General features: G+C 42.7%; 3 protein-coding genes across 3 annotated transcripts; 2 read left to right on the top strand and 1 right to left on the bottom strand.

Moving 5' to 3' along the window:
• Window positions 1-39,873: 39,873 nt before the first annotated feature.
• On the bottom strand, window positions 39,874-54,650 carry RAD17 (RAD17 checkpoint clamp loader component). Its single transcript, XM_054397723.1, has 16 exons — window positions 54,609-54,650; window positions 53,048-53,320; window positions 51,862-51,945; window positions 51,098-51,254; window positions 50,516-50,652; window positions 49,384-49,436; window positions 49,166-49,291; window positions 49,015-49,084; window positions 47,643-47,754; window positions 45,271-45,462; window positions 44,056-44,141; window positions 43,377-43,523; window positions 42,797-42,943; window positions 41,937-42,057; window positions 41,269-41,326; window positions 39,874-40,147 (listed from the first exon to the last, which is right to left on the bottom strand). The coding sequence occupies exons 1-16, from the start codon at window positions 54,648-54,650 to the stop codon at window positions 39,880-39,882; spliced, it is 2,073 nt and encodes a 690-aa protein (XP_054253698.1). The 3' UTR covers window positions 39,874-39,879.
• A 340-nt stretch (window positions 54,651-54,990) lies between these two features.
• On the top strand, window positions 54,991-56,737 carry AK6 (adenylate kinase 6). Its single transcript, XM_054397925.1, has 5 exons — window positions 54,991-55,018; window positions 55,537-55,629; window positions 55,940-55,998; window positions 56,085-56,230; window positions 56,367-56,737. The coding sequence occupies exons 1-5, from the start codon at window positions 54,991-54,993 to the stop codon at window positions 56,554-56,556; spliced, it is 516 nt and encodes a 171-aa protein (XP_054253900.1). The 3' UTR covers window positions 56,557-56,737.
• Window positions 56,738-58,465: 1,728 nt separating this feature from the next.
• Window positions 58,466-70,937, top strand: CCDC125 (coiled-coil domain containing 125). Its single transcript, XM_054397999.1, has 11 exons — window positions 58,466-58,778; window positions 60,256-60,314; window positions 61,638-61,724; window positions 62,585-62,662; window positions 63,405-63,490; window positions 65,604-65,686; window positions 67,145-67,260; window positions 67,819-67,926; window positions 68,897-69,068; window positions 70,339-70,472; window positions 70,602-70,937. Exons 1-11 carry the CDS (start codon window positions 58,520-58,522, stop codon window positions 70,935-70,937), a joined length of 1,518 nt encoding a protein of 505 aa, XP_054253974.1. The 5' UTR covers window positions 58,466-58,519.
• Window positions 70,938-71,328: the final 391 nt, after the last annotated feature.

The raw sequence follows: 71,328 nt of genomic DNA, 5'->3' as shown, positions 1-71,328 counted from the left end.
CTCAGTATGCCCAAGGAATCTGCAAAGGAGAGTCCGTCGCTGAAGCTACAGAAGCCAGCACTGTATTCCCAGTCCCACCAGCTGGAAGGAGAGCTCACTGTCTTAAAGAGGACTGGACCCCCAAGGATAAGCCTTTAATCCAGACAGGGAAGGGACTAGCCCAAGTTCAGCAGTCCAGTCATTTGCTACAGCCATAGACAGCAGACTGACGAGCCACAACTGTGTGTCAGCTCAGAAAGCAGGAACAGCACCCAGCCACCTGTGCATGTCCCCACCATTCACGGGAGATAAAGGGAGCCACCGCCTCTGTAAACCCCAGGGCAATTCAAAGCTGGGATTTCCCATGAGAGAGAGAGGGAGTTCCACCAGCTCACTTCCAGCCAAGGGGAAGCCACCACCACTCTGAGGCCACGCCCCCACCCCCTTCTGCCAGAGCCACACTGGGCCAACTCCATCAGAACCACCCACATCTCCACCCAGAGGGACCTTCCCCCCAGCACCTGCTCAATGCCACTCCCTCCGCTCCCAAGCAGGAGCTCCAGAAGGGACTGCCAGCTCCCCCAGCTGGCTCACAGCACAGGCCAACCCCCAGAGGTTACGATATACATATAAAGGAAGAGAAAGCTGTAGTTGTTGCTTTTCCTCATTAACCAGTGAAAGAGACTGATCAACACCAAGCCCAGCATTTTCTCCTATCTGGTAAGACTTATTATTTTATGGACCAAAACACTTACAGTTTTGTTTACTGAAAAGCAGATGTCTGTTTTAGAAAGTAGTAATATGCATCAGAACATAAAATCAAAGTTTTCTTTACCATTAGTCAATTGTGTGTTTTAAATGTTTCCTCAGTTCAAGAAGTCTGAATGTTAAACGCCCAGATGGTTTTGTCTGAATTGCTATCATACTTCAAGTTATGCATTTGCTGAAGTCACATCCTGGATCTGGATTTAGGGAGCTCAGTCTCTTTTAAATTATCTGAAATACACATATTACTATTAAACTGTGATCTTGACAAAGGAAATACTAGTATTTCCAAGTTACCGAGACATAGTAATTACTATGGAGAACAGCTACAAAAATAGTAGTAGTACCTGGACTTCTGATGGGCTACATTCTTTGAAGCTCAAAAGGATCTCTGGAGGCCATCTAATCCAAACCTGTGACAATCAGGGTCACCTAGACCCAGTTGCCCAAGACCATGTCCAGACAGCTTTTGAAGATCCCTGAGGAACTCCAAAAACCTCTCTGAGCAACCTATTCCAGCACTTGGTCACCCTCACAGTTAAAAAGCATTTCCTGATGTTCAGAGAGAACCTCCTGTGTTTCAGTTTTTGCACATTGCTTCATGTCCTGTCATTGAGCACCACTGAAAAGAGCCTAAGTCCATCTTCTTCGCACCCTCCCTTCTGTAATCAGTCTCTGACTAACAAAGATTTCTTCCAAGCTTCCAAACTGCTCATGACAGGAATGTTCTGTAGAGTTCCATGGAGGCAATGAAGCTGCAAGGTATGCTACATGTCCCTGCTCCTACTGTTAACTAGTTTCTCAGCCAGGTGAAAGAAAACATGATTTCTAGTAAAATGATTAGGGGAAATATGCACCACCTGGCAGAATAGTCAGAGAAGATCCAAAATTGCCCCTCAAATTTGCTCAATTGTAACAACTAAATTACACATGTACCTAAAAATCTTTACAGGAAAAAAATATTAATTTAGTTATTCCTCTATGCATGTAAAGTGAGAAAATCTTAACATTTGAACAGTTTCTACCTTTGTTTTGAGTAACTTCTCAAGCTGTAATGATTTTTTATTATGTTTTCTTAATGGTTAATAGGCAAGAGAAAGGCAAGTTGTTTGGATTTTTTTTATTCTATTTGTCTATTGTTGTATTCCTGTGCATTAAGTGTGAAATTTGTTTTCACTTTTGATTCTCTTAATTGGAAGGAATAATAGAACAATAATTTAATGGTCAAGAATTGTTAGTATTAATAACCTTGCTTAGCACTAGAAGGTAAGGTAGATAACCCCTTAGGCTGCAAGCCATGAACTTTTACAGATGGATTACTCTAGAAAGGGAGCAGATAAATGTTACTAGCTAGAGTGGACAAAGCCTACAGGCTGTGGTACATGAACTGCAACAACCATACTACAACATGTCAAAAAGATGCAACAGAACTGGCCAAAACCAACCCAAAGGATGTGTAACAAGATAGAGAACAACTATACATACAGTACAGGAAGATGATCACTTAGCAGTTGCTTAATAATGAAACAGCAAACAAGCCAGCCCAATAACAAGCAAGAATAACGCAGACTTTATTATTACTATTGGTCTGAACTGTCACTTGAGGAGTGTGAAACTCAGATTGTAAGGGTAACTGCCCAGGGATTTCTTTGAGGTTCCTCTTCAAAAGCACCCACCTCATGCTGAGGTGCTATTAATAGAAAATACTTTTATAGAGGAATCTATCTTCATTCTATGACTCTGTGAAGGGGACATCTTTAGCCAAGATACTATAAAACCAGAGCAAAACAGATTGCACTGCAAGTCAATCCAAAAAAAAAAAAAATGAGTGATAGCATTGTGTGAGGAAAACTAGGTAGTGCTTTGAGTACTGTGGTCCCACTAAGGATCCTTTGAATGAAATAAACTGTTTATGTTTTTTAATATTTCAGATTAAAAACCTCAGCAGCTTACTGATATGAATATGATAACTGGGTGTACGACCACCATTACGGAGGAAGACTACAACAGGCTTTGTTGATGTATGGAGGAATGACTCTTCAGAATCTTAATAATGAACTGGCAATAAGTGCGTTTCTGGAGCAAGGCACTCCTGAACATCTGCAGCTGTTTTAATGATCGCATGCCAGGGTAGCAGGAGAAAACCTGAAAGATACCACATTACTTGAAGGTTCTGTACTTGCACAATATGTAGATGATTTGCTGCTTGACAGCAAGACACACAAAGATTGTTTGAAATCTATTTCTACTATTTATGTACTGATTTAGCAGGGAAAAAAATCCTAATCATCCCTTTCTAAGCTTCAGCTGTATTAACAGGAAATAAAACATTTGGATTTATGTTAACAGAAGGATGAGGATAATAGAACCAGAACAGGTCCAAGCTATTGTAGAAATACCTTGACCAGTAACAAAGAAAAAACTGCAACGGTTTTTAGGCAGAGGATACTGCAGAGCCCTGAATATCAGGGCTAGGGCACAGAAGCTATCAAGGCAGAGGAAGTGGAGCCTGTGTGTTGAGATCCAGAGAGAGAAAAGGTTTTTCAAGCTACAAAAGTAGCTTTAACTTCTTCTCCAGCACTGGGATTGCCAGATTACTCCAAGCTGTTTGAACTGTCTGTGTTTAAGAATAAAGAAGCAGCCAGCTGAGTCCTTACTCAAAAGCTAGGTCCACACCGCCATCCTCTGGTTTATTTCTTAACTGAATCCTGTAGCTGTAGAGAATAATTTCTGTGTTAAAGCACTGGCAACAACAGAGGCTATCATAAAAAAAGGAGAATACCATTAGTTCTGGGTCAGCGAACAATTGCGTATGTCTTGCATGAAGCATGAGTCCTAAACAACATGCCATAGGCACACTATCCATACAAAGAGCACAGTGTTATGAATTACCAATTTCAAATGTAGATTTTTTTTTTTTTTTATGTTTTGAATCTATTGAATCTAGCAACTTTACTACCTCCTGACTCTGATGATGATCTGCATCATGCTTCACTCCAGCTACCTATGAGAAGATCTGCAAGGTCAACATCTGTAGAACTCTGATCTAACTCTTTTCACCAACAGATCTTCGTACTATGTGCAGTGCTACTAATGCACCCCATCAGGTAAATTATTTGCAGCCTTCAGAGTTTTAATCAAAGTATTTTCTCACTAATCTAAACCGGAACTCATCTGGGAAGGACCACATGCTGTCTTACTTCTTTTGTTGTAAACATTGACACAGTCCTCCACAACAACCTTCTCTCTAAACTGGAGAGATATGGATTTGATGGCTGGACTGTTCAGTGGGCAAGGAATTGGCTGGATGATCATATACAAAGGGTAGTGGTCAATGGCTCAATGTTCAGATGGAGACAGATGACAAGTGATACCTCTCAAGGGTCCATACTGGGACAAGTGCTGTTCAATATCTCCATCAGTGAAATAGACAGTGAGATTGAGGTCACCCTCAGCAAATTTGTGGATGATACCAAGACGAGTGGTGTGGCTGACATGACTGAGGGAAGGGATGTGTGGGGAGACCTAATAGTGGCCTTTCTGTACCTGTGATGCCACCCAGAGCGACATAGACAGGCTAGAGAAATGGTATCAGAAGAACCTCATGAGGGTAAATAAGGTGAAGCACAGGGTGCTATACCTAAGTCAGGGCAATCCTCAATATCAGTATAGGCTGGGGGATGATGAGATTGAGAGCAGCCCTGCAGAAAAGCACATGGGGGTACTGGTGGATGAGTCAACCATGCACACTTGCAGCCCAGAAGGCAAATTGCATCCTGGGCTGCATCAAAAGATGTGTTGCCATCAGATCGAGAGAGGTAACTCTGCCACTTTGCTCTGCTCTGTTGAGACCTCACCTGGAGTACTGTGTCGAGCTCTGGGGCCCTCAACACAAGAAGGACATGGACCTGGTCTAGAGGAGGGCCACAAAATGATCAGAGGCCTGGAGCACCTGTCCTGCAGGGACTGGCTGAGAGAGCTGGGTCTATTCAGCCTGGAGAGGGGAAGGCTCTGGAGAGACCTAGAAGCAGCATTGCAGTATCTGAAGGGGACCTACAGGAAGACAGAGGAAGAACTGGTTAGAAGGGCTTGTAGCAATACGATAAGGGGCAATGATACTAAACCAAAGCAGTGCAGATTTAGATCACACATAAGGAGGAAGTTCTTTACAACAAGGATAGTGAAATACTTGAACAGGTTGCCCAGAGATGGAGGCCCAGACCCTGGAAATATTCAAGGTCAAGCTTGATGGTGCCCTGAGCAACCTGATCTAGTTGGAGATGTCCCTGCTCACTGCAGGAGGGTTGGACAAGATGACCTTTGAGGGTGCCCTCCAACCCAATGTATTCTATGATTCTATGACAAACAGGTTCCTAAGGAATGTCAGTTAAATGAATAATCACCAGCCGTGCAGAACCCCATTAATCCTGGTGCAGAGATTAAAGCTGGGACAATTCAAATTCCATGAGGAGAAAAGAATTCCAGAACCATGTCACTTCTGTTCCCTTTTTAGAGCTATGAGGACCAGAGAGGCTGCTGCAGCATGGTTAAATGAATCACCAGATACAGTTTTCTAACTGTATAGTTAAGACTGTGGTGTCCTATTTGCTGTATTCGTCTTCTACATAGAGCTGCTACACATCCAAGCAATCCACAAGGAGAAGAATAATTCAGGCTTTATGAGCACAGTTGTCTTCAGTTATCTCACCACAATTGTGGTCCATATCATCCTAAAAGATGTATGGATAATTGTTTCAAAAGTCGTTAAGAATGGTGGAAAAGAATGTTCAGGCATTGATGACTTAATTCTTCATAATATTCTTATTAAGATCTTATTTTCTGTAGGTTTCATTTTATTGTTTTGTTGCCTTTTGGATGTATTCAAATGTGTTCATGAAACAATATTGAGAAGCTTCAAGGATACAGATGTATCCTTTTTAATGGTCCTTTAAATGCAGGTATGTCTGGGAAAGAAAAAAGGAAAAAAAGGGGGACATACACAATTGTTAGGACCAATAGCCTTGCTTAGAAGCTGAAGTAGCAGAAGCCTCAGGCAGCAAACCATGAACTTTCACCCAAAGGATGCTCTGTAAAGCAATCACAGAATCACAGAATCAACCACGTTGGAAAAGACCCAAGGGATCATCAGGTCCAACATATTACTTAATATCTAACACCTCATGGCAACTAAACCATGACTCCAAGTGCCACATCCAATCTTTTTTTGAACACCTCCAGGGATGGTGACTCCACTACCTCCCCAGGCAGCACATTCCAATGGCCAATTACTCTTTCTGTGAATAACTTTCTCCTCACCTTGAGCCTAAACTTCCACTAGCACAGCTTGAGATTGTGTTCTCTTGCTTTGCCACTGGTTGCCTGGGAGAAGAGATCAAACCCCACCTGTCTACAACCTCCTTTCCGGTAGTTGTAGAGAGCAATAAGGTCTCCCCTGAGCCTCCTCTTCTTCAGGCTGAACAATCCCAGTTCTCTCAAGCTCTCCTCATAGGGCTTGTGCTCCAGACATCTCACTAGCCTCATTGCCCTTCTCTGGACACGTTCCTGTATCTCAATGTCCTTCTTAAATTGAGGAGCCCAGAACTGGACACAGTACTCAAGGTGTGGTCCACCAGTGCTAAGTATAGGGGCAGAATGACTTCCCTGCTCCTGCTGGCCACACTATTTCTGATACAGACCAGGATGCCATTGGCCTTCTTGGCCACATGGACACACTGCTGATTCATGTTCAGCCTACTGTCAATCAGTATCCCCAGGTGCCTTTCTGTCCAGCCACTCTGACCCCAGCCTGTAGCTCTGCATGGGGTTCTTGTGGCCAAAGTGCAGCACCCGGCACTTGGATTTGTTGAATGCCATCCTGTTGGACTCTGCCCATCTGTCCAGCCTGTCAAGGTCCCTCTGCAAAACCCTTCTACCCTCTAACCAATCAACACCTGCTCCCAACTTGGTGTCATCTGCAAATTTACTGATGGTGGACTCTATGTCCTCATCCAGATCATCAATAAAGATATTGAACAGGACTGGGCCCAACACTGATTCCTGGGGACACCACTAGTGACAGGCTGCCAGCTGGATGTGGCACCATTCACCACCACTCTCTGGGCTCGGCCCTCCAGCCAGTTCCTAACCCAGCGCAGAGTGCTGCTGTCCAAGCCACAGGCTGACAGCTTGGCCAGGAGTTTGCTGTGGGGGACTGTGTCAAAGGCCTTGCTGAAGTCCAGGCAGACTACATCCACAGCCTGCCCCACATTCACCAGGCAGTCACCTGATCATAGAAGGAGATCAGGTTGGTCAGGTAGGACCTGCCCTTCCTAAATCCATGTTGGCTGGGCCTGATCCCTTGGCCATCCTGCAGGTGTGCTGTGATTGCCCCCAGGATGATCTGTTCCATAATCTTGCCTGGCACTGAGGTCAGGCTGACAGGCCTGTAGTTTCCAGGTTCCTCCATCCAGCCCTTCCTGTGGATGGGCATCACATTGCCAACTTCCAGCCATCTGGTACCTCTCCAGTGAGCCAGGACTGGTGGTAAATGATGCACAGTGGTTTGGTGAACACATCTGCCAGTTCTCTCAGTACCCTTGGATGGATCCATGGTCTTGTGAGGATCCAAGTGGCTCAGCAAGTCTCTTACTGCTTCCTCCTGGATTTCAGGGGGACTGTACTGGTCCCTGACCCCATCCACTGGTTCAGGAGGCCATTTATCCTGAAGCCCTCCTGTCTTACTGTTGAAAACTGAGGCGAAGAAGGTATTTAGTCCTTGTCTTTAGTTACAATATTCCCTTCCATGTTCAATGAAGAGTGGAGGTTCTTCTTGCCCCTCTTTTTAGCATTAATGTATTTATAAAAATGTGTTTTATTTTCTGTCACAGAAGTGGCCAGTTTAAGTTCTAACTGGGCTTTTGCCTCTCTAATTTTCTTCCTACATGATCTAACAACATCCTTAAACATATCTTGAGTTATCCTCCCCTACCTCCCCTTTTTTTCCCAAAGGTAATATACCCTCTTTTTTTCCCGTTAACTCCTTCAAAAGATTCTTGCCTCTCCAGGCCTCTAGCCTCCCCCATCACCTCATCTTTCAGCAGCGAGGGACAGCCTGTTCCTGTGCCTTCAAGAGTTCCCGTGCCTTCAAGAGTTCCTGGACCCCTTTGTTCTTAAGGGCTGCTTCCCAATCTTACTTGCTAGAGCAGACAAAGCCTATAAACCATGGTACATAAACTGTAACAATGGTACTACAAACATGGCAAAAAGATAACTGCAGAACCAGCCAAAACCAACCCAAGAGGATGTGAAAGAGGATGAAGAACCACTGTACATATCAGAAGGTGACCATTTAGTGACCACTGACCATTTAGAAACCACTTAGCAATGAAACAGCTAAGAAGTCAAATAAATAAAAAGAAGAATCCCAACCTCAATGCCGTTGGTCTGAACTGTCAAATGAAGAGTGGGAAACTTAAGATTGTAAGGGTCTAATTGCCCAGGGATTTCTTTCTTTGTGATTCCTGTTCAAAGGAGCCCAGCTTGAGCTGCAGTGCTCAAAAAAAAAAAAAAAATTAAAAAGGTACTTTTTTAGAAGAATCTATCTCTCATCTTACTGGCTCAGTGAAAACCTACTGTTGAATCCCATTGACAGTGATTGGCATGCATAATTTCCATAGCACTAACAATGCCTCTCTCACAATGTTTGCAGTTTCCAAGATGTGTACAAAATCCTTGGTGACTAAAAATCTTGACATAGTATAAACCAATCAATGCACACTGAACTACAGAATTTGCTTTCAAAGTGAAACTCCTTATTCACATACTGTAAGTAATAGAGTAATTATCACAGCATAAAACATGAAAGTAACACCAGTTAAATTCGTGGAGCTTTTTTGCAGTGTGCAGGTTTTTTAATGTAACTTTGAATTTTCTTTCCCTAATCCTTTTCATAAACCTAAAAATTGCAAAATGTATTTTCATATCACCAGTGATGTCAATAATTTTCTTTCTTATTTGTTCTGTAAATACATAATAAAAGTTAAGTTATAACAGAATGTCTTCTGCTGTGACCTGGGATTACTGGAAAGGGAGCAAGATTTTACACATTAAAAGACATTCATAGGAGATAAGGAAAATAAAATATACAGTATAGAAGATAATAAATCTATTCAGGGCAAAATATATTAAGAATGTTTGAGAAAATCTGTTTTTGTAGTTCTTTGTAATAATATTCTAAAAATATAAATAATAAATTGCAAGGAAAAATTCAGAGATTGAGAAATGGAAACAGAAACACAAGAAAAGTACCATTTTAAATAGTGTACCATATATAACTGAACTTGTGTGATACAAAATGTGGGATTACCATAAAACTGGAAGTGTTCTATATGTGTCTTAAAATATCCTTGAAGTGTGTTCCCTTGGAAAAAAATCAAGTAAAGCAAGCAGAAGACTTGCATGGATAAGAAAGGGACTCTTAGTAAAACTCAAAAACAAAAGGGAGGTTTACAATATGTGGAAAAAAGGACTGGTCAATTAGGAGGATTATACAGATGTAGCCAGAGAATGTATAGATGCAACAAGGAAAGCCAAGGCCCTCCTGGAACTGAATCTCACCAGAGGGGTGAAAGAGAACAAGAAGAGTTTTTTTCAAATATATCAGTGATAAAAAGAAGAGCAGGCAAGAGGTGAGCCCACTACTGAATGAGATGGAGATACAGTAACTGATGATGCAGAGATGGCAGAATTGCTGAGTGCCTTCTTTGCCTCAGTCTTCACTCCTAAGACCAGCCCTCAGGAACCTCAGTCTCTAGAAGCAAGGGAACAGAACTGGAGAGATGTGGACATTCTGCTGGTCAGTCAGGGCTCAGTTAGAGATCTCCTATACCATCTGAAGACACAAAAATCCATGGGCCCTGATGGGGTGCATCCATGAGTGCTGAGAGAGCTGGCTGATACTGCTGCTGAACCTCTCTCCAACATCTTTGAAAAGTCATGGAGAACAGGAGAGGTGCCTGATGACTGGAAGAAAGCAAATGTCACTCCAGTCTTCAAAGAAGGCAAGAAGGAGGACCCAGGCAACTACAGACCAGTCCGCGTCACCTACACCCCTGGAAAGATGATGGAGCAGCTCATCCTGGAGGTCTTCTCTAACCACACGGAAGACAAGAAGGTTATCAGGAGGAGCCAACATGGATTTACCAAGGGGAGATCCTGTCTAACTAAATGGATAGCCTTCTATGAAGTTATGACCAAGTGGGTAGATGAGGGAAGAGCAGTGGATGTCATGTGTCTTGATTTCAGAAGAGCTTTTTGATACTGTCTCCCATAATATCCTCATAGAAAAGCTCAGGAGATGTGGCATAGATGGTTGGTCAGTGAGGTGGATTGCAAACTGGCTCCACAACAGAGTTCACAGGGTCATCATCAGTAGCACAGAGTCAACATGGAGGCCTTGACAAGTGGTGTCCCTCAGGCATTGGTACTGGGTCCAGTTTTGTTCCATATCTTTATCAATGACCTGAGTGAGGGCATTGAGAGTACTCTCAGCAAGTTCACTGATGACACAAAACTGGGGGGGTTGTCTGACACCTGTCAGGCTGTGCAGCCATCCAACGTGACCTGGACAGGCTGAGAGCTGGGTGCAGGCAAAGCTCCTGAAGTTTAATAAGGACAAGTGCAAGGTCCTACATCTACGGAAGAAATAACAACAGGCACCAGGACAGGTTAGGGGCTGCTCTTCTGGAAAGCAGCTCCACAGAGAAAGCGTCCATCTTGGAGTCCTAGTGGACAACAAGTTCTCCATGGAACAACAATGTGCTCTTGTGGCCAAGAGAGCCAAGGGGATCCTGGGATGTATCAACAAAGGTGTGTCCAGCAGGTCGAGGGAAGTTCTTCTACCTCTCTACTCTGCCCTGGGGAGACCACACCTGGAATACTGCATCCAGTTTTGAGCTCCCCAGTTCAAGAGAGACAGAGAATCAAATGGAGAGCCACAATGATTAGGGGACTTGAGCTCCTCCCCTATGAAGAGAGACTGAGAGCCCTGGGGCTGTTTAGCCTTGAGAAGAGAAGACTGAGAGGGGATCTGATCAATGTCTATAAATATGTGAGGGGTGGGTGTCAGGAGGAGGGGGCCAGGCTCTTTTTGGTGGTTCACAGTGATAAGACAAGGAACAATGGGTTCAAACTTGACCATAGAGGATTTCATCTCAACCTGAGGAGAAACTTCTTTACAGTGAGGGTGACAGAGCACTGGCACAGGCTGCCCAGGGGGGTTGTGGAGTCTCCTTCTCTGGAGACTTTCAAAACCCAGCTGGATGCATTCCTGTGCGGACTACCCTAAGTGATTCTGCTCTGGAAGGGGGGATTGGACTTCATGATCTCTTGAGGTCCCTTCCAACATCTGACATACTGTGATACTGTGATCCTAATTATATTCTTATCCCTTCATTTTGTAGTGCATTCTTTAAATTATCTTCCTCTTTAAGGAGAAAGGTGATGACATACCCATTGTCTTTCTGAAGAAGTCTAGCATTCAGGGGTATTTGCCTAAGAAGGTTAATTTAAAATACTGATGTTTTACATTTTCTATTCCATGCTCTTTGGGTCTGCTGCTACATTGAGGATTATGTACAAGTTTAGACAGTGGAAAAAAGTATTTTGAAGCCACAAATTCTTCAGACACTGCTGCTTTGCTTCGTTCACACAAACAAATCATACACATCACTAACTTCCTTTTATTTACGGCAAAACCAGGCAAGATGGCCTGAAACTGTATAATTACTTCATTAGCATAAGAAGCGTGTGGAGGATTATATAGGACTCTGTATTGTATTGAATTAATGCTGAGAATGTTTTAGTTCAAATTGCTGACTGTTGCTAATTGGTGCCAAGAATGAGAGAGAGCTCACAGAGATGGACTGAGGCAAAACTGGTGTCATGCACCAATGGCTGGTTAGGCTAACTGCTTGCTGACATGGAAGATTCTCTTTTCTGTCAGCATTATTTCCTCCTTTTCAGTGAGTCTGAGAAGTAATTTGAAATTGTTTCCTCAAAGGAAGGGGCTCTATCCTGGAATAACTAAGCACTGTGCATAATGGATTTTTAGCTGAGACATTGGTTATTATGTCAGTCGAAAGCCCTTTCTAGTCATTAAGTGAAATGTTCCATTTATTATAGGACATTAATTTAAAGGTAATACATTTCACAGAAAATGTGTCTGTAAATAGTATTCTGTGTACAATAGCGAAAAAACTATTGTCCCTGCTGACTGCGGGGAGGTTGGACTAGAAGACCTTTGGAGGTCCCTTCCAGCTCAGACCATTCTATGATTCTATGATGTTTTCATCTTATTTTCTCCCTCTCCATCCAGTTCAGGAGCAAGAGTGACTGAGCATCCAGCCAGGGTCAACTCACCACGAATGATTTACTTATGAGAATTGAGAGGGAGAACAAGTTAGACTTTTTGCAGCCTACCAACATCTCCTTGATAAGTGACATTAGAATGGATTTGTCTTTTCTTCCAGAATCTTCTGCTTCATGGATAGGAATATGAGAAGACGCTCAGAGAGTTAGCACAGAATCACAGCTTCAATCCCATGTTCAAATTTTGCACAAAGCTTCTTGAAAAAAAAAAGGTGAATTCTGGTAGGCTCAGTCCATGTGTTGGATAAAGCATTTTCCCAGTCTCTGGAGGAGGTGGCAACATTTGTGGATGATACTAAATCAGAATAGTAAACCAAGTATCCTTGTGAAAGGAACTTCTGAGACTCATGTTTGAAGGACCAGGCAAGTAAATTCAGTGTAGATAAAAGAAGACGAATGCATGTTGGGAGGAGGAAAGTACCGTGTTGTAGATTAGAAACTAGCTGTCCTACCATAGAGATAAAAAGTCCTCAGGGGCTAGAGAGTCCAGGGATGAACACAGGAAACTCTAATTTTGTTATTCCATCCCACAACCCTGCAGTCTCTATATAAGCAAACCTCCCAGCCAGTTTTTTCTTTCCCCCTCCTCTCTGCTCCCAGCACATGCAGCTGCCACCTCTGTAGTTTGTGGGGTGGTGCAGCTTTATTTGATAATCCACTGAAGAACACAGCTGAGTATCTATCAAGATCATCCTGTAAAATAAGTTTTACATGCCAGATATGAGTAGACAAAGATGATTTGAGACTAGAGCTACAGATCTAGGTATCCACAGGGATACAGAATTTCAGCATCAAGACAAAGAATAAATAATAGGTTTATTACAGAATATTAAATGTGATGAGTGGAATAATAATTCATGTCAATCAAAAGTAAGGACATGGTACTAAAAACTGAGACAGGGAACTATACACAGGAAATTGTGGAATATGCTTGTGTAACTTGTGTAAAGTGTTCTTTATTATATTGTTTGCCTTTGATGTTAATTGTTTATATTTTGTTTGCTTTAATGCATTTATCTAAAGGCCTGGATAGTATAGTGAAACATTAGCATAACAAGGGAAGCTAACAGCTAACAGCTTGTGTGAAAAATCACCTATGTAGCAAAGTAAATATAATAGTAACAAGTTGCTCCAGGATGTGCAGGAAGAGGAGTCGGTTGCTGGCAAGAAACATGGGAACAGACACTGGGAGTCAATTGCAAAGACCCTGTATGTAACCAACTAGTGTGAGATGTGCTGCTGACCAACTGAAGGATTACATTACTAAACTACCACCTGGAGGACCACTAACTATGCCTGCGCAATACCAAAATGCTAATGCCTATAACTAATTTGATTAAACCCACCTTTTTGTATGAATATGTATTAGGAATAGAATATTTAAAGAGGAACTAGATCATGTGCAGTGTGCATATTGGTGGAGCACCAGCTCCCCGCACACCCAGCACTGTTTGCTTGCCTTTTATTGCCTTAAATTGCCTTAAATTGTCCTCTTCAAAATAAACATTTTTAAATTCAAAGTTTGTTTTGCTCTGTCATCTATAACATTTTGGTGACACTGACATGATCCTTTTGGACCCCAACACTTGTGATTGGTTAAGGGGGGCGCCCGACTTCTGTGGTCCTTGCCGAGAACAGGTTCAGACCCAACAGGATTATGAAAATAAGAGGCAAGCAAAGAACCAAAACTCCCTGGTTTAGCCCGTAATTCTGCACACGAAGATCCAAACGAAGAAGAGGATTCGTCAGTATACCATTCGGTTGGGTGGGATTCGGCTGTGTGACTGTGTGCAAGGGTGTGATTGAGACAGAACTTAGTTATGAAGCGAGTGCGGAGGTCTTCTAACCACGGTTCCGACACCCGGTGATGGACTCGGCTGTTGAAGGACTGAAGCGACCATGATAGGATTTGTGGGTGGGAAACACACCTGCAAGACACCCCTAGACACAGGCACAGCCAGGGATTTGGGACTTTTTAAACAAGTTCAAGGATGGGTCAAGGAAAAAGTAAATCCTCTGACCCTGGAGGCTCAAAGAGAGGTCTCCAATTGAAGAAGGGGAGTAAATTACCAGATATACCACTAGAGAGCTCGTTAGGACTAATGATAAAATATTGGGATAATCAAAAAGGGGAAAGCAAGGAATAACAGAAGCAGTCCCACGAGGACAAAATATAAACAAAGCATTTAATGAGCACCAGCAGAAGGATGAATCTCTAACTGAATGGTTGGAAAAACTGAGAAAGTCTTCAAATGTATTCTGGAGTAGACCCTGATTCCCCTGTGGGAGGAGCATTGTTAAAGACTCAGTTTGTGGCAAAATCTTGGGGGGACATTAGGAAAAGTTGGAGAAACTGGATGATTGGCAGGACAGGGAACTGGAGGAGCTGTTGAGGGAAGCGCAGAAAGTTTATGTAAAGAGGGATGAGGGGAAAAATGGTGAAAGCTAAGATTTTTGTAGCTGCCATTCGAGAGAGTCAAAAAACAGGTAGAAGAGAAGGCAAGCCGAAAGTAGAGAGAGGAATCACTGAAAGGGATATGGAGGAAAAACAGATAGAGAAATCCAGGAGAATCCCTGTTTGTTACTATTGTAACAAGAAGGGACATATGCAGAGAAATTGCAGAGAAAAAGGAGCAAGCTGAGAAAATGTTTAAGGAAGACTAGGGGTGTTCTCTATTTTGGGGACCCAAACATCAAATGAGCCCTTGACAAAGTTATTAGTAAGACCCCAGAAGGAAGAAGTGCAATTTTTGGTAGATACTGGAGCAGAAAAATCAACCATTAGGAATTACTAAAAGGGGTTAAAGAAGGGAAAAAGAATACAACTGTAGTAGGAGCAAAAGGGGAACCTTTTAAGGTTCCTATTTTGGAAAATGTAGAAATAGAGTCAGAGAGACAGATTTGCCTTAACTATTTATTGTTGGTCCCTGAAGCTGAACATAATTTATTAGGGAGAGATTTAATCGTGAGGTTAGGACTTCATATTAGAAGCCAAGGAGGAGAATCAAAGATCCAGCTGTATAGTTTAACTAAAGAAGGTGAGGGAGAAATTAATCCTCAGGTTTGGTACCGAGAAGGAGACACAGGAAAACTGGAAATGGAGCCACTCTCAATAGAGGTAGTGGATCCACAGCAACCTATTGGGGTCAGGCAATACCATATCCTCTTGGAGGGGAGCAAGGGACTTAAGCCAGTGATAGATAGCCTGTTGACAACAGCTCATAAATAATGGGACAAGAGCTTTTTCTACTCCGCACCTTCCATTTTGGCTGGAGAGCTGTTCAGGACCAGCACCGGAACCAGTGTGCTTGTGCTGACATCTTTCTCTTTTAGTTTCTTTTCGGGGCTTTGCGGGTCAGAAGGACCCCTGGCAGATGGCAAGGACCAGCAGAGTCATATTTTTGCATGCCTGCTCGAGATCATGAGGTCAGCCGCGGGAATTTTAAAACCTGGCGGGGCTGAGCACGTGACACCATTTTGGCTGGAGGGCTAGCCTTCCTGCCTGATTGCATGTGCCAGGTCAGCCCACAGAGTACAGAAGCCTCTGTGCTAACCCAGATAAAGTATAGTATTTTTAACAACCAACAACAAAACCATGGTAACAACTCGGCCAAAGGCTATTAAAAAATCAGTAGATACGGAGGCAGAGTCGGTGCATAAGCACACAGGTGTCCAGGCTGCTAGCTGCAGAGAGTGCTGGAGCCTGGCACTTGGAATGGAAGATGAAGGAGACAACATGTGTGTCCAGGTGTGACCAGGTGAATTTCCTCCTCAATCTGGTGGCTGAGCTGAAGGATGAAGTCACTGAGCTAAAGGATGAAGTAGCAAGGCTCAGGACTATAAGGGAATGTGAAAGGGACTTAGACATCTGGGAGCAGGCTTTGCAGACCTCCCCTGTTGAGGGAGACATCCCCAGAAACAGGGAGGGATGGATACAGGTCCCTGTCAGGGGAAGCAAGGGGAACCCCTCCCGGCCCTCTTCCCCTCCTCCGTTGCCCTTGCACAACAAGTATGAGGCTCGCAGGTTGAGTGCAATGTGGACAAGAGGGCTGAAAAGAAACTGTCTAAGGATATACCCACTCTCCCCCAAGCCTGTAGTGTTGCATGGGGTTGTTGTGACAGAAGTGCAGGACCCAGAACTTGGCCTTGTTAAACCTCATACAAATTACCCTGGCCCATCAATACAGTCTGTCCAGATCCCTCTGTAGAGCCTTCCTACCTCTGAGCAGATCAACACTGCCAAATAATTTGGTGTCATCTGCAAACTTACTGAGGGAGACTTCTTTCTCCACATTGGAGACTTCATGGCTTCTGCAGAAGGCCAGGGGAAAATCAGGAGTCCCTCCACAGGAGCTTCTCAGGCTGAAGCTGCTGAAGGAGCTGGAGCTGGCCACAGGGTTGTTGTGCTCCTCCCCAGAAGTACAGGAGTGCAGCTGCACAGTGATGTTGATGACACCATGTATCCGCAGAGCTGTATGTTCCAAGAGGCAAGGCTGTAGCATCCTCACCATCATCTCCTTATCTGGACCACAGAACCACACACAGCTTACAGGATGCTTTTCTTAGCACGTTGTGTCCTCCAGCACCAGGCCCCATATATTGCATTCAGCTTATGGTGAAGCCTGTGGGGGAGTGTCCCAAAACCCCGCTTTGCCTCCACCTTATGGGTTTCAATGGGGAAAAGTGGAACGGTGCAAAAGGAGCCAAAAAAGGGTGCTCTTTTTCCTGCTGCAGGCTGGAGGCTGCACATGTATCTCCCCCCTATACAATGTAAGATTCCCATGCTGTGGATCCCACGCTGGGTTTTAATAGGCTAATTCCCACTCAGTATTTATGGCAAATTGGACTCAACTGTCTAGAAAGGTAATAAATCGGAGTGATCTGAAAGCGCAAGAGATAGCTTCTCTGTGATGCCTGCTACCTGGCCCCTGTGCCAGAAGAGCTGCCATAAACTGCCTACAGACAGAACATGCTATTGGCTGAGTGCACACCTTTGCTGTAAACCTGCAGCACCCTTGTGGGTCTGAGGGCTGTGGTGCTCGTAGAAAACCATTTCTCTCTTTATTTATGCAATCTGCACATAAATTATTTGCAGTTCCGAAGGCTATTTCCCAGATCACAAAACCCACAAGAAATTCTCTACCCTCACAGTTTTCATGAGTAAATTCAGTTCTTTCCTAGAGCTTTCTGGGATCTTGCTGTCTTTATAGTGGGGAAAGGCTGCTTGTGGCTTATTTCTTTCCCAACATTCTGAACCTTCTAAATTGTTTGTTATTATTAATAATCCCCTATTGTGGCCAATATTCCCAAACACATACCCAAAACCTGTAAATTTTGCATATATTTTGAGGTGGGATTTTTCCCAGATTAATAAAAAACTGCGGGTTTATATTTTTTGCCTTGAACATTAATTATTAAAATTAATAACTGTGACAAAGCAAAGGCAGGATGAAATCAAGGAGATACAGTTTTCTTTGGAAAAGCTCTGCATAGACCTGAGGCAGGAGGCCATCCACAATCTATGTTCCCACAGCCTCCTGCTCCCACTCATCTAGGAACAGTTTTGGAGGAGCTGGAGGTGGGTGGTTTTGGTCTAGAGGCCAGGAGTGCTCCATGCATGTCTGCTGACACCTAGCAGCGCTTGGAAGTTTGAGAGAAAAAAATGTAGGTGGTTTTACTCTCCATAGAGAGAAAACCTGACTGTCACAGCATTCAGACCTTGTGGGTATAGGAATCAACGTTTTACTTTCACCTTGTGCTTGGATTTTACCTTAAAGGACTATAAGCTGTGCAAAACAAGCCCGTCCACTCACCAGGAGTCAAAAGGCAAAACACAGGAAAAAGCCTCCTCAGAGAAATGACAATGGACTACAGCTCTGATGAAGACACCACAAAAGAAGAGCACAAGCATTCTCAAGCAGTTTAATAGTTCCCAAGACCTGACCTACTCGGACCATGTTGTGATTGAGGAGCGCCGTTTTGAATCGGCAGAGAGCTCTGCAACTCTGCGTGCCAGGAAGCAGGAACTGCACCACGCAAGAACATCCTCTGTTATTACAGCCTCTCCAAATCCACATTCCAGCCTGGAGCAGAACAGAAGCTACACTAGAAAGACCAGAGGACACGACTCTGATCACAGCAGCCCAGAATCACCAAGGTGTCACACCAAGAGCCTCAGAAAGAAATGTGAATTCAAAAGGTACTCTGTTCCATGCAGAGTTATGCTGGCAAGCAATCGCCCTGGGCATGCATGCTAATATTGCAACACACATGTCCAACCCTGAATTAAATGCTATGATACAGAGGTTAGGGGAAAATCCGCAAAACTACAGTGACAGCAGCAGCAGTCCCATATCTGTTTCACCTATTGCCTCACCTAGCAAGAGAATTAACCCCTTCCTCCACCACCCAAGTTCCACAGACAACAACTAAGTGCATCAGCAAGAGAGACCCACCAGCATCAAGGCAGGGAAAGCTGCAGAACACCAAGGACTGAACTCAGGGCAAGCACATGTGAGAAACTAACTCACTGCTAAAGTTTAAGTATAAAAAGTTTATTATAAAATAAAGGCAAATAACGCTGGATGCATAGCAAAAGAGAGTTGCTAGAGGCGCAACCATAGTAACATAGGCTGGGCTTGTCAAATGACAACTTACTTCTCACACACAGGACTCTAGTTAGAATAACTGTGAATGTATACAGTTTCATATGGTCATGTATAATGATTATATTGTGTTACAAGTATACTATAAGGGGCCACCATATTTTTATGGGGAGATAATACACAAAGGTAAACCTTACTGTTAGGGTGATTACCCATTGGCAATGGGGTGATAATGTCCTGAAGGCTCAAATCCCAAAACATGCCCCAGTCCAGACAATGGGCTAAGCACCTTTGAATGTGTTAACCTGGTCAGTTCCTGGTGTTCATATCATAGAATCATAGAATCATAGAATCAAGAAGGTTGGAAGAGACCTCAAAGATCATCGAGTCCAACCTGTCACCCTAAACCTCATGACTATCTAAACCATGGCACCAAGTGCCACGTCCAATCCGCCCTTGAACACCTCCAGGGATGGTGACTCCACCACCTCCCTGGGCAGCCCATTCCAAGGGCCAACCACTCTCTCTGTGAAGAACTTTCTCCTCACCTCCAGCCTAAACCTCCCCTGGCGCAGCTTGAGACTGTGTCCTCTTGTTCTGGTGCTGGTTGCCTGGGAGAAGAGACCAAACCCCTCCTGGCTACAACCTCCCTTCAGGTAGTTGTAGACAGCAATGAGGTCTCCCCTGAGCCTCCTCTTCTCCAAGCTAAACACCCCCAGCTCCCTCAGCCTCTCCTCATAGGGCTTGTGCTCAAGGCCTCTCACCAGGATGCTGCTGGCCTTCTTGGCTGCCTGAGCACGCTGCTGGCTCATGTTAGCTGACTGTCAACCATGCCTCTTGTCAACATCTGCACCTTCTCAAGCTCATGCTCCTTATCTTTTCTCTGGAATAATCCTACATTTCTTCCCTCATTCCACCACTCTCCTGGAGTTCAGATGTTACAAATATGTTGGAAGTATCTCTAGTCATGCCACCCCTACAGAAACCTTCTACTCCCCTATTTGGGTGTTCTTATCAGACATGTGAATCACTTCACCTAGGACTAGGAGGCAGAAGCTTCCAGGAGCTGCATATCAGCTCTCACAAGTTGTTTTATGATCTGGGAATACTCCCTGCACATGGAGAAAGGTCAATCAAGAGCAAGGTGAGTTATCCAGGTGTATCCCAGCAGTCTGCAAGGTCAGTGGTTTGTAAAGACCCAGCCATGGTTACAACTCAGCTGAAGGCTGGTTTGACAAAAACTGTGGGTACCCAGACAGAGGCCACAAACAAACATGTAGGCATCCAGGCCCCTGGCTGCAGAGAGTGCCAGAGCCTGGCACTTGCAATGGAGGGTGGCGGAGACAACACTTGTGTTAGGTGTGAACAGGGGTATGATCTGCTCAGCCTGGTGGCTGAGCTGAAAGAAGAAGTGAGAGACTAAGGACTATTTAAGGGAATGTGAAAGGGAGTTAGACTCGTGGAATGAGGCTCTGCAGACCCCCCTAGCAGAGGGAAGAGACCCAAGAAATAGCAGGGAATGGATACAGGTCCCTGTCTGAAGAGGCAAGAGAAGCCCCTCCTGGCCCCCATCACCTTCCCAGTCGCCCTTGCAGAAGTATGGGGCACTGGAAGTTGAGGGTGAGGCAAATGAGAATGCAGAAGAGATACTCTCTGGGGGGCTGTCTAAAGTGAATCAGTCTCCCCCTCACATTAGAACTTGTACTCTAAAAAAACAAAGAGGAGCGTAATTGTTACTGGTGATTCCCTTCTGAGGGGAACAGAAGGCCCCATATGTCAGCTGGATCCTTCCCACAGGGAAGTCTGCTGTATGCCTGGGGCCCAGGTCAGAGATGTTACCAGAAGGCTGCCTAGACAGCCCTCTGATTACTATCCCTTACTAGTTATGCAGGTAGGAAGCGATGAGGTCAAAACCAGAAGTCCAAAAGCAATCAAAAGGGACTTCAAGGCACTGGGGAGACTAGTTGAGGGATCTGGGACCAGTCTTGTTCAACATCTTTGTCGGTGCCATGGACAGTGGCATTGAGTGCACCCTCAGCAAGTTTGCTGATGACACCAAGCTGTGTGGTGCAGCAGACAGGCTGAAGGGAAGGGATGCCATCCAGAGGGACCTGGACAGGCTGGAGAGGTGGGCACAAGCCAACCTCATGAGGTTCAACAAGACCAAGTGCAAGGTCCTGCATCTGGGTCGAGGCAATTCCAAGCACAAATCCAGGCTTGGCAGTGACTGGCTGGAAAGCAGCCCTGAGGAGAGGGACTTGGGGGTGCTGGTGGATGAGAAGCTCAACATGAGCTGTCAGTGTGCACTTGCAGCCCAGAAAGCCAACCAGATCCTGGGCTGCATCAAGAGAAGTGAGGTCAGCAGGTCAAGGGAGGTGATTCTCCCCCTCTACTTAGCTCTGGTGAGACCCCACCTGGAGTACTGCATCCAGTTCTGGAGCCCCTATTACAAGAGGGATATGGACATGCTGGAACGTGTCCAGAGAAGGACCATCAGGATGATCAGAAGGCTGGAGCACCTCTCCTATGAGGACAGACTGAAAGAGTTGGGGCTGTTCAGTCTGGAGAGGAGAAGGCTCCGAGGTGACCTTCTTGTGGCCTTCCAGTATCTGAAGGGGGCTACAAGAAAGCTGGGGAGGGACTTTTTAAGCTATCAGGTAGTGACAGGACTAGGGGGAATGGAATAAAGCCGGAAGTGGGGAGATTCAGGCTGGACGTGAGGAAGAAGTTCTTCCCCATGAGAGTGGTGAGAGCCTGGAATGGGTTGTCCAGGGAGGTGGTTGAGGGCCCATCCCCGGAGGTGTTTGCAGCCAGGCTGGATGAGGCTCTGGCCAGCCTGATGTAGTGTGAGGTGTCCCTGCCCATGGCAGGGGGGGTTGGAAATAGATGATCCTTGTGGTCCCTTCCAACTTGACTGATTCTATGATTCTATGATCTGGGGCACAGGTAGTTTTTTTCATCAATAAGTGGCAGGAAGGAATACTGAAAGGAATAAGAAATCGAGTGTGATTAATAAGTGGCTCAGAGGCTGGTGCCACCAACAGAATATTGGGGGTTTAAATTTAGGGAACTTTATATAGCACCAGGCCTGCTAGCAACAGATGGATTACATCTCTTTCAGAGGAGGGAAAATTTCCTGGCACATGAGTTGGCAGGTATCATTGAAAGGGCTTTAAACTAGGCTCGGAGTGGGAGGGGGTTAAAAGTGGGCACACTAGACATGAGCCTAAGGACACCCTTCAGTCTGCCGTTTCACTGGAGGTGGGAGGTGGTGACAATAATATCAAAACTGTCTGTGATAAGTGGGAGGAAGACACACCGGGGTTGGAAGGATGGGGTGATAGTAAGGGCCTTCAACCTGTTGCCCTGAGGCATGCTGTGAACACTGCAGCAAAAGCAAGGTGTTACAGAGGTGAGCCAGGGGCCTCTGAGGTAATAGATGACAGCAGGGTAGCTCCCATAAAATGCCTTGGGGGAACAATGGGGTACCCCTCTAAGAAGGTGACATAGCTGGCAGCCCTGCTGAAGTGCTTCTACACCAATGCATGCAGCATGGGCAACAAACAGGAGCTGGAAGCTACCCTGCTACAGGACAGATAAAACATAGTGCCAATTACAGCAACTTGGGTGGCTATTGGTGGCTACAAGCTGTTCAGAAGGGACAGGAGAGGAAGAAGGGGTGGAGGTGTTGCCCTCTATGTAAAGAAGTGGATAGAGTGCAAAGAGTTGTCACTAAAGAATAGCCATGAGCAGGTTGAAAGCTTATGAGTAGGTATTAGGGACCAGGACATCAAAGGCAGCCTTGTGGGAGGAGTCTACTACAGGCTGCCTGCCCAAGCAGAGCCTATTGATGAAGCCTTCTTACTGCAGCTTGAGGAGGCGTCATGATCACAGGCTCTCATCCTGTTGGGGGATTTTAACCACACCATCTGTTGGAAAAGTAGCACAGTTACCTGCAGGCAATCCAGGAGGCTCCTAGAGTGCCTAAATGACAACCTCTTGAGACAAGAAATTAACAGCCCTGCTCAAGGAGATGTGTTGCTGGACCTGTTGGTCACAAATGCTAGTGAAGTCATCAGGGATGTCACAAAGGCAGCCTAGGCTGCAGCAATCATGCAGTAGTGCAGTTCACTGTCCTAAGGAGTGTGAAGCCAATGAGAAGCACCATTAGGACTCTAAATTTTAGGGAAGCAAAATTCCAGCTTTCCAAGAAGTTAGTAAATAGGACCCCATGGGAAACAACCCTCAGAGACAAGAGAGTGGAAAAGAGCTAGCAGATCTCTATAGAGCACAAGAGATCTCAATCCCTACATTTAAGAAAATGGGCAAGGAAGGCAAGAGACCATGGTTGAGCCGTGACCTGCTGGTCAAACTAAAGGGCAAGTTGGGACTACACAGGAAATGGAAGGAGGGACAGGCCTCCTGGGAAGAGTATGGAGATGTTGCCCAGTTTTGTAAGGACAAGGTCAGGAATGCCAAGGCACAACTGTAACTGAACTTGGCAAGGGATGTTAAGAAAAACAAGAAACACTTCTACAGGTACATTAACCAGAAAAGGAGGGTTAAAGAAAGTTACCCCAACCCCAATGAGCAACAGTGGGGAACTTGTATCAGTGGACAAGGAGAAGGCTGAGATTCTCAACAACGTTTTTGCCTCATTCTTCACTGGCAACCCCTCTCCTCATTGTTCTCATGTTGATGGCCCAAAAGCTGGAGACCAGAGAGAAAACATCCCTCCCACTCTAAGTGAAGACAAGGTGCATGATCAGCTGAGGAATCTGAAGATATACAAGTCCATGGGACCTAATGAAATGCATCCCAGGGTCCCGAGGGAGTTAGCTGATGTAGTTGCCAAGCCACTCTCCATGATAATGGAGAAGTCCTGGCAGTCAGGTGAGGTCCCTGGGGACTTGAAGAAGGAAACATTACACCCATTATTAAAAAGGGTAGAAAGGAGAACTCTGGGAACTACTGACCTGTCAGCCTCGCCTCTGTGCTGCCCGGGAATATCGTGGAGCAGATCCTCCTAGATGCCATGTGGAAGCACATGGAGGACAGGGAGGTGATTCAAGACAGCCAGCATGGCTTCACTAGGGCAGGTCCTGCCTGACTAATCTTGTTGCTTTCTGTGATAAAGTGACTATGTCAATAGATAAGGGATGACCTATGGATGTGATCTATCTGGACTTCTGCAAGGCCTTTGGCACAGTCTCCTACAATGTCCTGCTCACCAAGTTGCAGAGATACAGGTTTGATGGGTGGACTGCAGTGGATAAAGAATTGGCTGGATGGTCACATCCAGAGGGTGGTGCTCAATGGCTTGAAGTCGAGATGGAGAGCAGTGACAAGTGGTGTCCCTCAGGGGTCTGTACTGGGACCTGTACTGTTTAACACTTTTATCAATGACATAGACAGTGGGATTGAGTCCACCATCAGCAAGTTTGCAGATGACACCAAGCTGTGTGGTGTTGTCGATACACTAGAGGGATGGGATGGCATCCAGAGGGACCTGGACAAGCTGGAGAGGTGAGCCCCAGTGAACCTCATGAAGTTCAACAAAAGCAGGTGCAGGGTTCTGCATGTGGGCTGGAACAATCCTCACTATCAATATAGATTGGGGGATGAGGTATTAGAAAGCAGCCCTGTGGAAAAGAACCTGGGGGTGCTGATGGATGAGAAGCCGGACATGAGCAGGCAGTGTGTGCTTGCAGCCCAGAAGGCCAGTCACATCCTGGGCTGCATCAAAAGATGTGTTGCCAGCAGATCCAGAGAGGTGATTCTGCCACTTTGCTCTGGTGAGACCTCACCTGGAGTACTGTGTCCAGCTCTGAAGCCCTCAATACAGGAAGGATATGAACCTGATGGAGCAGGTCCAGAGGTGGGCCACAAAAATGATCATGGAGTTGGAGCACCTCTGCTATGCGGACATGCTGAGGGAGCTGGGGTTGTTCAGCCTGGAGGAGGCTCCAGAGAGACCTAATAGCAGCCTTCCAGTATCTGAAGGGGGCCTACAAGAAGGGCAGAGAGAGACTGTTTACAAAGGCCTGTGGGGATGGGACAAGGGGCAATGGCTTCAAACTAGAGACAAGCAGATTTAGATTGGATGTTAGGAAGTTCTTTTCCATGAGGGTGGTGGAACACTGGAACAGGTTGCCCAGGGAGGTGGTTGACACCCCATCCCTGGAGATATTCAAAGTGAGGCTCAATAGGACTCTGGGCAGCCTGATCTAGTTGAGGATGCCCTTGCTTACTGCAGAGGGGCTTGGACGAGACACCCTTCGGAAGTCCATTCCAAGCCAGACCATTCTGTGATTCTGTGACTCCACCTTTCCTCACGCATTTATCCCTTGGCCAAATGAGAAGTGAAATGCCAGCCTGTGTGAGGTGAAAGCTTGGTAAAGGCTCGGGCTGGTAGAAATCACTCTGTACCTGCCGAATACTGTTACCCCAAGGTTTGCCTCTGGCTCAAATGCCCTTGACCATTGTCTGTGTATCCTTCACAGTCCTCCCCATACTAGCATGGTTGTCCTGGCTGATGTTAGTGGAGAGAAATCAGAGCAGAGCAGAGTGAAGGTAGCTGGGCTCAGAGTGGGACTGGAGGCAGGGTGAAGACCCTGGACCCACAAGAAAGCCAGCTTTCCCTCCTGCCTGCTCTGTCACAGAACCACAGAATCACAGAATGTTAGGGGTTGAAAGGGACCTCCAGAAATCCTTGAGCCCAAGCCCTCTGCCAAAGCAGGAGCACCTAGGGCAGGCTGCACAGAATGCGTCCAGGCACATTTTGCAAGTCTCCAGAAGAGAGTCCGCAGCCTCTCTGGGCAGCCTGTTCCAGTGTCTCTTCATGTTGAGGTGGAACCTTCTGTGTTCTAGCTTATACCCATTGTTCCTTGCCCTGTCACTAGGCACCACCAAAAGACTTGACCTTGGCATGTGCCATGCTGCTAAAGAGTGTGTGGCTGCAGTGAGGTTTCCTGCAAGAGAAGCAGTGCTGACATGGCTGTTGGGGGCCAGTGGACAATGGTGGGGGCTCAGGGTCAGGAAGGGCACTGGGAGAAGGGGGAGAAAGCAGCATCCAGACACTGTGTGTCAGGCAATTAGGAATTTATTTATTTTACTTCAATAAAGCATTGCTGGAGCCCAGCTAGTGCCACTGGTGGGGTGGCCTCTTGCAGGGCTGGGGACAGCCCTGGGATCTGCCAGCCTTCCTTTTCAGGAGCTGCTGGAACCCACTGGTTGAGTGGCCCCTGCCTTGACCAGGATCAGAAGGGCTGGGGCTGATGGCCTGGGCAGAGGCACCTGCCACTGACACCACTTGATCCAGCTCCTGCTGGGGCTGTTCTGGCTCTACAGGGATAGGCACAGATGGGGAGCAGCTAGGACCCCCACGGAGCATGGCTTCTGATGTGCTGGTTTCTTCCTCCATGTCAGAGTCTTCAGGGCTGCTGGAGGAGGCCGGGTGAGGGTCAGGAGTCCCTTCACATGAGCTGCTGGAGCTGGAGGAGCTGGAGCTGGCCACAGGGTGCTTGTGCTCCTCCCCAGAAGCACAGGAGCACAGCTGCGCAATGGTGTTGACGACACCGTGCACCAGTGGTGCTGTATGTTCCAAGAGGCAAGGCTGTAGCATCTGCATCATTGTCTTCTTATCTGGACCACAGATGCACAGGGCTTGCAGGATGCTGTATTCTGCACATTTTGCCCTCCACCACTGGGACCCATATATTGCCTCCAGTTCCCGGCAAAGCCAGGACAGCACGGGATCAAGGAGATGTTGGTCTCTCTGGAAAAGTTCTGCCCAAATCTGGGGCAGGAGGCCATCCACAGCATCCAGCCCTTGCTCATCTGGGGACAGTGCCTCTTGGAAAGAAGATGGAGGGGATGCCACTTCATCACGGTAGCTGATTTCATACCGGCGGACAGGAGCTCTGGCACCCGGCAGCTCTCGGATGTTTGTGACAAAAAAATTTAGATAGTTTCCTTCTCCGTACAGAAGAAACTTGATCTTCTCTATTGGTCCTCTGCAGAGTGGACACTCTGGGATCACGGTTGTCCAACGCAGGCTGCAGCCCAGACAGAACTGGTGATGACAGGGCATTACGTAAGTGACATCATCTCGAGCCTTGTAGCAGATGGGGCAGATCCACTCTGTGTCTGTGTCCATCCCTGTTCTCTGACACTGGTTGAGGAGAGCTGAGGATGAGGACAAGCTGCTCCCTCTCACTGGTGCTGCAGCCGTCAAAGGTATGCTGCAAAACAGAGACAGGCCATTGCCACTTACTCTCCATCCCAGGGAAGGGAGGAAGGAAGTAAGAAACACCTGTGCCCCTTGAGGACACCCTGCAGAATCTGTGATCCTCATTCCCCACTCATGGCCACCCAGGGGCAACACTTGCCTGCACAACTCACCTCTGCTGCTGCAGGGCTGTCCCTCAGCAACCGGCTGACTGAACTGGACAGGGCCAGGGAAACACAGGTGATGGCTCTGGGATGGGCACTGAGAGCTACCCAGGCTCTGCTGTGCACAGATTTAAGCAGTGAGGAGAGTGAGATCATTGTCTGTTGTTCTATGCCATCACAATGCCCCATCAGGTGGTGTCAACATCTAACACACAGTGGAATCACAATGGCCTCATTCCATGTTCTGAGCAGTCTGAATATCCCCACTTGTCTCAACATCGTCATCAGGAATCAGGACCCCCTTTCCCCAAGAATGAGGACTGAAATTCAAGCTAACATCTTAGCATGAGTTCTGCAGCGGCCTACTCCATAATAAGTTACTGATTAAGTGACTGAGCCTGTGCACTGGAATGCGGTCTCCATGGTATTCCAGTTGCAGGTTCTGTGCGAGAGACCTGGATGGAACCAGTGGTCTGTACCTGCCAAGTATGATGGATGACCCTACTCTTTGTTATTATTGCTTTGGAATGGAGAAACAAAACTGCAGTCGAGAAAGACTGATGTCCTGGCTTTGCCAAGGGAGCCACGAGCTTTAGTGAACTCTGCTCATTATAATGTCATTATAATTCAAAAACACACCTGCTGGCATGAGGCTCTCCACCTCCAAGGCAGACCATACCTTGGGCACACCTCCTTGAGCTCATATGGAAGCCCTACTCATGGGGAGCCACAGGGGGCAGAGAGAGGTGGAGTTCACACATCAAAAGGTGCAAAGTTGATTATAAAAGATGTCTCCCTAGCAACAGGGTGTTGGAGAGTTTTGGGGAGTTTTCCTGGGGAGTTTTCCTCTGTGTGTCTGTGTCTCTGTGTGTGTGTGTGTGAGAGAGAGAGAGAGAGAGAGAGAGAGAGAGAGAATTACCTGAAGAGTTCTGAAGAAACCACAAGAAAAAGACATCAAAGGAAAAGTTTTCCCTTCTAAGATCAGGAAGGACCAGCAGGACTGGACCTGGGACCAGAGAGATGTTTTTGGACCCTTGCATTGTTGGTAGCTATAGACCTTTTTCCCTTTTCCCTCTTCACTTCACTTTTCCCTTTGCTCCCCTCACTTTACCTCATGTGGGTAAAACAATAAAATTTTGCTGCTGATTGAATTGAAACCCCTGGTATGAGTTGCCTGAGTTCTTTGCACTTTGAGATCACAGTAACAAACCATCATAAGTCCACAGTTTGGACTGTGACACTATGTCATTAAGGAAGATACTCAGTAGTAGTGGTCTCAGTATAGACCCTTAAGCAACGTGGCTCTGCCTTCGTTGCTTATGCTGCTGCTAGTGTTGTTTTAGCCTTCCAGATCATGATCATGTCTTTCTTCTTTATGCCATGGTTAACCTGGCCAAAAAATGTGCTTTTTCACTTGAAAAATTTTCTCTCTTTCCTAAATGAGTGGGCTTTCTATGAAGAAGGTCATTGGACCATTCCTGAGGATAAGCCAATTGCTCAACTAAGGAGTGCCTTCAATGAAGCACGTTTCTTCATGCTCCCCAGTGTAGCTCTTCAGGGAGCATCGAGCTCCACCTCTAGTGGTGAGAGCTGCCCAGGGCTTTCCCAAGACTCTGCAGGACCCAGCACACACTTACTCTGTCCATGATCTCTCCAAGAGGTGCAGCTCTGGCCACCCTTTGGATGCTCTGTGCCTTGTCACACTTTGCCATCTCTCTTCCTGTAGCCTCTCCTTCAGATTCTCAGGATAGGTCTTTCTCAGAAGATGGGGAAAGCTATAGGGATTCTCAGAGAGACAGTGGCAGAGGCTATGCAGGGGCACAAGAGACTGCTAAAGCACTGCCACCAAAAGCTGTGGCTGCTCCCAAGGCTTCAGCCAAGCTTTGGGATTTCCCCAGGCCTGGCTGAGCCTTCAGGGCAGTGGTGCTGATCCCTCCAGAGAGAGCTATGGGAACAAAAGATACTGCCTGTGCCATAGCCAACTGCACACTTAGGCCTGGAGCTCTAGGACAGCTCCTGCTGTGGGGCACTGTGCAGGGCAGTGGGAAGACAGAAGACCCCTCTGCCTGACCAGTTGGCCACAGCACTGCTGATGTACCCTTGCCATGGTGGGAGAACTGCCCTGCCCCTCTCCCAGGGAACAGGATGGGCAAAGCCCTCATCCTGGGGCTGTGAAGTACATGTCATACTTGGCCTTGCCCCATGTCTGCCCCACTACATTGGCAGGGTAGTGGTACCCTGCTTTCAGGTATTGGTACACTTCTGCTTCTATCTCCTGGCACTTGAATGCCATCAGCAGCTAGAGACGAGCTCCCTCAGTAAAGAGGGAGCTCATTCCCTGCATGAATGCCAGGAATGTTAAACAAACAAACTTGAGTGTGTCTCCCCAAAAATTTTATAAACAAAAATTAGATACCTCTGTTGTTGTTCATGTTTCATTGGCAAAGTCCTTACAATAAACTGGGTTATTTTGGCTCTGGCTAATGTGTAAACTCTAAACAGCCTTGAATTTAACACTTAAAAAGGAACTGGAAATGTATTTCAGAGCCCTATGTCATGAAAGCTAGCATGCCAGCCAATGCATGTTGGTTTTTGGGTTTGTTTTGCTATTGCTTTGGGGGAGTTCTCCAGGAGGAAACGAAGAAACCTGAGTTTGATTGTTTCATTCTATACTACAAACATTTTAATCAGCATCTTGTAGTGGTGCTCAGTGTTGTCATCCTCTTCCTCTGTCATCCATTTCTATTGATTGCCAGTTCACAGCAGCAACATAGAATTTAACTGTCATTTCAAGGGAGATTCAGATCATATGGTTCTGAGTGCATCATGGTAGGGCCATGTCATGGCCCTACCATGACATGGCCCAATATAAACTCGGACAGGCCTTAAGATGTCTAGACAGTGTCCCTTTCTCTCCCCTGCTTCCTGCAGAAAAACAGGACAACATGAGAAAAAGAACCAAGGGCACAGGACTCCTGCCTGTCTGGTAAACAAGACGTTTTTCTGGGGTGAGACCACATAAGCTGACCACTGCTCTCCCAGTCCTTGTTTCTGCCTTTTATGGCTATAGCCTGGCAGAACACCTTGCCATTGGGCAGGTACACGTTAACTTCAATGCCCTATTGGACCAATCAGTCTCTGGCAATTTATATATATACAAGTGATTTGGTAGTCACCCTCACCTTGCCTTGCTTCAAACCTTGCTTCAAACCTTGCTTCAAGCCTTGCTTCAAGCCTTGCTTCAAGCCTTGCTTCAAACCTTGCTTCAAGCCTACTTGGACCTGTCTTATAGAAGCTGCCTCGAATTGCCCTGCCCTGCCTCAAGTGCCTGGTCCAGAGCCTGGGATAAAGCCATGAGCCATACACATGCAAGCTGGAGAAGCCACAAGCCTAGAAGCTGGATCTGCCTAGCCTGCTTCCCCTTGCCACTACAATCGTACCGTGCCTCAGTTTACCCAGAAACCAAGCAAGTGCCTGTCGCGAAGAGCGTCATTAACTGCCCACCATCCGCTGAAGCCAGATCAGCCTGGGACCATGTGGTAAACTCTCCTTGACGGAAATCTGTCCTCCTCATGCCTTATGAGAGTGCCCCAAAGCTAACACAGCAGCAGCAGCATCCCCATGTGGGTAAAACCAGCTGTGAGTAAATAATTCATTGCCCTTTGGGTTTAAAGGTTCTTATCGAGCCTCCCCCCTCACTGTAATCGAGCGTTGTCTGCTCTCGGGGACCTTCTCTTTCCAAGTTGTTGCCTCCTAATTTGCATAAAATAGTTTGTATTTGCCCTAAGACTGCATATTCCCGTTGTAAATATATATTCCAACTGTACAACAATCCTATTCAGTGAGTTTTGGCATATTTTTATTAATAAAGGGTTACTATTTTTTATTAATATCCATTTGCCATATCGTTTATTATTGTTGTGAGGGTAATTAATTAATAATATTCCCCCCTTGATCACAACAGAGTGTAGCTCTGCTGTGGTTTAAAGGGAATCTGATGTAAGAAATCATAGGATCATAAAATGTTAGGGATTGGAAGGACCTCTGAAGATCATCCAGTCCACCCCCCCTGCCAAAGCAGAATCACCTAGGGTAGGTCACACAGGAATAATCTATTCCTTTTCAGCCATCCCTAATTTTTCAATCTGAAAAATAAAGATATTACCCAAAAAGAAAACTCAGTTGATTTAAAGGACAAAGAGCAGATATGTGTAGGAGAACCAAGATAACTGTAATATCCTGTATGGCTGAGAGCCACAGAGAAGAACAGTATCAAGTATGGTCTGACCAGCAACACATCTTAACTCATTTAATGTTTGCTTTACCACTGGTTCCTCAAAGCACTTGCCTTCTGCATGATTTAGGTACAGCCTCATCCTTCTCCATGAGTAAAGATATGGGAAAGAGTAAAGTTCACCGAATCACAGAAACATTCGGGTCGGAAAAGACCTTGAACATCACCAAGTCCAACCGATAGCCCTACTCTATAAGGTTCACCCCTAAACTATATCCCAAAGCACCACATCCAAATGACCCTTAAACACACCCAGGGTTGGTGACACAACCACCTCCCTGGGCAGCCCATTCTAACGCCTGACCACTCTTTAAAATTTTTCCTAACGTCCAGTCTAAACCTAGTCAGTTGCAGCTTGAGGCTATTCCTTCTTGTTCTATCACTGATTACCTAGGAGAAGAGACCAGCACCAATGTCTCCACAATGTCCTTTCAGGTAGTTGTAGAGAGTAATGAGGTCTCCCCTCAGCCTCCTCTTTTTCAAACTAAACAGCCCCAGCTCCTTCAGTCACTCTTCATAAGATTTATTCTCCAGGCACTTTTTCATCTTCGCTGCCCTCCTCTGCAGTGCTTATTCAGTTAAAACTGAATAAACATCTTCCCTGTTCCTTGTCATGGAATTTTAGTACCTGCCCAATGCCTGAGCAATTCAGCACATGAGCACCTCAGTGTTGCTACGACCACCAATGCCAAGGCAGATATGTAAACAATGTACACATCAAAACCTCTAACCAGATAGCAAAACAAAGCAGTTTGAAACCCCTTCTGGAGAGGAATGTGATGTAATCTAGATTATGGGTTGTCAAAAGTGTCATTTGAGACCGTACTTCACCCAGCAATAAGAAAGACTGTCTGAAAGGATGACAAGTGCCAGTCTGGCAAACCCACTGGATACAGCCTCTTTTGATAGGGCCCACACCTCTGATGCAGCAAGGAAGCTTCTGTGAGAGAAAGATCTTCCTTAGTCCCAGGGATCAGTGTCCTGAAGGCTGAAAAAGTGGCATCTGAATTGGTGCTGCCACTTGAGCTGCACTTAGTTTGGCAGTGGAACACATGCCCACTGCAGTAGGTTTCTAATGTCCCTCAGTCGACCCTGTAGCCAGGGAATCTCCAGGGTCCCAACGTCTCTTGGTCAATGTCAGGGGGCTAAAGGCGGGCTCCCTGTGTCTCAAATGATTCTCCCAACAATGTTGAGCCACATCTATAATAATTTCTGGTCCCTTACAACATTGTGTAACTCTAGTAACATCCTGTTCACTTAATTGATTGTGCATCAAACAGTATCTCTCTGTACACCGGAGATGAATTGGACAGCCTTCCAAGTAGGCAGTGCTTATTTCATGGATTTCGTCATGAAGAGATACAGAACAAACACAAAGTTTTCATCCTCTGATTACGAGATCCACCTCTGATACACTGAAGTGATCTAAGCACAATACTGGTTAAAAGCAGTACAAACCAGATGTGCCAGTTACATGTTGCCTCTTCCGTGAGGATTCAACCTTCACAGGAAAAGCTAGCCCAAATTTCATCCATTTTTTGTGAAAGCTCTTACTCAAGAACAGTTCAATTAAGTCAAAATGAGTAAGAAAACAGTTTCTTATCTCTATGTTTTGCTTATTTTTATGTAACAGAGTTTAGGAAAACCTCCTTTCCTCATGTCTTTTGTCCTGGACTTCAGAAACAAAAGGATGATGTACCGAATGCTACTCCTTTTACTTTTGTTTTTCAACTGCCTTTAGTAATTTCTTCATTCTCTGCAACAAAAGGATCACCCAAATACAAACTGAATGTGTCTGAAAACAGTTCCCAAAGTTCGTAAGGACAGAGACATAATTTTGGGGAGTGTTTGGGTTCTTAGTTGGCTGGTTGGTTTGGTTTTGTTGTTTGTCTGTTCACTTTAAACATGCCTGCAAATCCATGTGTGTTATGAGTGTTCATACAAACAGCGCTTCTGGTATTACTTCCTTTTCCTATCCCTAATTTGCTGTACCTTTCCCTTTCTTCCCACTATGCCTAGGTCTTCCCTCTTCCTCCCCTCAACCCCCCAATTAAATGAATGAGTTGGCCCTCAGCTTGTACTTTTTTCTCTGATTCTACATAAGGAAACTGTATACTTTTCAGTAATGCATGATGCAGAAATTGTGTGAAGTATTATGGGATGTTTCCTCTTGTTGCTTCAGGAATACCTGGCCAGTCTTCCACCCATTCTGCTTCTGTAAGCATCATGCTGTTGCAGAATAGTTACAAATTTTATTAGCTTGGGCATCTGGAACCATCTCAGCAATTTAATCACATCCTTATTACTGAAGTTCATCTTTCAGTACTAACAAAGAGTCCTTCAAAACCAGCAGGAACCAGGTGAAACAATCAAGGTCCTGACAAAGTAATGAGCTAACCAATGAGCATGTAAGGAAAGGAAAATTCAGAAGTTTAAACAAAGTTCAAGAACAGTTCCTCTCCTAAAGACCACCAGAGACCACCGAAGACCACCAGAGAAGGCTGTCCAGGGTAATGAAGTGCATCTGCAAGGAAAAGGGATAATTAGTGAAAGACAGCCTTTTCCCAAGAAATGTAATATGGAAACAAAAATTGTATAAATGAACTAACCACTCACGCCAAATGGTGCACACCTGAGGTGGAATGATCCCCTGCGCATCCAGCACTGTGGCACAGAATGCTTGCTCTCTAATACTACACTGGTGGTGAGGAGTTTGATTCCCAGTTTTCAGTGACAGCACGCTGGTGCTTTTTCAGAAGCTCTTCCCTTGTCGTGGCTGCAGCAGCATTTCCTGAGTGAGGAGACACTGCCAGCACGGCCTTGGAGCAAGGTGTGTCCTTGGCTGGAGGTGGGTATTAGGTTCAGGGAAAGGCAGCAGGAGAAGTGAGAGAAAGCAGAACCTAGAGACTGTGTGAAGCAAATAGGAATTTATTTATTTTCCTTCAATAAAGCATAGCTGGTGCCCTGCTAGTGCCACCAGTGGGGCAGGCACTTGCAGGGCTAGGGGCAGTCTGAGGAGCCGGGGGCCTTCCTCTTCAGAGTGCGCTGTGTATCCCGGAGTGAGCAATCCCTGCGACTGAAGCCTTGTGCAGAGGGACCTGCCACTGCCTGCCCCAGATCTTCCTGGGGATGCTCCTGGTCTGTAAGGGGATCTCTGCAGTGGGCAGTCTCCGATGTCTGTGCTTCCTCCACCAAGTCAGAGACTTCAGGGCTGCTGGAGGAGGCTAGGTAAGGGTCAGGAGTCCCTTCACGGGAGCTGGTGGAGCTGGAGCTGGAGCTGGAGGAGGAGCTTGAGCTGGAGGAGGAGCTGGAAACTGAGCTGGAGCTGGAGCTGGAAACTGAGCTGGAGCTGGAGCTGGAGTTGGAGGAGCTGGAGCAAGAACCACTGTAACGGCTGGAGCTGGAGGAGCTGGAACTGGCCACGGGGTGGTTCTGCTCCTTTCCAGAAGCACAGGAGTGCAGCAAAATTTTCCAGGCCTCTTCTGGGCACTGCTGAGTAATGATGTTGATGACACCATGCACTAACTGTGCTGTATATTCCTTAAGGCAGGGCTGTAGCACCACATCCATGATCTCCTGATCTGGACCACAGATGCACAGGACTTGCAAGATGCTGCACTCTGCACATTTGGCTCTCCACCACTGGGCTCCATATATTGCCTCCAGCTCCTGGCGAAGCCAGGGCAGCACACGGTCAAGAACATGCTTTTCTCTTTTGAAAAGGTCTGCCCAGACCTGGGGCTGGAGACCACCCACAGTCTGTGTCGCTGCAGCCCCCTGCTCACCTGGGGACAATACCTCCTGTGGAGCAATTGGAGCAGATGCCACATGGTGGTGGTAGCTGTCTTCAGCTGGGTGGCCAGGATCTCTTCCTCCTTGTGTGTTGGCATCTGGCAACCCTTGGATGTTTGTGAAAAACTGTAAAAAGGAGCCTTCACCCAGAACAGGAAACCTGACTACCTCTATTGGTCCTCTGCAGAGTGGGCAGTTTGATCCCACAGCTGTCCAGCGCAGGCTGCAGCCCAGACAGAACTGGTGATGACAGGGCATTACGTAAGTGACATCATCTCGAGCCTTGTAGCAGATGGGGCAGATCCACTCTGTGTCTGTGTCCATCCCTGTTCTCTGACACTGGTTGAGGAGAGCTGAGGATGAGGACAAGCTGCTCCCTCTCACTGGTGCTGCAGCCGTCAAAGGTATGCTGCAAAACAGAGACAGGCCATTGCCACTTACTCTCCATCCCAGGGAAGGGAGGAAGGAAGTAAGAAACACCTGTGCCCCTTGAGGACACCCTGCAGAATCTGTGATCCTCATTCCCCACTCATGGCCACCCAGGGGCAACATTTGCCTGCACAACTCACCTCTGCTGCTGCAGGGCTGTCCCTCAGCAACCAGCTGACTGAACTGGACAGGGCCAGGGAAACACAGGTGATGGCTCTGGGATGGGCACTGAGAGCTACCCAGGCTCTGCTGGTGCACAAATTTAAGCAGTGAGGGGAGTGAGATCATTGTCTGTTGTTCTATGCCATCACAATGCCCCATCAGGTGGTGTCAACATCTAACATACAATGACATCACCCTATTTTGTCAGGGTACTACTGTTTTATTTCCACCTTTTGGTACTTGGATATTTGTATGCTTGCTGCTTGATGCTTGGGTAGGGTAGGAGAGCAAGGACAGTGCCACTTCTTCTGCCAGAGCCCATTGTCTAACACAGGGCTGGCCAATCTCATGGATGTAGTTCTTAAGGACTTCACCACACACAGCCCACTGCCAGCACCCAGCTGCAAAATTGCTTCTGGGAGCACTTCCATCCCAAGGCACTGAGTTTCCGCTTGGCTTCAGAGAAATCTCGGGGGCAGCATGGGACCTCAGCTGCAAGCCTCCAAAGAAAATGTCACCAGCTGGGCAAAAGAGAACCCCACTCCCTTGGGGGCTGACACTAATGAGCTGCTGGCAGGCAACATTGGGAGCCATGGCCAAGTCCTTAGAGGGTGCTGGTCTTGCCTAATTTTGGCAGGCTCAGTAAGAGGGTGCCCCACAGCAAGGACAGAGCAGTTGGTCCCTTGACTAGCCAGGGGCTGGTCCACACTGAGGTAACTAAAATCAGCTTTGCCTGCAAAAGCCATGATCTTCATAATCTTGAAGTCCTGAAAGGGGACAGGGACACATGAGCCCAGGACACATTCTGGTTGCTCACTGATGCTGAAGCTTCCAAAGGTTTTTGTGTGCTGCAAAATGGAGAGGCCATTATCACTCACTGTCCGAGGAAAGGAAGCAAGCAATGCCCAAGTCCCTCAAGAATGACAGCCTCCTCACACTCATTGCCCCACAGCCACACAGGGGGATCCTGCACAACTCACCTCTGCTGCGGCAGGTACCTCACAGTGGCCAGCTGCCATGGCCAAGTCCTTGGAAGATGCTTGTCTTGCCTAAGTTTGGCAGGAGAGGAGAAGGCTCAGATGGTACCCCACAGCAGGGACTAAGCAGTTGGTCCTTTTACTAGTCAGGGACTGGTCTCAACTGAGCCAGCAAAACTCAGCTTTGCCTGCAAATCTTGATCTTGGAGTCCTGCAAAGGGACAGGGACAGCAGATGCCTAGGACACATTCTAGTTGCTCACAAAGGTAGCAAACTGTCTCACAGCTCAGAGATGCAAAGGCTTCCTCTGAACAGGCCTTGCATCACCTTCACCCTTGATGTCATTAGCCCCTTCCTCAAAGGGGCCAAGTAGCTACCAAGATCTGGCCTAGATCATGGCAAGTGTGGAAACCTGTCCTGGAGCTCTTCTAGTTCCAATTCTAACCAGGCCATTTTGCAGACCCTAGCCCAGGGGTTCCTGTCGCATGGCCCTTTATCAATGTCTGTTTTAATAACAGGTCTCCCCTTTTTTCCCCAAAGTTTTGTTTCATCAGGAAAAAAAACAAAAAAAAAGACAGAGTTGCTGAAGCATGTCCAAAAAATGACATAAGTTGGTGAAAGGTCTGGAGAACAAGTCCTGTGAGGAGCATTTGAGGCAACTGGGATTGTTTAGTTTGGAGAAAAGGAAGCTGAGGGGAGACCTCCTCTCTCTTTACAGCTCCCTGAAACCAAGTTGTGGCAAGGTGGGGGTTGGTCTCTTAAACAATAATGTTGCCACTAATAGACAATAGTCTAAAGAAACAGTCAAAAGAAAGTAAAGAAGTTTGTTAGGTCTGTGTTGTTTGGGCTCTCTTCATTGTATTTCTGGGACTGTGGTATGAAGCGATTGGTGAAAAAATTAGAGTTGCAGAATCCTATTGGGCAGGAGAGCTTATGGTCAGGTCTGGAAGGACACTCTGACTTCCACTGTCCTTGTTGTTTGCAATAATGGTATGAATTGTCAAGGACCATGTTACTCTCTAGGGGCAAAATTTTGCATTGGCAGTGCCCTAAGTTCACCATCCCCTCCCAACCTGCACTGCTGTGAGAAGCAATGAGAACCAATTGAGCCAGCAGCAGTGTTTGCCACCCAGTTGCGAGAGACCCTAATGGCTCTTGACTTTTTGGTTACAAGCCCTGAACACAGGTAGCTGCAGGCGCTCCAGTATTTTCACAAGCATCATCTGTGCCAGCGTCTGTGTAAAGACATTGTCTGTGCCATACTGTTAAAAGGAAGGTTCTTGAAAAGGAAGGTTCTGCACTGCCCTGTGTTTAAAAGATGAGATGCAGTAGCCCCCAGCGTGGCAGGAGCCTGCAGAGGATTTTCATAGAATCATAGAGCGATAGAACGGGTTGGGTTGGAAGGGACCTTAGCACCCCGTGCTGGCTTCCCTGGGGACTGGCTTAATGTGGCATAGGCTTTAAGAGGGTGTGCATAAGCAGCTCAAAATGTTCAAACATTTTGCACATCATTTCAATTCAGAGGCAAGAGCATGTACATGCAAACATGAGAGACTGCTAAACAGAACAATGTTTGAGTCTTTTCTTTGGTGGCATTTTCATGTGAAAGAGGTTTTATACAAATTACTGTATATGCTGTAGTTGGTAAGTCTCTACTATTACACTTCATAATTAACCAGCTGCTCTAGTTAAGAGCAAGGCCATCAGTAAAATGGACCAGCCAGTGTGAAAGAACTCTGTTGTTACTATTATTAACTGAAGCTACTGTAAGGAGAGCTTGAAGTTTTGCCTGCAGAATAAAAATCACTGTTTAATGCCTTACTGTTGTTCGCACTAGAGACTCTGCAAGAGGGATCAGGTGGCATTTCAGTGATACACAACTGCAGGAGGCCCACGAGAGGGAGCTGCTGCCTAAACTAAGCAGGGATCACCCAACCAAAGCATACCCAGGAAAGGCATTAACATTTTCACTTCACTATAATGACTATAGCTACAATCAAGTTTAAGAATTCAGGGAGCAATTTCCCTCTTGAAAATTAACCAATAGCTGTAGATAAGACTACACAATCCCTTGAGAGAGGACAAATCTGAACTTATTGTTAATAGCAGTGCTAATTCCAAGATTATGGTGGTAAAACAAGTAATTTTTGTCTCCTAAACTGCAAAAATGCAAACATACATCACACATCAAAGCTGTTTGGTTTTTTTTTAAATCTTACTTCTCTGATTATCACTAACCACAGCAACACGTTAGATTGAGTAGCATGGACTAACCCCAGCTACTGAGAAACACTCAAGTATTAAACTACAGCACACTTCTCACATGTGAGAATTACCCAGCACAGGATTATTCATTCAGCACTACAGTTTAAGGAGAAAAACTGCACGCTACCCCGTTAACCTCCTATGGAACACAAAGGATGAGAAGGATTTACACTTGATTGTTGTATTTTCCCCTCTATAAGTTATGAAAATATCTTCCAAAAAGGAATCCAAACTGATCTGTTGTACAATGTATGTTCAACTTACACAAAAATCTGTGGCAGAGTACAAAACAGTATTCATACAGTAGGAGTTTTATTTACAGCAGCAGTACAGGGTATCAAACTTTTCACATGTACCCTTCAGTTTCTTCTTCCAGAAGGGCTATGTTTCTGAAGGCTGACAGCTTATCAAATATGTACTCAGGAAACACACTGTACAACTGCAAACTAATTTAAAAAGTGTAAAAAATAAAATAAGAGTGACACTGCTTATTTACAGTCTCTTTCAAACTGATTTCAGTAACCATTTATTCCATTTTTATCAGTAATTGATGGCTCAGAAAAAGCAATGAAAAACTTGTAATTTAGCATTCAACACAGGTCTCATCCTGCAAAGTTAAAAGGAAGATGATGAGAGTTGTCTCCATACTAACATAGCAGGTTGAGACTTGGCCTCTTAGTCCATCCAAGTAGCTAAAGGAGTACTTTGTGCCAACCATACTCTCCTTAGCAAAGGCCTTTGTAGCATATTCATCTGTTTGGGCAAGTCAGTGGTTGATATTTTCTTGTACTCAGTCACTATCATATTCCTCTATTTTTAATTCTTCTTCCTCCATGATTGCTTGAGCTGCCACAGGCTGAGGCTGACTGCCAGGAAGTTCACTTCCACTGCACTGGCTGGAAGAGAGAGTGAATCCATCCAGCCCCTTCTCATTTGTTGTGCTTTTCTCCATCTGTGCAGCTACCTCCACAGTATACACATCAGCAGGGTCCCCTTCAGAGATAACAAATATGTCTGGTATCCCAGGATCTTTGTCAGTAAGTGTTTCCAGCTTTAACCTGTAAAATGACCATTGCAGCAGTAAGTTACCATGAGAAATGCCTGCTCCCACAGACAGAAGCTGTAATAGAAAAGACTTCCCATGTACCACATGGGTCACCCTTCTTCACTGCTGCTAAACAGCTTCCACACTATCTGGCAGTAATACCTTCCATCAGACACAAGTAATTCAAGCTATAGACATTCTGTGCTTAAATCACGACCTTCAGCATTACTTTTTAACAGTTCTGTGCACATCTTTCTGGTATAGATACTTGTGCACAGAACTCAACACCACACAGCTTATGTGACAGCCCAGAAGAGACATGGCAGTTCCTTTCTCTGGGGGGCAAGGATAGCCCTATGCTGCCTCAACTCACAGGAACAGCAAAATATGAGGTCATGCGCATGCTCTGGCAGCCTCCAGCACCTACTGTTCCTTAAAGTTTCTTCCTTTTGGTAACTGATTGTGCTGAGCTGTCCTCACACACATGAACTGCTAACAGTTAGTTTACAACCCATGGTATATTTGACTCTTTTCAAGTGAAACTGAAAACCTTTAGGATGGGAAGCAATTTAACTTGAAATAGGCAAATAAAAAAAAAAAGTGGAAACGAAATATTTTATAATTTCTTTTATTGTTTGGACTATCAATCTTTGTAGCTAATGTGAAGGTAAACACAGAGTGTTCTATCAAACTTCCAGATTAATGCTTTATGTTACAATAAACAACAGGGAAAGTACACAACACTCTTTGCATTTTTTCAGTTTTATTCTCACATAAATATTCAGATCATGTACTGGAGAAACAGATACCTCTAGAGAGAGCTAGTATTTGATCCAATGGAAAAAGTTAAACAAGAATTAAAAGCCAAGAGTACAGTAAAAATGCTGCTACTAATACTGCAACAGTAAATAGATTTGAACTGGAAAAGAGTTTTAACCATAGAATGGTTTGAATAGGAAGAGACCTTAAAGATCATCTAGTTCCCACTAAATGCATAGGGACACCCTCCACTAGGTCAGATTTCTCACAGATGTACACTGAAGATGTTTCTCTATGAAAGGGATCTTTTCTTCAATATATTAAGAAATAAAGGAAATCCTACATTCTTTAAGAAAAGACAGAAGCCAAATTTACCTCCCAAAGTGTCTTTTCAGTGGTAGCCTCCCAACGTCTTGGATAAAAGAAATCTGAGCTAAGAACAAAGAATCACCAGTGTCACACTAAATATGGATCATAATGCACATACAATTAAGCATACTGGTAATTAAATAATTTATATGTTTAGTCAAGTATTCCTGAATATATTTGCACTGTTTTGGATACCAAACACTGTGTGCACATGCAAGTCTTAAATGTAACCCTGTGAAGAAAGGGGATGAAGAGCGAGATGAGCACATTTGCCAATACCACTTAAGTTTGCAAGCCAGTAAGGATGCGGGCAGCCAGAAGAAGTTGTGCAGACACCTCAGGCAAAGGAGTGAGAGGTCAACATGATAAAAATCAAAAGTACGCAGATACCAGAAATCCATGCAGTGAAAAAAAGAAAATTATTTTCAGTACTCCCAACATGAGGACCCTGTCTTACACACTCATATGTCCAATTCTCCCAAAAGATATTTATTTTAATTATTAAAAAAAAAAATCTAGATATTGTTTCATACTTAGCCAGGCTTCTTTCACCTGGCTATGTTACTAGAAATATTTTACTGAGGCAAAAACACCAGTAGTATTGACATGCTGAGTTTCAATTCTTTTCACCATACTTAAATTACAAAACAGAGTCCAATATCAACTCATCTTACCTTGGTTTCTCATTGGATTTGCTAACAAAGCAAGATAAGGCAGTAGCTCAGTCTGAAGACATTCAGGTGGTAAGCAGAAGCTTGAAAAAAGTGATTTTGCAGCAAGGCAATTTTCTTGATACTGTAAGAGTTGCACAAAGAAGAAACACCAGTTAAAAACTTAAGAAATCATTATTAATGTAGATATACTGTACCATACAAGACAAACTTTCTTATTGCTTGCTGGATGACTAGACACAACCTACTGAAAAATGAGATCAGAGTAAAGAGATAAGCAGCTACAATTCACATACAAATAAAATGGTAGATTCCTTAATTTTTGCCTTTTGCTGATTATTAGCATTTACATAAGACATTTATCCTTTCATTATAGAACTCCCAACCCAGTTTTTTGGCAGTATTTTTGGCAGATACAGCAAGAAGAGTATTAGTGCAAATGTAAAAAACTGCCAGGAGCTTTAGCATCTCATGAACAAGCTATTTCAGAGACATACATAAACCAGCAGTAATTCATTAAACTTACACAACAGTTTAATATGATTTATACTGCACAATAACTTTTACCTTATTTTGAGAAATACTTTACAGTATTTAAACACTAATTATGTCCCTATTAACTTAGGATCAAGACTCTCCCACTGATATGCTAGCTTGGACACAGACTTCATCAGGGGCTTCCAATTTATTTTACCATTAAAGGAATAATATAACTCTTCAACCAAGTGCTTTTTAGACGTGGCTTATCTCAAAACAGGTTTTTGGACAAGTTTAGCACTGTGAGCAAATCTCACCTGTACTACTCAATTGTCATACCCTACCAAAACAAAACTACAAACACAAAAGTGAAATCAAGCAGTTACCTTTTTATTGATAAAGAACCATTGGGGCTTGTGTAAAGGCCGGAACCCCATCCCTCCTTGGTTGTGGGCAAAGGCTCTGGACGTATTTGAATGTATCACCCCCCGGGTAGCCAGAGATGCACTATATTTTTCCATCTCCAACCGTGTCTAAGAGAGAAATCAGGCATTATGTGAACTTCAGGCCTCTGTACAGTGTGCCTCATTTGAACTAAAACACATTCAGTAAATGCAGTCACATGACATGCCCCGAGTATGTTTAGACTATTGTGAAACTTTTACTCAAAGCAGCTAGGTCAATTACTTCAGGAAAAAGGCATAGAAGCCTTTGCAGAGTATTTTACAATCACTACAACCCAAGATAATAAAACGCTGACAGAAGTTGGACCTACTTCTCTTTCACACTTGATGTACTTTAGCATACATTAGCAATTAACTGTCACCTAAACTGCAAGTTAGAAGCACTACAGCTTCTTTCTGACTTGCAAAAACATTGCTTTCTACCATTCATATACACTTAAGAGAAAAAATTTGAAGCTCAGACTATCAAAAACGTCAATGTGCAAAAAAAGATGACACTTACATTCCAATTGCTACAGAGGACATCCGCAGCACTCAAATACTCACTGGCTCTCACTACATCATCTATATCAGAAAAGAAGTCTACATAGTTCTGGTGAAGGTATAAATTAAACATGGTCCCAGACATATGTGATTTTTCCACGATATCCTATTAGGAAAAAGCAAAAGTTCAAGCTCTACACAGTGTACATGGAAAAGCATGCTATAGAGGTTATAATACATTTAGGTGGCTTGCAACTGGCACACGATGATCTACGAAGCAATGCTTATATGCAAAAGGGAGGTTGATTTGCTCCCAGAGAAGGTGAACTGTAGGGATAGGCAGAAGCAATTGCTGTCTTCAACTGTCTTAATGGGTAGAAACAGAAAGGTGAGCTTGGAATCCTCTTGCCAGTGCAGGCTGTTGCAAGGGTAAGTCCACCTTCCACCAAGTCAATCAGTGACATGGGAGAATCTCTATCCCTGGAGATTCTCAAAACTTGATAGATCAAGAGCCTTGGAACCTAATCTACTTTTGAAGTCAGCCTCCAGAGGTCCTTTTCAGCTTATTTACTCTATAACTTAGGCTAAATACATATACATTAGTGACTGTGAAAAAAATACTGTGCTTGAGAATTTGCATCCATCACTTGAGTTTGTTTTTCTCACAGCAAACTGGCATTAAGTAGTTACTGCAGTACCTCAGGCTGAATAAGCAAGGTATCTCGACGATATTCCGATAAGTGAGCAGGCAGCTGAGGGAATTCTGATTCTGACGTTGGTTCTCCTACAAAGGATTTTATGATCTTTAGTCTTTCAGTATCAGAAATGCTGTTGCATTTCTGCATATAATCAAAAACGCCAGAAGACATACATTTCAAACTAAATACTCAAAATTACAATATAAATTAGATAGAAGCAAGAATAGAAATGTGTAAGTACACGAATAGCAGTTTTTGTATATATTGAACATCATTCTTAGCAATTGTCAACTCTAGCAGCAACTAGATTACACCATTTTCAGTTTCCAGGAAGGTCTTCATGCATAGGTACTTAATGATGCAGTCAATATTGCATAGCAAACAACATGTAACTAGTTACATTACACTTCATGCAACAAATTTAACGTATTTATTTTCATATTCACTCATCTCAGTATTTCTCCTCAGCTGATTTTGTAACTGATATTGTCAATTACTAAGGAAATGTGGACAGCGAATGGCATTATGGATCCTGATTTAGTTGAGTGCAGATTTGGGCTGTTTAGTAAGTATTAAATGCTTATGAATTCATAGTTTTTAAATGTTAAAAGCATAAGTACAGCAAACATTACTGTCCAAGTGGAAAGTGTTTTTGAGAAATGGAAAGGCTGATAAGAGTATGATAAGAGAACCAGGTAAGGGGTTTTCAGGTCAGAAAGTAGAGAGCACGTATGTCTCCTAAAGCAAAACAAAAAGTTGAGATAAAAGTAGAGAGGACAGGACAGCAGGCACACAAATGAGGGAAACAGCAGCTGTGAGGCTGCAGGAAAGTTCTGTATCCTTCAGGAAGGCAGATGGTTGCAGAACATAACCATTCAACAACATGTCATTCCACAAAAAAGCAAAATTTGCTCTTGTACAAAGCAACAAATGTGGTGGCCATCTAAATAGCTTTGTGGCATGACAGCACGTGGGCCTAATGGAACTGGATTTACATCATTTTATTACATACATGTAGTACATCTTAATGAAAGGTTTGTTTACCTAACAGATACAGACAGCTGCCATGGCAGTTACCACAGACTTTCATTCCTGTTTCTCTACTGTTATTACTGATATTATTACTGACCAAACATGCAAATTATAGGTCACCCTAAGCCTTACTTTTAGCTGCTGTGCTTTGCTCATTGAATGGAGAAGTCAAAGTTTTCTTACTTTTGCAGTAAAGTATTTTCCCCAAAGCATGGAAAAGAAAGATGGAAGCATCTTTGCCACCGATAGCTTGTATCTCCTGGTCTTCTGAGGTATCACTTTTACTTCTCTTTCTTAGTTTAGATACTTCTGCTTCATATTTCAGTGTAGAGATCCTTTTCTTCCTTGACCAAAACTCTTTCTCTAATGAGCTGACTATCAATAAAAGCAAAAACACAATCAGGATAAAGTACACAAATCCAGAAAGATTTTCTATTATATTGCTACTGTTAGTGTTCTGAACAAACAAATATAACAACAGAGGTAAAACAAAGAAAGAAATAAAACAACCAAAACAGGAAAGGTTATGTAAATAGGTACACTGTCACCTAAACTAGCATGCTTCATTACACTTCTGTCTCTTAAACCAAAGCTAAGGTGCCAAGTATGTTTTTGAGCAGTAAGTATCTGTCTTTAAAAACAGCTAGCATTCTTGCTTACTCTTCCTAGCTCTGATTCATCCCAAATTTACCTTTCTTATAGTTTTCATCTTTATAAAGTACAAATACAAATATATGTAAGTACAATTCATTCTTACATACAATTCACCTATCAATTTTACTGTTATTTGCATTACCAGTATAATACCCTCATCACTAAAACAAGACAGCAAAGGAAACCTTTTCCTTTAGGTGATTCTTCCAGCAGCCCACAAACTTCTGAGCTCCAAGGAACAAACACCTTTTTCGGCTCTAATTCACAACTCAAAGCTTTTGACCCACAATTTGATTTAGTTGACAGGTGAATGTTCCTTATCAAGCTAAGAGAACTTATCCCTTAAGTATCTTTATGTTCTCCCACAATTACCATGGATCCATTTTACCCACTAATACTACTACAAAGTGAATGTACTCCTTCCGCTTACACATGTATACAAGGGAACAATGAAATTACACAGATGTGAACACTAATACTGCATTCTCAGGAGATCATTAAGGAGGTGAGATGTCCTCAAAATTTACAAAATATTAGTGGCTGCTCTTCTCAATCTGTTAAATAATGTGAGAAGAGAATGTTCAGTGTTGAATAACTTGAACACATGATTCTGAAATATCATGTACAGAAACTGTCCAGCCATATGCGTTTCTTTTCTCCCAAGTTCTCTTTATAACTCTAATGACTTTACATTTCCAAGGTAATGTATTAAAAATTACATAGAAGTGGTCATTTTAAGATTATTTAAATTTTCTAGAGTATGTAGAAGCTACTTAACATCCAGCAGAGAGCTACTGCAACTTCTCAGGTATCGCCAGCCTAATGTTTATTAACTTAATGCATTATAATCAAAATCATTTTACCCAGGATTTTTTTTTTCTGATTAACAAAGAACAATACAAACAACATCAGAATAGTTTAGGTTCCACATCTGCAAGCTAAACATAGAAACTTCATTCTGTCCATATAGTTAAACACACATAGGAAAGTTCATTTTAATATACTCTAGAACTCGAACTACCACAACTCCCACACACAAAAAGGACTTGCAACTACATTTAATCCTGTTTTCTATGAGCCTATTTTCTATTTGCAACATGGATGGGAGATAAAATGGGTAAAAAAAATCACTACTAGTTTTCTGACATACAGCAAAAGAGAACTGATGAATTCATGTCCTTATTTCTAAGCTGAATACAAATGCTGGCACCATCTAAGAGCCAAAGTACTGTTCATAGCTTAAGAAAACTCACATATATTCATATTTTAGCAATTACTAACTTCCAATGCTTATAAAAGTTAAGTCTTTTGTTTAATTTCAATGTTGGAACACTAAAAATAATGCCAGGCTATGTCTAATTTGAGTGTTGTCCAATCAGCTACTTTGAAAAGGACTAAAACACTCTGCTTCAAAGTTATTCTGTAGTACATTCTATAACTTCACATTAGGTCATGCTGCCTCACAGCTTTTTAATTCACCAACAGCCACAGGAACTCCAAAGCAAAAATCAGTCATTACAGAAATGCAGCTTACAAAGTCAGTGAGATAATTCAAAAATGCTTTAGGGGTAGCAATAAGGACGTGAAGAAGGCTGCATCACAAAAGCTTTGAATAGCAAACACTCACCAGTAGCAAAAATTTCAAGAAAACGGCATGTCATTAAACTACATCAATGCTTACACAGCAGATGTTATTTAGTTATAAGGCTATGCATAAGAGTCATGAAACAAAGTTTTCAGCCTCAGAAGAATCCCCAAAACTCTGTACCTTTTATTCCTGCTCCAGAGCAGCACATCTGAAATGTTTTGACAGGTCACCTAGCTATGCTGCAATAGCAAATAGAACCTTTACAGGAGAAATGGTCAAAAGTCCTTTAGTTAACAAAATTACAGTTATTTACCTTGCATAGAAGAAAACTGAAGACTGTTTATTGCACTTCTTATATCACCTGAACAACCTCTGCAAAGCAACTCCAGAGAGGTTCTATCAAGAGCATGATTCTTTTCTCTGTTCTGTAAGGAAAAACAACAATTCTAAGTCATAAGTAAGGAAAGGAGCATTTGAGTATTATTCTGGCTGTGGGGACCCACCTCTGACACACATGAACAGACTACATGACCATCCACCATGCACTCAAGCCATGCAATAGTACTACCTTTAACACATTTAATCATTTAAGCACATTGCTGTATTTTCTGCAGCAGTATTAAAGTGAATAACGCACAATCCTTTGCACAGAATCCTAATAATGCACATAATCCTTTTCACTAGTCAACTTGGTTGTAACCAAAATGGTTTGGGAATAATACAGTGTTCAGGTTCACAATATCTTCTGACCTTGCTGGATGTAATGAAAATTGCTTCTATTCCTACTATTTATTCCATATATACACATACACTTGATGTAATAGGCAGAAGAATTTTCAGAAGTAACTTGGAAGACCTAGATTAAGGCTCAAGTGAAACCAAGCTTAAAAACAAAACATGTTTCCACTTTGTTCTTTGTTTTCTGTTGAGGAGTATTGGTAGACTTTTCTGGGGCTCTGCTACCAAACAAATACAGTAACAAATATAAGCCACAGCCATATGCCACAGCAAAGAAGGTCAACAGTATTCTGGGGTTCATTAAGAGCGTGGCCAAAAGGTCAAGGAAGTTCTCATTCCCCTCTACTCTGCCCTGGTGAGGCCACACCTCAAGTACTGCATCCAGTTTTGGGCTTCTCAGTTCAAGAGAGGCAGGGAGGTACTCGAGAGTGTCCAATGGACAGCCACAAAGATGATTAAGGGATTGGAGTATCTCTTCTACAAGTAGAAGCAGAGTGACCTGGGGCTCCTTAGCTTGGAGAAGAGCAGACCGAGAGGCAATCTCCTCAATGCATAAAACATCTAAAGGTGAAGGTCACGAGGATAGGGCTGGGACCTTTTCAGTGGAGCCCAGTAACAGGACAAGGGGCAACAGGTACCAACTAGAACACAGGAGGTTTCACTTGAACTTATGGAGAAAATTCTTTACTTTGGGAGTGATGGAGCATTGCAACAGGCTGCCCAGAGAGGTTGTCGAATCTACTTCTCTGGAAACTGTCAAAATCTACCTGGACATATTCCTGTGCAACATGATCTAGGCATTTCTGCTATAGCAGGGAGGTTGGACTTAATGATCTCCAGAGGGCCCTTCCAATCCCTTCTATGATTCTGTAACATATTTCAGATATAACACTCTGACATCCTTTGGTCCTAGCACTGGACAGAAGGTACCAGTTTTGACAACTTACCATACTAGCTTCTGTTGCAGCTATTCGGTTAAGAACTTTCATCATGTTCGTTGGTGCAATAGGCTTGAAACTGTTGAATTCAATTGAAAAAAAAATTGGTTTCTGACTCTCATTTATTTCATTCACGTTTCAATGAATTAAAAGCCCTTACCTAATATTGGATATGCACAGCTCCTCTAGAAATTCCATTGGGAATAGTAACCTCTGATTGCTGTCCCCGCTGAAGTTATCTGAGATTATGAATATAAGGGGACATCTACTTGTATGAACAAACCTCCTAAATTGAAAAATAAGCAAGCATAACAAGAATCAGCTCCAGTTTGCTGCAAGTAGGTAACCATAGCCATTAAAAACTTATTTACAACTGACCTGAGAATTTCATGTAGACTGCTAGGATCTCGATAGAATTGGTTAGGTATGTCCTGTTTAAAACAGATGAACTGCTGTTATTACATTCAGATGTTCTCTCTCAAAAACTGACTGTTATGGCACACTATGTTGCTTCCCATTTTTTGCTTCCTAGTTAAGTTTGTTTTTAACTCAATTTGAATGCGGTCAACAGTGAAGATACCCAAGGGCAAAAATAACACAGGGAAAAAAACCAACAACCCAAAGCAAATATTTATTATTATGGAAAGGAAACAAATATTGTCTAAACAGAAACATTTTGTTTCCATGCTTGTTTACAAGCCAAAGGCCTTTGCTGATTACACGGCCTGCTAGGCAGTTCTACTCAGAGGATAAACACTCAAGGTAGCAGTTCCACTGAGAAAAAGGGCAGAGTATACTACGTACGTGAGATAAGAGATGACCTACACAAAGAAGTGACTTTATGAAGTCACAGAAAATTATGCTTTCTAAATTCTACAGTATATCACATTACTTAGCTAGATCTGTTAATCTTATCTACTATTGGACTTGAAAGTTCTCAGACAATTTGACTATCATAACTTACAAAATTCCTCTGTCATAAAATACTAAAATCTCCGGCAGAAAATGTAACTGAAACACACTCCTGAATTAGTAAATACTAAGTTTTCTCTTGAACCTCCCATTATGGCTCACAAACCCTCAAAAGTTCACATCTCTGCCCTAAATACACACACACACCCCCTGCATTAAGGGCAAGGAATGATAAATGTCAAATGCTTTCTGACTGTGTTAATTCTCACATACCTTCTCCACTCTCCTGCATCTGTAAGTAACAGGAATGGTGGAAGATCTGATTTTTCAATATTGTTTTGATCTACTTTTTGGTTATTATTTTTTTCTGTACACAAACCAGGCTCAAAATTCTGCCTGCCTTTTAGTTTGCATAATTTAACTATACGTATAACTCGGCTCTAGCCCGTTGTAGCAACTCAAAAAGTAATAGAAACCATCTGCACTAACGAAGACTAACTTTTGGCAACAGCAATCCACCAGCTGATGCTAATTAGCATATCAGTATTATAATAAAAGGTATTGCTTTCAAAATAAGATTTCACAAGTTTTCACTTACTTCAACAAGAATAAGTTTTTTATTATTTTCTGAAGACTCCCCAAGCATCTGAAGTTTGTTATATTTATTTGCTCTTAATAGAAAATCTTGAAAGAGAGCTGCTTGGGCCTGACTTGGAAACATAGGGAGATTTGAGTCTGAAAAAGAAAACTAATTTAAAATATGCATTCTGTATAACACCATGTAGAATACAAATATCCACAAGAACTAATACCCACACATGCTATTTTCTGAAAGTAATCCTCTGAATACCAGCAGCCAAGCCCTTTGGCAAATACATAAAAGAATTTAAGAGCAGAACTAAATAGAGAACTCAAAAAAAAGACAGAATTGTTTTGTTTTATTTGGCTCCAATGATACATAGGCTATTGCGTAGCTTTCTACATTGATTTGAATCACAAATAATTTTGGACTAAACACTGCAAAAAAAACAACTTTTCAGGTAAAAGCAAGATTCTTATTAAACGTTAAAGATCTGACTTACATGGACGTAGATCTGACTTCGTATGTGATGAACACAAAAGAATAAAAAGTAATGAATACAATTCATATAAGTAACTTGAAAACAAACAAAATACTTACCATAGCTAAATATATTTCTGAAGTCTTCCTTTGTAAAGTCTAAAGATATTGGATTGATCCATTCTTGCACCTGAATGCCAAGATCTTTTGCTAATATTTGTATAGTTGCAGTCTTCCCACAACCAGGTGGACCAGTTAGTAATAAAACAGAAGCACCCTGACACACAAAAAACCAAAATAAGTATATAAAAAAAAATTCCATGATAAATAATGACTGAGAGTTGCCTCCAAAATAATATTGGTTGAACTTCTGTAGTTTGGCTGTTAATGATTCTCTTTTCCCAATAAAAAAACAAGTTAAATATTTTATTAATTTACATGTTGAGTATTCAGATAGAAAGACCTAGACCAGAACTCTGAAAGCCTTGCTCTCATTTAATATATCCACTTAGTCAATTGCATGCCATGTCGACTACCAACATAACAGATATTGAACTGGAGATTCAGGCAAGACTAGTAAATTATGCATGTGTATAAGAACACCTCTTACAATCAGAGGGTTAAAAGCATCCTATTAACGTCAACTTAGTGCAACTGAAAATTTGCCAAGATACTTGACATCACTCTGTGAGAAACAAAATGCAGTCACAAGCACACAATAAAGAGGTATGAACTAACTGCATGCTAGAATTCACCTCTTAGCAGCCAAACTCTAACCTATGCTCTTAACAGATTTGTTATCATGAAATAGATACGTAATCACTACCTGTAAGTTAAATTGAATCCAGATCCTTTCTACAATCTGCCCCTTTTAGTGAGATTACCTGCTTTGGTTCCCTCTGAAATATGTGCATTTTTAACCATGTTTCAACTTCTTCAATTTTCTTTTTTTGCACAGCAAGGTCACCCTAAAACAAGATTAAAATATATTAAATGCATGCAGATACCTTTAGAGTAATGATGAGATTCAAGAACAGAGTATAGGCTGTTTAAGTTCTAAACAAATGTGTATGTGTATTCCAGTTACATACATTTATCCTACATAGTATGTAAGTGGAACAGGTAAGAATAACCATTTCAGCCCATTTTTTCAATCAATTTTATATTGCTTGCAGCTGGGAAAATTATTTATTACTCCTGAATTAACAAAATTACAACTTGCCTGTTTGTGTCAGTATGCATTATAGCCTCTGCTAGAGCTGGTACTTTTTAGGCTCTACTGACTGAAACATTACATATGTTTTTGGAACATGTGTAAATCTCATGCAGCTTACTTGTCTTCCAGGCTTGTAACTCAATTCCTCTCCAGTGATGAGCCAATAAATATTAAAATATAAAAGTACTACACTAACCTCCTCACATCAACCAGCACGAGGATCTAAGAGGCAGTTAACACACACATGCTGCTTATCATTGAAACACCCTGTGAGAAAGCTGTTCCATGAGAACCAGATCTGTAGGTTTACTACAGATTTGAGACCTTTCTCTTTGAAGGTATCACAGTAACCCCACACACAAAGTCATGCCTAAGATGCATCAGGCAAGCAAGAAATAGTGCAAACTGCCATTAGTCAAGTACTCTAAACATGCTAAGGGACCAGCTAACTGATGTCCGCTAACATGCAAGGTAATTTCTGTTATCTTTCCCATTATGAGTGCACAAACTCAATTCTTTCCACTTTCTTTATCTGTGGATTTTCCTGCACTTGGAGCTGTTAGATCCAGCTGAAATTCAATATGGATTCAAAGTTTAGGAGTAGATGGACAGGAAACAATATCTCATCAGTAGCTTTACCCCCTGAGGAAGGCTGTGGTAGGAAAAAAACCAAACATATCCTACATATAAACAGATCATTAAAATTTTAATGACAGGTGGTAAACAAATCAAACTAGTACTTCACCACCCTAATAAAACTGGATATACTTAAAGCCTAACCAATACAGATTATGAACAGAAACACAACATGCTACATTATAATGTTACTATAATATTAGTACTAACTCTCATACCTGAGTTTCAGGTTTGTATCTATCTACCCATGGCTCATCTTGAGAACAGCTCCTGTTCTGTCTGGACTTGTTACAAGGCAGATCTACTGAAGATGACTTTGCTCTTTTCCTGGGTAGAACTTTGGTTTTGCTAGTTTCTGGCACAGAAGACAGGTCATTCTTCTGCTGCTGCCACTTTCTTCCAGATTTGCCTTCTAGTGGCTTCACAGGAACAGCACTAGAAGTACTTGTATTTCCAAAGTCATCAAATGAACATGCCAACCAATCTGTAACCTGGTGAAACACAAATGTTTTGATATTAATGTAGCGCTCTCCTCCCCTTAACCAGGTACAGCTATCTCAGGAAAACTGGAAGGTTTTGTAAAAAAATACATAAAGAACTTCATTAGTAAAGATGTACTAGTTAGCAACAAGTATAAGCACTTAGGCTTTTTGAATATGTTACTTACATGCTTCTTCAGTATTAAAAAAAGCTACATCTTAAACATTTTGAGCATTTTGCAGCAAACTGGCAAATCAGAACAAGTTGAAAATCTGTAAACATATTTAAACTAGAAGTAAACAGTAAAACAGAGACACAAATAAACCACACAAGCTTATTTATATCATATATGTGTCATTTTTACATTAGGGTCAAGTTCATGTCACTGTATACGTTTCAGTATGTGACTTCTTTCTTAATTTTTACAATGTAGCCATTTGTGTTTAATAGAAAGCAGCAGAGAAAAATTACTTAGGCATCACAATAAAAACAAGTAATATTATTTGTTTTCTGAGAAAGCATGAAATCTTCTAGAATCAGACTGTCACATCTATCAAAAGTCTGTCAGTGACAAAACTGCTACAAGTGTCAGTATTTAATTTTGGATTTGAGAAATAGCCTTCTAGGACAGATGCACAAACTTAAACTCCAGAGCCACTTTTCAGCCACCCTATCATCCCAAAATAATAGCCCAGAGATCACACACTTCCCACTGCCAACAATAACACAATAAGGTTTCAGGAATCACAACAGGCTGAAACATATTTCTGTGAAAATATGAGTAACAGAACAGACAGGTAAACTGCCAAAAGGCCTGTCAGATCTCTACTGTTTACATATTTTATAACTTAATGCAATGGACAATTACCAAGCAAGATATTACCAGGGAGCACGAAGTATTAGCACCTGAGAAAGGATGTTTGTCTCTGCACAGTTTACTTTTGGTGTTATTCTTACAAAAGCTATTTTTATCTAAATTTGTATATTTAGTAGCAAGCCCTAAAAAAATACCGCGTTAAAGAGCTTTTTTTTTTTTTCCCCCACATGCCGCACCAGAAGAAAATAAACATTTCACACATAAAAAAGAAACCACAGCTGAACAGGAATTGCTAACAGAGATACCAATGAGTAATCAGCAGGCTTAAAACCTTGGTAACTAGAGCTGCCTGACTCTTCCCAGAACCTACAAAACCCTTCCTCGAAACCCTCCTCGGGGCACACTTTGGGCCGTAGCCCGCTCCGGGTGACAGAAGGGTGCCCGGGAACCACTCGTTCCTATCCTCCCCCTCCGCGTCCTACCCCTGCCGGCGCCGCCTGCCTTCCCGAGGACCTTCCAGACATCTTCGGGCCGGGTCCATCCGCCAGGCCTGAAGGAAGAGCCTCGCTTCCAGGGCGCCCAGCGCCGAAGCCGCACCCAGACGACCTGAGGCAGCCGCAGGCCCCCGTGAACGTTTGGAACCTTCGGTCCCCCTCACAGCGGGACCGCCGAGCTCCTGACTGGGGGCCTGCTTTCCTGGAGGCTCTTAGCTGTCCCCAGCGCGCCTGTCTGCCTGCCTGTCCTCCCGCCGAACCCACAGGCACGGTGGGTGACGCCATCGGCGTGCACCGCTGTCAGCGGAGGCCCCCGTGCACGTGTCTCCTAGGCGACCAGCGGCCGCTGTCGGCGGTGCGGATTAGGAGCATGAGGCGGCCTAACGTTCTGCTCACCGGTGCGAGGCGGTGGGAATGGCGGGCCGGGCCCGGGGACGGCACGAAGTGGGGGACGGTACTGGTGCCAGGGCTGCTTGGTCCCAGTGGGGCTGCTCAGAGAGGCGCGGCGGGACCTCGGTTGGGCCTGCGGTGGGATACACCAGCCCTATGCACAGCCTAGGGTGTGAGGTCCATGCCGAGGAAGTACTGGGATACGCTGTTTGAAAATGAGGGGCTTTGCCCTGTTAGTTAGGGCTTTTAAATGAAGCAACGTTTACTTTTGCACGATCCTGGTTCGAATAATGTTTCTGCACAAAGTATGTGTTTTCTTAATAGTTTTTTTCTTTTTAATTTTTGCACATTGCTCTTACTTGGTTTTCTTTGTCATGAAGCTTTCTTATCCCCTCCCCCCCACCTCCGTTTTTCTTATACGAAAACATTGACTGAAAAAAACTTCCTTTTTTAACCCTTTAGAAGGTTACTTGAAGAGGACTTCCATGCTCTTCTCTTACTGTTTTAAATGGGGCTTTGTCTTTAGGTACTCCAGGTGTTGGGAAAACCACGCTTGGAAAAGAACTTGCATCAAGAGCGGGGATGACCTACATTAATGTGGGTGACATGGCAAAAGAAGGTAGGCCATATTAACAAAACAGCCTATCAAAGTACTTAAGGTATTTTTACTTTGTATAACTGTGAGCATGTTTTGTCTTAAATTTGCTGAAGCAGAAGAGGTTTTGGTGGCATGAGTTAAAGGAAGTATTTATGTAACAGAGCATATTACTTTGTATCAAGTAATAAGAAATCTATCCTTATGTGGCTTTGTAAACTGTTTTCCTTGCACTAAACAATGTCTTTTGTTTGTATCCTCCTGAAATATAACAGCATAAATAATTTTAATAACTTGTTACTTCATAAGCTTCCACAAATTATTTTTGCTGCAGGAGAACTGTATGAAGGTTTTGATGAGGAGTATGACTGTCCCATTTTGGATGAAGACAGGGTAAGTCCAACTTTAAAACCTACTATTTTGGTATTATAACTTTCTGTAATTTTAGATGAACTTTCCTATCTTTGTTTCTCTTGTAGGTAATTGATGAACTAGAAGATAAGATGAGTGAAGGTGGTGTGATTGTTGATTATCACGGCTGCGATTTTTTCCCTGAACGGTGGTTTCATATAGTGTTTGTGCTTCGTACAGAAAATTCATTTCTGTATGAGAGACTTGAAAGCAGGTGTGTCAGTGAAGTAATAATAACTAAACTACTGTTGTGTGATTTCACTTGAGGATTTTCTAGGGTAAAAATTATTGATTCCCTATAGAATGCTTTATATCTAAGACTGTCTTGTGGTATTGTTCTTGTTTTCTAGAGGCTACAGAGGGAAAAAGCTGCAAGACAATATTCAGTGTGAAATTTTTCAAACACTTTATGAGGAAGCTATGTTGTCATACAGAAAGGAAATCGTGCACCAGTTACCCAGCAACACTCCAGAAGACCTAGAGAGAAATTTGGATCAGATTATGCAATGGATTGAGCAATGGATGAAGGACAACAATTGACATTTTTTGAAAAACTTAATAACTGGATCTCTGCCTGGGAGGGTTTAATAAATGGCATTCACAGTTCTTATGTGATAAAATTAATTTTGATATGGCTAGGAATGAGAAGAAGGTTCAGAATAGCCAGGGTTATATGGCTTTGGAATAGCTTCCAAAGGACTTCAGGAGAAGCACACAGAATTTGTGAAAATACATGAAAATATATGAAAATACATGAAAATTCAGCAGTGCATGAAAGGATGAAAGTGATGTGGCTCCCCTTAGTAGCACAAACTAGGTTCAAGAATTGAGAGTTGTTTGGTGCTTTCAATTAAAACCAAACCTTCCCCCTTGGACTCCCAGTTCTGATAAGTGATAGCCATTGAGAAGCTTTTAATTTCTAAAGGCTAAAAGAGCATTCTTAGGAAGAGTTAGCCTGTTTCTCAATTCTCAGGCTAAAACCTGCTATAATCTACACTGTTCCTGAATGCAAGGATTGTTACTGTACAGTGAGGAGTCTGTCACGTAATTTAAGGAGAATGCTTTATTCTAGAGGGAAGAGAAGTGACTTGGTAAGAGAGGTATTTAAAAAATTATTACATATAACTTTGGGAACTGTAAGGAAACATAAGTTCTATCTGCACTGGTATGGGAATATTAAGCAATAAGTTTTCAGCTTTCTGTATTCTTCACCCATCCCAGTCATGGGATGTACCTCTCACTTAAGTTTGTTTACTCTTGAAATACTGGCGATCACCTGTTCTACTTGCTTGTAAAGCCTGGGTCCCAGGAGAGCATGGCTGTGCAAAGCAGAAATACCCTTTCTTCACAAAAAAGGTGTCTTGTAAAGCCTTGTGAAAGATTCTGTAGAAAGTGCTTATTAATAAACCTTTTATATACACGTTTGGATAGTAAAACTATTTGCTTGAGTGTAATGGTTACTTTTTTTTTTTCCCAATCTCAAATTTGGTGAGACTTACAGTGGAATTGCATCAGCACCACTTCTCTTATAACACTTTCAGGGATGTGGACTGAATCACTTGTCTGGAAAGCCTATTCCAGTGTTTGACAACCCTTTCAGTGAAGACCTTTCTTCTAATATCCAACCTAACCTCCCTGGTGCAGCTTGAGGGCATCTCCTCTTGTCTTACCACTTGGGAGAAATGACCAACATGCACCCAGCTGTAACCTCCTGTCAGGTAGTTGTAGAGATCACTAAGGTCTCCCCTCTGCCTTCTCTCTTCTCCAGACTAAACACTCCCAGTTTGCTCAACTGTTCCTCCTACTCCTCTCCAGACCTTTCACCATCTTTGGTGCCCTAATCTGGACATGCTCCAGCACCTCAACGTCTTCCTTGCGGTGAGGCACCTGAAACTGTAGCAGGTATTCGAGGTGTGGCCTCACCAGGGGGGAGGACAGGGGCAGGATCGCTTCCCTGGTGCTGCTGGCCACACTGTTCCTGATACAGGCCAGGATGCTGTTGACGTTCCTGGCACCTAATAATAAACAACCAACTAGCTCGGACTGTCACTCAGCCTCTGCGCTCCGAACAGCCTCCCGGGGTGCGGTCGTCTTGCTTTCCGGGAGCTCCATCCCGCCCCGGGGCGGGACCGGCAGCGGCAGAGCCGGTACGGCAGGTGGGTCGGGGGCGCCGGGACGGGAACCGTACCGGGAGACAGAGGGAGGGGCGGCTGGGCTTGGTCCATGGCTCATGTTTCACTGCGTTAATACCGTACCGTGCGGCGGGGGCGATGTTTTCTGGCAGCCCGAACGTGGGTTGGAAGCGGTGACGGTCCGACAGCTTCAGATTTTTCACTTTAACGTTGTTTTGCTGCTTTAATGATGGAGCGGTTTCCTGCTTTTCTAGATCGCATACTTGTTTTGCGGTTGACATTGCCAGTAAGTGGCGTGCCCTCGATCAGGGAAAATTAAGAATAAAGAAGAACAAACAGGAAGGAAAAAATTAAAAAGGCGGGTGGAGAAGATGGAGGAAGCAGAAGAGGATGACATGACACGTGGAGACTTGGGAAACGGACTTGGGAGAAGACCTGGAGGTGTTTATGGAGGAGAAGATTTACAGAGCACCTGTTCATTTAGATCGAGGAAGGAATCGGTGAAGGTTTGCACTCCTCTCTTGTCAGCCGAAAGCAATGCTGCAGATCTTCCCGGTTCAAAACGAAACAGTTTTTATGATGGATCATCCAAAAAGCCTATTGCTAGTTCCACGAGACAGAATAGCTGCGGTAAGAATAATTCAGAAGTTGATTACTCGGTTCATTATTAGCAGAACTGAGCAGTTAGCAGCTTTGGAAGGTATCATAAAGTGTAACCCAAACCATTTGCCAGTCGACTTTTGACATCTCTGGAGGATCTCCAAATGTTCACTTGCATTGCACATCTGCTGGGATCCAGCAAGGCCTCGCAGATTAGTGGGTGCAGTCTGTAAACCTTCTGCTAGTACTGCAAAACGAGGTGCTCCATGCTGTGGAGGCAGTCGAAGAGTCTCTGTTCCTAGATCACTTTCCCAAAACAGGAACAGCAGAATTGCTTTTCAGTGAATGAGGCTGCAGACCTTCCTAGTGTTAAATGACCGTTTTAAAAGTGTTCAGTTTTGCATTTGAAAGTGGCAGTTAGCCAAGAGCATCCTTTGGTGAAGGACATCTCTTTGTATATATGAAATCGAATGGAATTGCATGGATTCATGGTTTTAAGTGTGTCTTCATAGAGATTGTACCTAAAGCTTATGGCCAAGTATTCAAAATCCTGTTTCCTGTTTAATGGAAAATTGTGAATTGGCATATTTTTGAAGTTAAGTTGGTTTTAGAACCTGTGCATCTCTTCTCCCCATGCTGACAGCCGTTTTTTTGGTGAAGACAACACTGCTGTGAATAAAATCAAATGCAGGCAGTGCTGACCAGTATGCTTGAGCTGCCTTCCCTTATATTTTTAGCCACTTTCATTATTTTGACTCGGGTATTTCTGAATAACTTCTTTATTTCTCTCCTTTAGAACAAGTCCCCCACAATCCTCTCCAAATTTTGCAGTAAGCTAAGACATGTATTTATTGGTTTCAGAATCTTCAGCATAAAGATGTTATAAAAGCAGCCTAATCCTTGTTGTTTTCACCATCCTTCTGCTGTTTTCTGTATGATGCTTGTCTTAGATCTAGGTCTTTAACACAACGATACCCATGGAAGCATGACTAAAGTCCACATGACTTTAATTTATTAGAAGGCTACATCTTAACATACCTCTGTGATGATCAGTTTAAGAAAAACAGTACTAGTAGTAACTGCTTGTTTAGAGGAATACTGGATCTTGTGGGATACTTCATCACTGTATTCATCTTTGCCTCTTGAAAATTGCCCCTACTTCTAAATAGTGCTAGTTACTGTTGTTTGGTTGTTGAGAAGAAAAAAATGGAAAATAATCTAAAAAATTATTTTTTTAAGTGAAGATTGCAATTTTGAGGGTGGAAGGGTGTTAAAGGAAATTCTGAAATAATTGTCTTCTTTTTTCCCATTTAATTGCAAAACAATGTGTTTGAGCTTAGTAATTATGTATTTTTAAAATCTTTTTATAAGCTCTAGGAGAAAAAAAAACACGAAGATGAAAATTCTTACCTCCATGTTACCTGTTTTCAGGATAAAGCAAATTCTTACATTTTCTTTTTAAATATCAGAGTATCTCATGATTTAGTATCTCCTATTAATCCTACAGAATCTAATACTGAAGTATCAAATGAAGAATTGAAGCAGCAACTTCGAGAAGCTCTAGAGGTTAGTAACTGTGATGAGTGTGCTGCTCTTGAAACTGGCATTTCCTTTTAATGTAGCACAGTACAATTTCAGTGTAGCTAAAGATTTTGGCATGTCTTGGATGGATTCTAAAGATTTTGGCATGTCTTGGATGGATTCAGGTTCTTGAAATTAGAATAGGAATTGGAAGCCTCATTAAATTTTATGCCATGAAGTCAGTTTGAAGTGCGGTTTCTACACTGGATTGTACTCCTTTTCTAGAAGGCTTCCTATTTTTTATTTTTAAATTTTTTTAGTTTTAAGCTGTGGTGCCTGAAAATCTTCAGTGTAAATAGAGTAATCCTCAAGGTTTAAATCTGCATTTTTGTTGAAACATAGTTAACTCTACATTTTTATTTTACTGTGATGAAATGTGTTGATGCCTGGCATCAGTTCAGGAAGAAAGAGCAAGGTGATCTCAGCTGTTAAATTTAACCCCAGGATAGTCCATGGTTGGTCACTTCCAAGTTGTCTTAGAATGAAGAACCTTCAGTGCACAGCAAGTTAAAATGTCAGGGAACCTTAATCATTTTCCATTAGACAAAAGTGATAAATTGCCACTGCTTGCAGATACAATTTCAGTGTAAGTTGCTGAAGTAATAGAAGAAACGTGAAAAAAAGTTCTGTATGAACACAAGTGAACAACTGAGTGACCTCATAGGAGTTAAGGAAAAATCAGTATCTGAAGCAGTAAATTGTCTTTTAACTCTTAACAATTGAAACACTGCTTTTTCCCGAAGGGGAGAATGTTACAGAAAGACATGACTGGCATGTACCTGTTTTGTGGTTGTTTGGTTTATTGGTTTTGTTCTGTACAAGTCATGGTTCTGATCTAATAGTCCTAACATGGACTATATAGCTATAGCACTATATGGCTATATTGTATAATGTATTTGCAGTACCTCATATTAATATAGCATTTATATTTCAGTATGTATTTGTAATATTTACCACTGCACATATAGAAAACTGTGCTGTTCTGGTTACTTATTTTAAAGCTCCAGACCTATGTTGATACATGCAGCTTCCTTAACAAGGCATAATAGCAGTGGTTTATTTTCTAAGTACGCTGGGAGTGAACAAAAAGAATAATACTTAAAAGTATTCTCCTTTAAGGATTTTGTGCTATCATGGACTGTTAGCATTTCTTCATTGCAAGAAACCTAATAATCAGAAAAGAATCATGTAGAGTAAGAACTGTAGAAGATTGGGGTTTTTTAAGAGAACAAATTTACATTGCTGTTGAGTTTTAACAAGATTACTTTGGCTTTTACTCAATGTATCTTTTTTTTTTTTTTGCTTCAGGAAGTTGAAATTTTGAAAGTTGAGCTTGAAGCATCACAAAGACAGCTGGAAGGAAAAGATGAAGCCCTAAGAATTCTGCAGAGCATGGTAGGAGTAGTTGAGAAATTATTTAGATACTTAGTAGAAAAAGAAGAAAAACAGAAGAAATCTTCCTGCCACTCCAAAACCTTCCAAATTTGAAGTTCTTCTCAGGGCTGTAATTTAATGCATGGGGTCTGGAAGTGTCTACAGATTTGGATTCTATGATATGCTACTTTTCTGCATGGAACTATAGTGTTTTTTAATGACTTTACTGTTGCATCAAATTCTCACAACTTTATCTTTGAGGATTTATCTGTTTAACTTAAAGAACAAGGCCTTCTTTCAAGTCCTTTAAATTATAGACTTTATCACTGCTTGAAATTGTGCTGTAAAGCACAAGTATTTTCAGTTCAGTACTCCATCTATTGTCATAGGGGATGGTATACATTAAATGTTACGTCAGTCTTTTTTTCTGGGGTTGTAATGTTTTTATTAATTATTAAAATTAATTATGTTGAAATCAGTTCCTGGTTTTTATCTTACTCACATAATGCCTTTATAGTTCTGCAGTTTCTACACTTGGTCATTCATTATAAGCTACACCTGGATCAAAAAATAAATATGTTGTAAGAAAGTTTTTTAAGAGCTTACTTTGTGGACAAGTCCTGCAAAAGACATAATCTCATTTTAAATGATGCTAACTCTTTCTGTATAAAAGGACATAAGATCAAAATACACCTTTGCTATGTAACATAGCTATTTCACTGACTTGAAATTAGAACCCACTGGGGTTCTGCTAGTGTTTGTAATTCTGCACACTCCTAAGAATGTGAACTTCTCTTGATGTGAAACTGAAAATTTGGCTAAAGCCAAAATAATTAATCTTAATTACAGTGTTTGACAGAGTTGTGCCTTTTTTTTTCCAGACAGTATTTAATAAAGCCACTAGTCATACAAAAGCAATGCTTCAAAAAACTGAGGAAGAAAAAAGAACTTTAGAAAAGGTAAGGTAAGGATACACGTTTCTTCCACACCTGTGGAAGAAAACAGAAGACTGTTGCTACTAATAAAGTTTTAAAGGTCTTTTCCATCCTAAACAATTCTATGATTCTGTTTAAATCAGTACAAATCTGCCCTTACTTCCAGGATTTTTTGGAAGTATTCTTACTCCTTTTCAGTAGAAAGGGAAAATGTTCTGATCACTCTTTTGATCTAAATGTTTTTATACTATAGTGTGTACAAATAATACTTGGAAGTTACTAGAGTTCTTTCTGTACTTTCAGTTGGTTTTTTTGTTCTGAGTTTCACAGGCAGTCATTATGAATTGTGCTGTTTCTTAGTTATTAAGATGGAACTTCCCAACATGTCTAAGAAATGGGCACCAAATTTATATTGTGATGAAGTGAAGGTGGCATTGATATCCTTGTTAAACTGAGTTTTATGTTTTCTTCTCTCCCAATGTGATCATTCCAGAGAACAGTAAGGGGACAGGGAAATGGGGCAATGTGGGTTTGTTTTTGTCGTAAGCCACTACAAGCATTAGTTCATGCAGCATGGTCTGGAATCCATAGATCCACTGTGATCAAAACTTTTTGATGTCTGGCACCAAATACGTTTTTGACAGTGTCACAGATTATCATCATCATTGGTCACATAGATCTCTATTGGTGCCAAATAGCACCATCAGTTCCTTTTCTTCCTTTCAGTGGGAGGCTTGAAATGAAATGGTTTGCTTTGTTTCCACAGGAAATAAGTTTTTTGCAATGGGAAATTGAATTTGATCAGGATAGATTTAAAAACATGGAAGACACATGGACAGAAAAATATGACAGGTATTTGACTTCCACTGTGTATCTTTGGTTGTGTTTTTTTGTTTGTGTTTGTTGTTTTGTCTTGTTTTGTTTTAGTTTTTAATTGCATTGAATGCTGTATGTCCTGTTTATTGTGTTCCAAATTTGCTTTATTAGGTTTCCTGGAGTTCTTGTGTCTTCCTAATTTCCTTCCAGAGTTAGGAAGATTTATTACATTTTCATGATAATCACATTAGTAATTTTCAATTAAAACTACTAAAATTATCCAATCTCAATTCTATAGTATGTATATAGGCTAGCTTTGCTAGACTGAGTTTTTGTTTTCATCCTGTTAACGTTATTCTGTTAGTCAGGTGGAGCCAGACTGTCCTTTATTTACTTCAAATGTAAATGAAGCATAGAAAATAATGGTATGCGCATGCATGTGGAAATATCATTTGCTGGTTAATCATTGCTTTCTTTTCTTGCATTGTACATGTCAGCATATGTACAGGTAAAATGGAATGCTTTTGAGAAAGGCTGATCAACTGGTTCTCTGTTTAAATAAGAGTGACTGTGGATGGACAGCAGGTGTGGTTAGGCAAGCAGAAGATGCCAGAGTCAGTAAATTAATGCTGCAGCAACAGTTCTTGAAAAATATGACCAATAGGCTCACTTATTTAAACACTGAACTATTTCTGAATTCTACCCTTCAGTTATACCATCATTTCAGCAGAGATTTTTATTTAAAATTTTCAAACTCTGAATCAAAGAGTAAGCCAAATGCTTACAATTTGTACAAAGCACATTGTCTTGTTCACCAGATAGCTTAGATACACTTATTGAAGGACACCTCTTGAAGAGCTCTCTGGCTTTCCTGACAGGAGACTGGCAGTGCAGCTGAGTAATTTAGAGCAACAAAACTAGTGTTAGCTATTGAAAGCTAGAGATGTGCCTTCAGAAAATGGCAAGCCAGGAGCTCAGTCATCTTTGCCGAAAGGTTTTCTGATACCTAAGACAGCAGGATGAGAAGAATAATTATTTCTCTTTGTTTAAGCAAGTAATATAATTCAGGCTGGTATTTAGTTTTAAACAATACCATGAATTTACATTATGCTGCATTTACTGACAGCTGAAGAGGTGCACCAAATAAATTATATTGCTTTAACATTTAGGACTTTAGCTGAAAAAATTTTCCATTCAAGAAGGAAATACTTGCATACTTCAGGGAAAAATGCATTATAAATGCGTATCATGTGTTCCCAGGTTGAAAGACTTGAAGGTAGAGAGCACTATTAAGATTACAGGAAGTTTTCTTTCTAAAATTCAGACTAGAGCCATGTTATCAAATATCCAGTAACGGTTTTCTTCTCTCAAGGAAGTAAGCAATTTCAAGCATTTCAGAGGATCATAATTACAAATTACTTTGAGTTTATAAAGGTAATGTGGTACTTAAACTGACCTCTTGTTAAACTGTGAAGTGTTTGGCACTGTCTACTTACACACAGGCAATCAATTTTTTATTTTATTTTTTTAACATTCACTTGAGCATACCTGGACGCGTTTAAATCGTGCAAGGGTGCGGTTTCATGAACAAGGTGTTTGAACAGTGCAGGCTATCTGGGTTGCAGAGAAACCACTCTGTAAGTGTACGTGTTCCTGGTTTTGCTCCCTGCAGAGCCACCTGCAGCCTTGATAATGAGGAGTGACTTTGCAAAAGCCAGCCTGGTGTAGCCTGTTTTCTTAACCTTGGTTCAGTGCCAGTTAGACCAAGCCTACACACGGAACTTTCTTCGGAGTTATTTAGGAGTAATTTTCAGGTTGCTTTATTGTCCCCTGCCTAACAGTCTTGGACCTAACAATATACCACATATTATACTGCATACAGATATTGTTATGAAAAAAATTTTCCATTACAAATTTTACAAGTGAGGATACTCCTTGTATAATGCTTCATAGGTAATACCTCATCAAGCAGAACACTCAACTTTTTTCAGTTTTTATTTATTTTTCTTCAATCCCTTCAGTACTTGTAATTTTAATATGCAGAAGTATTAGGTAAATGTTTTAAAAGACGGGGGATTTTTTAAGTGTCCATTTAAATCTTGTTTTGTTTTGTTTTAAAGTTAATACAAGCTTTTTGTGACTTCTGCAGGGTATATTGTGAAAATGCAGCTCTTAAGGAAGCACTAAAACTGAGAACAGAAGAAGTTAAAACTCTCCAAGCTGAAAATGCAAGTAAGCCACAGCAGCTGTACCTCTTCACATACAGTTTCTTAGGAATTATTCGTAATTTAGCTATGAATGAAGTTTTCTGTGGGGATAAGTTTTCTTGTTACTGGCAGCTGATGTTAGTGGATATTGCAGAAGCTCTCTTTAAACAGAGAAGTCACATTTGTTTTCTTATTATATTGTCACCTGAACTAAAAAAAACCCACACATTGAACGACAGGAAAGTCAAGTATGCATAGCTTCGAGAGTAGATCAGGTGTGAAAGTAGTATTTTTAAGTTACCTTACTGGTGTGGTGACATCCTGGGTGTGGAGGGACGCAACCAGTCTGTACTCCCAATTGTATCCTGGAAGGGGTTAACAGCAGCCAGGGTAGCCACTGAATGTTCCTGCTACAATGACAATCTGAATTAAAGATACTCACTGGTGGTGCAGCAGACATGCTGGAGGGAAGGGATCCATCCAGAGGGACCTTGACAGGCTGGAGAGGTGGGCCCATGACAACTTCATGAGGTTCAGCAAGACCAAATGCAAGGTCCTGCATCAGGGTAATCCCAAGCACCGATACAGGCTGGGCAGTGACTGGCTTGAGGGCAGCCTTGAAGAAAAGGACTTGGGGGTGCTGGTGGATGAGAAGCTCAACATGAGTCACTAGTGTGCACTTGCAGCCCAGAAAGTCAATCACATTCTGGGCTGCATCAAGAGCAGCATAGCCAGCAGGTCGAGGGAGGTGATTCTCCGCCTCAGCTCTGGTGAGACCCCACCTGGAGTACTACGTCCAATTCTGGAGCCCCTATTACAAGAGGGATACGGACATGTCCAGAGAAGGGCCATGAGGATGATCAGAGGGCTGGAGCCCCTCTCCTGTGAGGACAGACTGAAAGAGTTGGGGCTGTTCAGTCTGGAGAAAAGAGGACTCCAAGGAGACCTTATTCTGGCCTTCCAGTATCTGAAGGGAGCCTACAAGAACGCTGGTGAGGGACTTTTTAGAGTGTCAGGTAATGAGAGGACTAGGGGGAATGGAAAAAGAATAGAAATGGGTAGATTCATGGATGTTAGGAAGAAGTTTTTCACCATGAGGGTGGTGAGACCCTGGAAGAGGTTGCCCAGGGAGGTGGTAGAAGCTCCACCACTGGAGGTGTTTAAGGCCAGGCTGGATGTGGCTCTGAGCAACCTGATCTAGTGGGAGGTGTCCCTGCCCATGGCAGGGGGGTTGGAACTAGATGATCATTGAGGTCCCTTCCAACCCTAACAATTCTATGATTTTATGATTCCAAGTGGTCGTTACTTCTGGGAAAACACAGAAGGAAAGACTCCTGGGGTCTGAGTTTCTACATATAGATAGTCTCATTATATTCCCAAACTGATGCTTAAACTGTAAAACTGCTTCATTTGAGTAAACTCTGAAATTAAAAAAAATCAGAGCAGCAGACTTTGTAATCACTTTCCTTGTTTTATAACATAGTCCTGAATCAGCAGTGCTTGGAATTCCTTGCAATGCTAGATGTGAAGCAACAGAAGATTGTTCAGGAAAACATGTCTTTGAATAAAAGTGACATTACAGATTTTACAAGTCTTGAAGTAAGTATGACTGAAATTTTTTTAAATGGTTATTCAAAGCTATGTTTATATTAAAAACATATAGATAAATTTTTCTTACTGTTTATTTAACTGTTTCTTAGGACCTGTTTTTAGCTAATGACAGTATGCCCTTGCATGCCTATCACTTTTCTAATTTGTGGTGTGTCGTGATTCCTATCCTGCAAACAAAGAGCAGACAGAATCAGGCTATCTCTGGTGAGCCAGCATGCTATTTTTTCCCTCCTAATATATTAATTCTCAACTTCTATGCTTGCTGCTTTACTTTATTGAGTGAAAAAAAATAATGAGATCTTCAGGGAGTAGCATACTGGACAACAGTTTTTGCCTTTGGGTTGCGTTGCAGAAATGTGTTTGACATATATGGTTCTGAGTCAAAAGAAATCATGCTTAAATCTCTCCTAGCTTGCTTCCTCTGACCCCTTAACACTCCCTTTGTAGTTTGAGGATGCTTTTATGCTAGACCTGTGGCATCTCTTGGATTATATTGTGCATGCAGATAGATACTTACTTAACTGGCGGTTTGGTTTGGATTTTAAGCTGGCAGTTCTTGGAGCCTGCACCTGCAATACCTGTGGAGGGCAGCCTTGTCCATGTGCTAAAATGGCAGCTGTAACTCGAAAGCAATTTCTTCATCTCAAGCAAGAGGTAATGCTGATTGGCATAGATATGAACAAGCAGAAGGGTGCCTGTGCTTAAAACTTAATAAAGCCAGAAATACTCTGGTGCAGTTTACACAAAGTAATGTGTCTTAAAACAAGAATGCTTCTCAAAAATTTTGTAATATTTGTTTGTAATACTTTTGCTCACACAAAACTGTAATTATTATTTCCATCACCTTTACTAGGGAAAAAAGTACTGTCTTCTACCCATATTTGTTTAATGTGAAAAAAAAAGAAAAAACATTCTAAGTGCATGCACACTCTATAAATGTATGCACCATGTGGGTGTGGACTGCCACTGACCCCTTTTCCTTCCTTCCTGGCAGTGAATTCCACCCCTCCCTTATGTTGACATCAGCACTTGCAAGCCTATGTCAGGAAGCTGATCTTGCTAAAAACTTTATATTTACAACATGCTTAAATCAATAACTTGGTTTTCAAGCTCTGAAAGTTTTTAATTTAGTGAAATTCTGTAATTTTAGAATTTTTATTCTGATTTCTATTTGACTCTTCAAATGTGGTACCACCTTTGTGGTCCCACTACAGAAGTTCCATCTGACCTAATGGTTTTGGAAGTAAGTATGTTGTGTCCCTCTTGTGCCAAAGTTATTATCCCTGATGTAGATGCCATTCTTTTGCTCTGTTTGCTCCTGGCCTAACCATTACATGCCCTTCTAAGCTCTTTTGCATCTGCAGACAAATAATCAGTGCAGGCAGCTTCTCTGTGTAAGTGGGTGATGGTGTGTGCCTGCATAGAGGAGGAAGGGTAAGGACTTAAATACACATGTCAAAATATTTCTTAACATAGCAAGAAAGCACTTTGTTCAGTTTCTACTACTTCCCTGATTGTGATTATTTAAAAGTTGTTTATATTAATGGCTTTTTTTCTCACTTAATTTGCATTTTAAATTTGCTTCCATATTGCTTAATATACATTTTCTCCGAATTAAAACCAGATTGAAAATCTGAAGAAGAGTAAAGATGAAGCTTATATAATGGCAGATGCCTTCAGAATTGCATTTGAGCAACAATTAATGCAGAGGAAGGACCAAGCCCTGAGGCTTGCAGAAGTGATAAAGATTAAGAAGGAAACAAAATTTATGAACTGGAGACGCCTGAAAGATGATGGTAACTAGGCATGCTATACATTTGTAATGGCTGAATGGGAAAGAAGTTAGCTGACCAGTGGCATGGGCAGGCTTTCTTATTGTGTGGTTGTGATTTAATGGCTGACTTAGGCTTCTGAAGAGCCAAGAATAAAAGGTTGTAAGTACACTAACTAGTGTGTCATGTAGTTGAATTTCTATATGAAGTTTTGCATAGGTAGGACAGGGTGCCTGTGTACAAGTGAAATACATAAATACTATTGTAATTCAGTAAAGCTACCTATCTAGGCCTCTAATACAGCTCTTTTTTATTACTTACTCATTAACTGTGTTATCTGAGTGAAAACTGGCTGGAGTGAAAAGGGCACAGAAAAACCTAACATCTAGCAAGTTTAACCTGGCCATTTTAGATGCTACCAGCAGTGTAAGGTGCTGGGGTTTTCCAAAAGATCTCTATATAAGAGTAAGGGAAGGAGGAGAAATGCAAAAAATACATGCTCAGCTTTCACTGAAGTACTAAATACAATAGTTTTTTATTCTGTATGTGTGTCTATGCCAGTATTTATTATTCTTCTTCTTATGCTTCACATGGCCATGGGTGATTTACAAAGCATGCTGTAAAAAAGACAAACACTATCCTTATCTTCTTGAAGAAACAGGATAAAGAGGAGTATTTAAATGCTTGTGTCACAGTCAAAACAATAGCAGAATTTAGAAACAACACTTCAAGATACATTAGCCATTGAGCTGGAGGTGCCAGTCTTAGAAGTTTGGTGTGTCTGCTAGATTCCTTGAGTGCTCTCAGGATCTAATACTGAAATGGCATACATCTTGAATATTGTTTCCCCTATACCATCTTCATTGTTTCTAATCTCTATATCCCGATACATACATTCAATAATTTTAATGTACCTTAGTATTTTTAGAAATCTTAGAACTTTTTAGACAGCTTACGTCAATTTTTTTCCAGCCAACCTACCGTTTAAAAACAAATACAAATTATTAACTAGAGAGTCAAGATGTAATTCCCATACATAACAAAAGAAGCTTTTATTTTCAATTTGCCAAAACATATGTATGATGAAAGATCTTAATTAGCCTTTAAGCGATGGTAAGAATAGTACTGCATGCAAGTATCTGCCAGTCTTATGTACAGTGGGAGAGGCTGTAGCTGTCATTACCCTTTTAAGGGAGATAGTTCAGAGTGAAGTTTTATGTATGCCCATTTTATTCCAGGGTAGTTTTTCTCCTCCTGAGCAATTCCACAGTTCTTATACTTCTGTTTTCCTTAGGACGTGTCAAGTTACAAGGGAACAAGAACAGTCTAGGGCAAAAACTATCCAGCCTGCTTTCATCGGATGTGGACTGTAGGAAAGTCGAAGGGCTAGACAATCCTCATGAAATCCTGAAGATATTAATAGATTTGGTTAGTATTTTATTAAACTATTCATCATGGGTTCTTAGGGGAGCAAGTGCAACTGTTGATTTACACCGACCTCCTTGTTCTTAGTTCATGAACTGGTTTCTTTTCTTTCTCTTTTAAATAAATATGCAGATAAATGACAAAGAGGAGGCTCTTGCTCATCAGAGGAAGGTTAGTTACATGCTGGCTCGGACAATGGAGACAAAAGAGGATGTTTTGGAACAGGATAGAGGAAATGGTGTGCTGGGGAGACGTCAGTGCAAAGCTGAGGGGTCATTGGGCCCTGTACATGCCTGCTGCCAAAACCTCAGTTCCCAAAACAGTATTTCTTCAGTGCCCTGTGCAAAAATATTTGAATATCCCATAAGAATGCTTCGAAAGTCACACTCCTGGCCATCTGAGACAAAGCACTGCAATGAAAATAATCCACATGAAAAAGGAGGTGAAACTGTTGTGATCTCCATATAGCCATCCATTGGAATAAAGTTATTTTTAAAAAAGAGAAAGATCTTGTGGAGACATGTAAATACATCCTGTGCTTACATCACTGGGGGTCAAAGCAGGGCCATACCTGGTACCATCTTTAATGAGTAATGTGGTGGGAAGTACGAGTTTGGCGAAACAGATGGGGTTAATTTGACAGTAATTTATGAACCAGCTGAAGCCACTGGCCGTGTCCTGAATCCTCACTTTTGCTAACCCCTTCCCTGATTTCACATTACGTGAGGAAGGTGCAGCCAGAGGTGCCCGTCACCGCGGAGGCGATGTCAAGTGACTCGGTGGGGGCAGGGCTGGCCCGGCTCAGGGGAGGGGGCGCGGTGGCGCCCCGTGGTGGCGGGGCGCGGGAGAATCTCGTGGG

This window comes from Indicator indicator, chromosome Z (genome assembly GCF_027791375.1).
Source record: "Indicator indicator isolate 239-I01 chromosome Z, UM_Iind_1.1, whole genome shotgun sequence".
Classification (NCBI taxonomy): domain Eukaryota; kingdom Metazoa; phylum Chordata; class Aves; order Piciformes; family Indicatoridae; genus Indicator; species Indicator indicator.
Note: the sequence above shows the minus strand (reverse complement) of the source record. Positions and strands in the feature narration are given on the sequence as shown.

What these genes read in the sequence shown, in the direction of transcription:
- RAD17 (XM_054397723.1), bottom strand. Translation starts at nt 54,650, where the DNA reads ATGTCTGGAAGGTCCTCGGGAAGGCAGGCGGCGCCGGCAGGG. An exon ending in GATACAAACCTGAAACTCAG is followed by an intron (nt 51,946 to 53,047) that starts GTATGAGAGTTA and finishes ATCTTGTTTTAG; the next exon opens with GGTGACCTTGCTGTGCAAAA. An exon ending in CTGTGCATATCCAATATTAG is followed by an intron (nt 49,085 to 49,165) that starts GTAAGGGCTTTT and finishes TGAATTCAACAG; the next exon opens with TTTCAAGCCTATTGCACCAA.
- AK6 (XM_054397925.1), top strand. Translation starts at nt 54,991, where the DNA reads ATGAGGCGGCCTAACGTTCTGCTCACCG. An exon ending in GGGTGACATGGCAAAAGAAG is followed by an intron (nt 55,630 to 55,939) that starts GTAGGCCATATT and finishes TTTTTGCTGCAG; the next exon opens with GAGAACTGTATGAAGGTTTT. An exon ending in CCATTTTGGATGAAGACAGG is followed by an intron (nt 55,999 to 56,084) that starts GTAAGTCCAACT and finishes TTTCTCTTGTAG; the next exon opens with GTAATTGATGAACTAGAAGA.
- CCDC125 (XM_054397999.1), top strand. Translation starts at nt 58,520, where the DNA reads ATGGAGGAAGCAGAAGAGGATGACATGACACGTGGAGACTTGGGAAAC. An exon ending in TTCTTCATCTCAAGCAAGAG is followed by an intron (nt 67,927 to 68,896) that starts GTAATGCTGATT and finishes AATTAAAACCAG; the next exon opens with ATTGAAAATCTGAAGAAGAG. An exon ending in GAGACGCCTGAAAGATGATG is followed by an intron (nt 69,069 to 70,338) that starts GTAACTAGGCAT and finishes TGTTTTCCTTAG; the next exon opens with GACGTGTCAAGTTACAAGGG.